We start from the raw sequence: 72,089 nt of genomic DNA, 5'->3' as shown, positions 1-72,089 counted from the left end.
CAATTATAACCATGCAATTCCATTTATCTCTTTTCAGCCTCTTGTTATTTTTTATGACATTTACTTAATTTCTATATGCTATAAACCCCAAACCCATTTTTATTTACTTGGTTTAATAAATATATACTACAGTTATCTATCATCTATCTTTCTATGTATCTTTTTATCTATCTCATCATTATATTTATATTTCTTTCTATCTTTTTATCTATCTCATAATTATATTTATATTTAACCTTTATATTGTACTCTAGTCCTTCATGCTGGTTTGGTGTGGTTTGAGTTTCTACTATCAGCTCTCATAAGTCTGGATCACTTTTTTAAGCATTTCTTGAACTTCAGGTATTCTATTAATGAATTATGCCAGTTTTCATCTATGTAAAATTGTTTCCTTTTTGCTATTATGTTTGAAGTATATTTTCATTGGATATATGGTTCTAGTTTTTTTTCCCCCACTTTAAAGATGGAATCCATTGTATTTGGGCCTTAATTATGTCCTATGATTATGAGAAGTTACGTGTCCTTTCTTTTCATTGTTCTTTGGTGTGGAATGAGTTTTCACACTTTGCTCTTAAATTTCTTCTTTACCTTTGGTTTTTACCAATTATTTTTTCTATGATGTGCTTAGGGGTGTGTGTGTGTGTGTGTGTGTGTGTGTGTGTGTGTATGAGTGTGTATGTGTGTGTACAAATGCTGTGCTTGTCCTACTTGGGGTTTGCTGAGCTTCTGGGATCTGTGGGTTAATACCCTTCCTAAATTTTAGAAAATTTTCACCTATTATTTCTTCAAAAATTTCTTCTACCCATTTTGTCTCTCCTCTTCTTTAGGTAGTATCACACAGATTTAAGATGCTCTCCCTCAACCCCCTTTTTTTCTTCCTCATTATTCTTTGTGTTTCAGTTTGGATAATTTCTATTGAATAAACTTTATGTTGAGTGATCTTTTTGTCTTTACTCTTGATTTTCTCTTAAGTGAACCAAATAAGTTCTTCATTTCTGACGTACTTTTTATTTCTAGAATTTTCATAATTATTTTAAAATCCTTGTCTTATGGTTGCATTATCTGAATCATTACTTATTTTGCTTCTATTGACTATTTCTTGATGTTTACATGTCTTGTCATTCTGTATGCCAAGTATTTTGTGTAAAAGAATAAAATAGATTTCAGTAAATATGTCAAAAAAAAGAGTAGGCCCCTTTTTCTGTCAGGCCGCTATTGTGGGATGAGAAGAGACATTAATCAATCTGTCCTATATTTGAAATGGATCTGGGCTTTACTGCAGCTAGATTCTGCAGTTAGATTCACCTAACCACTCTTTCAAATATTTTGGGCTGGAATCAGAACTTCTCCTGTAGCAGGTATTAGTATTTGAGAACTTGCGTGATTCTGGACTTCTCTTTATATTTATAGTTCAGCTGCCAGCTTTCAAGTTGGTGAGAAGTTCTTTGTTTTCCACTCTCAGTATTAGTGTACTATACCTCAGAAGATATGTTTTCACTCTGCTCATGTGTCCCTACATTTTGGAAAACTACCTCAGTGCATTTGGTGAAGGTCTGAGGATTTCTTTCAGCTATCTTGTCTTACCTCCAAACTTTGGCAACTGTTGCTTTGTGCTTGATGATGGTCCTTAGTTCTCATGCTCCATCCTCAGGCTTTGGAAACCCCTGTGGTGTGCTTGGTGAAGGTCAGGAATCTTGGAAGGACCTACTTCAGCTCTACTGCCTTAACCATAGTCTTTAGAGAATTACCGCAAGGCATTTGAGGAAGGCCTATAGGAAAGAGTTGCGTGGTAGGTACAGACTCATTTTGTGTTGGGAATCTTTCACATTCTAATCTCTCAATCTAGCCCATGTATGGCTGTTGAAAGTTCATTAGAAGTTCGACTGTTTTCTCTTTATTCCATCAATGGTACATTTCACCTCTTTCTATTGCTCTGCAAGGGGTAAAATGAGCCATGGGTCTCATCTTTCCTAGGAAGTGTTCATAACTTTCTATAATTTAGTTTATTTAGATTTTTTAAAGTTTTGTTGTTGTTGTTATTGTTGTTGTTTGCATCTAAACTGTGTTACAAATTTGTTCAGAAGAAACTATGTTTCTTAGCTTATCAAACTTATTCTCATTGTAAGGGTAAGATCTCTTTTCATTTTCTATGTCTTAATGGAAACAGAAATTCCACTTATGGTCTTTTTAACCATTCCCACTTTCTCTAAAGATCAGACTGGAAAATGGTTCCACTTAGCTAAAGCAAGAGTCGTAGTGGAGCTCAAACACAGATTGCTGAATTCAATGAACATAGTAAGATATTTTCAGGGTGGAACAATTTCCATTTACTTTATCAGGTAAATACTTATGTGAGGAGCATCTAGGGTCTCATTCATGCTTTATTTACTCCAGGATTTCCTTCCTTTCATAATCTCACTCTAGTTAAAATACCTGCAACCCACACTGTCTTATAAGATATGGGGTATGCTTCCTGCCTCTGAAGTCTTATTCAAAACATGTGTGCTTTCACAAGTATGTTTTGGAGCTCATTCACCTGGACCATGATGAGAAAGAACTGGAGATTGAACTTGTGTTTGACTAGCATGTTTCATTCTTTGAACACTTCCAAGTGAATCCTGCCAAGCACTTCTCTTCGGCCTTTCTAATGGCCCATCTATCTAGGCATTGACCATTTCATCTCTAAACTCTCTTCCAGGAAGCCCTACATAAATGCCTCAGCCTAACATTTTTATCCTTCTCTTGGTATTTCTGCACATTATTTATTCATAGTGAGACTTCAATTATAGGTAAAAACAAAATCTAAATTCACTGTGTTCAGTCCCATGTGAATGGAATCACCTAGCCTTGTGGTTTTAAATGACATCTATATACTGTTGTGCATACCAGTGCCTACCAGCTGATATCAGCTTTGCCTAAAATATTACAGAGAACAGAATTATTATCACTTCTTTGTTTAAAGAAAAATTTGAAGAATAAGTTACTGGTAGACACAGCTCAAATTCTCAATAATATGTTAATAAGTCTATAAGCTAGTCTAGTAGGTAGCTGACAAATCACAAGAGGTAGCAGTCCACATCTCTAAACATAGGTGAAATACAGCAGAGAGACCCATGTGGGTGATACTCAGACATCCAAGTCAACCACTGCTGGCAATGGAATTAGAGGGAGACTGACAACAAATAAGACCCTAACCCTTGATTTGTAATAAATGTATCTGCTTCCTGGGAAGGAATTGCCAAATGCCAGACATGACTCAAGTGTACATGGCAGCTAAGGTATAAGACAGATGAACAAGATAGCAAGCTGTGCCCAGGTGAAAAGACTAATAGTGATGGATGGAGTTTGAGTCTTGGGTACGCCACTTATGTGTTGTGGTGGCTTCAGCAATTTATTTAACCTTTTCATTCTGTTTCCTCCACGATAAAATAAGAATAATGGTAGCTACTTCACTGGGTTTTGGGGATATTCATGAGAAGAATAAATGTGAAAGCTCCTGGTTCATAACGGACACCCCTTCCTCATTTACCTCTCTTCACCCAAAATTATGGCACTTGGATTTTGGATCAAGCTAATTGTGGGTTTCTGCTGCTGATATTACCATCATCATTGTCACTGTTGTTGTCATTGTGGTTGTTATTATAGATGTTAGAGCACTAGAATGGAAAAAAAGCAATTAACTGATGACTACAGAGTCTCTGATGATGTTGACAAACAGCTTTCCCCACAATTTAATTTGTGGACTAGGGAAACAAAACCAGATCAAATAAGTGGTTTGGTGGTAATTTACAACAAATCAATTTTTGGATAATTCATAACAAGTTAAACTGATGTTTGCAAGCCTGTGGTTGTAGAAGCACATTTCCCAGTTCACACACACATGCCTGAGATGTGTAGCATTTCTCAGACCCCCAGCAAGTGTTGATGGCCAGAATCTCTTTCTGAGGAGGTAGTGGCTCAGGCAGCATTCTCTCAGAACCACTTTCAAAGTCACATTATGTGCCTGCATGATGTCAAACAAGTTAGTGTTCACATCAGTCTGTATTTGCATAGCTTGTTATGGTTGATGAATTAGACCAAAAACATGGAAGGAGACCAAAGCAAAGTCATTCTGTATAAAGTCATTCTTCAACCTCACTCATTTGTCAGACCCTGGTTTTTGAAGATACACAGGGCTCTCTAAACACATGCTTCAAGCAACATTTGTACAGAGAAAAAAGCTGACATGCTGACTGGTTCACCAACTTTAAGCCAATCACTGAATCAGTTCCTACTTCACTGGTGGGTTTCTATCTCAAAGGAATCACCTCCTAATTTTAATCCCAAGAAACAAGTAAGGAAGAAAAAAGAAACACTTATCTAATTTTTATTATGTGTGCCTCTTTGCAAGGCACTTTTAAAAGGGGGAATATACTTCTATGTAGTAATGTACTGTTTAAAATATAGCAAAATTATGACGGTACATATCAAACTCACCTGCTTGGTGTGGTTAAGGCAATTGTTCTGACTTCAGCCATGACTTATTTTTTGAGTGCTTAGATCCTTGATACCTTTCATCTATTTCTGGATCACACGTTAGTCCCTAATAGGGCTGTTCAGTGTGGTTGTTTCCTTGTATAAAACTACTTTCCCAAATACAACAAGCACTCAGCCCCTCTATTGTTCTACATATGCTAACGTTAGATTTTTGAATACACAGTCTTCAACAGCTATATGTCTATATCTGGCCATTTTTGTTCCTAATTGATAATACACAGAACAATACAACATTTTGAAAACCCCCTTCACCTAGAGAAAATGTCTACCTATGCTATCCGGGAATGCTTTCTTTTTCCCTTGACCTGGTAGGAAAGAGTTGCATAAATTTCCTTTAATGGTAAGTGTGAACAATTCTTGAAATTCTCTATGCTTGAAGACATTTATTTCCAGGGTGCCTGGGTGGCTCAGTTGGTTAAGCATATGACTCTTGATTTAGGCTCAGGTCATGATTGCACAGTTCCTGCATTCAAGCTATGCATCAGTCTCTGTGCTGACAGCATGGAACCTGCTTGGGATTCTCTCTTTCCCTATCTTTCTGCCCTTTCCCCACTCATGCTTTCTCTCTCTCTCTCTCTCTCTCAAAATAAAGAAATAAAGTCATAAAAAGGTATTTATTTCCTATAATTTGACTGATTTCTATTCTACATTATTCTGTGTCACCTTCCAATCCAACCCTAACCCTCCAGTAATATGTTAAAACTGCATCCACTGCTGCCTCAGTATGTTTTTTTACTTATTTGCTTCTCATTATTACATGGATGTCTTTGTACAAATGTTATCTCATTGCACTTCTACAAGATAACTTTTAGAGATGTGTATAATAGATAAGAAAACTGATGCTCAGAAAGATTGAGTAGTTTGTCCAAATTCACAGAGCTAGGAAATGGTAGAACTGGACTGCAAATTCAAGGCAATCTTAATCTAAAGGTACGTTCTTTCTATTGGCTCTGGAAACCTCAGTTGTTATCCATAAGCTGGGTGACTCCCACAGAGTCAGGTCATGCACAGGTCTGTAAGGTTGTTTCTGAGCAACATATCAGGGCTACATCCCATCACATGCTCAGAGCATTTTCAGTGGGTTTCTCTGCTCCCTGCCCCCCCCCCCCCATGCTTGTGCATCTTTGTCCTGCTGAGTGCTGATTTCTGACTGTAACATGTATTTCAGAAGCAGCTAAGCACAAGTAACCACATACAAACTCAGATTATTCAATGTCTCATTCTTACAGTATATTCCACTAGAATGTCAGCACTAGAAGAGAACCTAAAGACTAGGATGAGTCAAGCCCCTTGTCTAATAGACTAAAAAGTTAAAAGAGAAGAGAACCCAACCACAGTACCACCCAGAGAGCAGACAGCCTCTGCCTGTATAAGAATGGGGTTAGAAATGTGAACATGCATTATCAAAGCTTTAGCAACCTGACACTGATCAGCAAAAGACAATCTTGTGTGGAGGAAAGTTTGTGGCTGCTAATGGTAATCTATGATGATGTCTCACTAAGGATTTATTTAGACACTAGTCTTGGACACAGATGCTTTGTGTTTGGAATTCACAATAGAGAAGATGCTTTGTACTGTATAATGTTATTGTATAGGGCTTTAATTATTATTATAGGCTAATTATTAAGATATATTTTATCAATTGATTGAGTTGAACACAAAACAATGACACAAAGCCATGTCTTATTAGGTACTTAGCAGCCAAGACTTACAGACCACTACAGATCAACTGCTAAAAGACATAGATATCTTCAACTTCCTGTCAGGTATGTCATGCTATCACTCTTAAGCAGATAAAGTCTAATAATATCTAAGTTTTATTTGTCTCTTACAAATTACAATAGGTTTTTATAAAAATCAATTCCTTTACTTAGTGTCACAATCCTGCAAGTTAGGTAGAATATGAATTCTTCTTTTTCACACGTGAAACATGGAAACTCAAGGAGCTTAAGAGACCAGGGTTACACAGCTATATATTAGCAGAATTGAGACTTCAATGCAGGTCTTTTGTATCTATGTCTGCAATCTTTTTATACGCTCAAAAGGTCAGGGAATCTTTCTAATGTGAGCTTGAGCACAGATACCTAACCCTTTACATTTAAGCCTAATATGCATTAACTTTCAGTCAGGATCTTGTTGGCTCAGGGGCTCAGAACTCTGGCAGAACTCTCCCAGGTGTCAATGGCTTCCAACCTTATTCATTCAGTGAATGAATTCATTCAGTGCCTCACTATTAAGTATCTGTCTGTACCAAGTACTGGGGACATTTTAGTGACTCCATAGCCTCACAGAGATTACAGTATAGTAAGGAGGGCAGACAAATAAACAATAACCAAGTGGGTTAAATCTTTCACAGAAGAAATACAACATTACAGGAGCATATATATGAGAAAGAGAAACTCAGAAAGAGTCCCAAAAGATAAGAAGTCCAAGCTGAGACTTGACTGATAAGGAAAGGAAAGTACCTGGTTAAAGGATCAGTTTGTATATGAGAATCCAGAACTGACAGCACACAGTGTATCCAAAAGAGAGAAGGAAATATAATATGACGCCTGGACCATAAAGTTATGGACAAGGAGGTTAAAAAGTGAAGCTGAAAAGTTAAATAGGGACCAGGACATAGATTACCTTGTAGGCTACAATCAGGGTTTGGGACTTTGTTCTCAAAATAATGGGAAGCTCTCTATAGGTCTGAAATCACTGTGACATAAAACTACATTTTTTTTTTTTACAAACTACTACTTTTACTCTGACCACAACAGACAGGAGAGTTTAGAGCCAGGGGAAGGGGACACAGAGAGATCACTTTGGAGGATGTAGTCTTCAGTCATTTGAGAGATAAGTGTCTGTTCAAGTAGAAAGCTCCCTGAATTATTTAGTTCTATGTTGTTCTGTTTTCATTTATCTCTTCATTACACAGCACAGTAAGCAGCACAGCCATTAGACCTGGGCAAGAAGGGCTTTTGTGTTTGGATCTTGTGCTTTAGAGGGTTCCAAGTATCATAAATGCAAGAAAAATAAAGAACACTTGAGTACCTCTGTCACTTGGTTGGACTGCTGGCTCAACATGAGAGATTACACCAACATTTTCTATTGGAATTAATTCTGTGTAGGCATCAGGAAAACACTTTTACCCACCTGTGGTTGAAAAGCAAGCATATTTGATTAGGGTGAAATATGTGGGTTGTGTTCATGTTAGAGATCACCATTACTTTGAAGGTGGGAAGGATTTGACCAGAGAAGCTCTTGGATAAAAGAAAAGACAAATTGATTAATCTATTTTTCTTCTCAGTATTAATGTAATATATTTTTTTCTTGAGAGAGAGAAAGAGAATACAGGAGGGCAGAGAGAGAGGGAGAGAGAGAATCCTAAGCAGGCTCCATGATGTCAGTGCAGAGCCTGATTCAGGGCTTGATCTTACTACCTTGGGATTATGAACTGAGCTGAAATCCAGAGTTGGACACTCAACCACCTGAGTCACCCAGGCCTCTCTCAATGTAACAAACTTTTGTATGACAGGTGTTATTTCCCAGTAATGTCAAGAACCCATATTCTTGCTTATCTTTATATTTAATTCTTTGTTCTGAGGTACTCAAATAAGCATGGTTGGCAATTGAAGATATTTTGTAATAATAAGTCCCTCATATTACCTTTTAATTTGTGTATATGTAAACTTAGATGTAACATACTTGAGTTCTGACATTGATTCTTGACATTACTATATATATCTACACAGTGAAGATAAAACTACCAACATAAGCCAAAAATGACAAAATTTAAATAGAATTTAGGTACAAGACGGACTGGTGTGGTTTCTGCTCTCTAGAGAACACCCAGACTAGTCTGGAAGACAGATGGATTTGCAGATAGTACAAGGGAGTATGTGAAAGTAAGAGCTAAGGGGAAGAATGAATGTGGACAGAGTGAAAAGTCTGAGTTGGTGCCTTGGTGATAGTGTGAATGAGAAGCTTTAAAGATCCCATGGCATCAGTTTGTTAATTGGTAGTTTAGAGTCCTTCTAAGTCATATCCAAATTGCATGCACAATGGCTGATCACCCACAAATCAATCACTACACTGTATGTTCAGGAGGGGAGAGGGGTTTAGGGAGAGAAGAGGAGAGAAAAGGTGATTTACTGAGTCAGAAACTGTTACTGGTTTTCTGAATGGGTAGAGTTAATGCAGGACAGTTTCCTAGGGAAGATGACCATTTACTGAAATTCTGAGGGGAGGGATGAAGCTATTTGGTTGGCAGTGCATAAATAGTACACTGTTAATTTTGTGGCTTCCAGGAATCTGACCCAGAGCCAGCATTAAGTCTAACATGCTTTTGTAGGTTTTCCTGCTCTCAAGAGAAGCTAAAGACTGGGTATAAGAAGAGCAGCCTATGTTAAGGTGAAAAAGAATGGCATGTTCTTCCTTCCATGCCTGCTTACAAACTGAGTTTAGCTATATTTATGGGGTGTGGAAGACAAGTAGAAGGAGACAACCCAGCCCAGGAAGGCAGGTTGGATTATAAGTCATTATGCACAGCAGTAAGCAGTATTTGTATAAACCAGTCTGACCCATTCCTGCCAAGAGGGATCTTAAGTAATACAAATAGAAAGCATTTTTTAAGGAATACTCCAGAGGGAGACTGAAAGGCAGGACTTGGCTGACTGGGGATAGAAAATCCCCAATAACTGTTTGGACATGAATGTAACATAGTCTAAGATGGGCTATGTGGGAGGAGGCATGCTGGGGGAGAAGGGTAGTAAGAAAGGAGAAGGGGAGGTGGCTAGAAGCAAAGGTGTTCCTTTTACTTTTTTTTTTTTTACTTTTTTTTAATGTTTATTCATTTTTGAAAGACAGAGAGAGAGCACAATCAAGGGTGGGGCAGAGAGAGAGAGGGACACAGAATCTGAGGCAGGCTCCAGGCTCTGAGCTGTCAGCACAGAACCTGATGTGGGGCATGAACCCACAAACCATGAGATCATGACCTGAGCTGAAGTCAGACGCTTAACTGATTGAGCCACCCAGGAGTCCCTCCTTTTACTTTTTCAATCAGAACCAAGGTACTTATGGATCAGAGACTCCAAATCTCAGTTTCTTTAAAAAAAAAAAAAAAAAAAAAAAGAGCCTCCTTAGACAATATCTTAGTCTAAGTTCTCCATGAAACAGGCTCTGAGATACAGATTTGTGTGCAGGAGATCAATGGGAAAATTTCCTGCCAATTACAGATGCTCGTTTTATTAATCTGCTTGGGCTGCCATAACAAAATACCACAGTGGCTTAACAGAAATTTATTTTTTCATGGTTATGGAGGCTGAAAGTACAAGATCAAAGTGACAGTAGGGTTTGTTTCTGTTGCGACATCTTCCCTTAACTTGCAGATGGATATGTCCTTGCATGGCCTTTCCTCTGTGTGTGCTCACTCCTGGTATTTCTTCCTCTTCTTGTAAGGACACCTATCCCACTGCATTAGGACCCCACCCAATGACCTAATTTAATTCCCTCCTGAAAGGCACTATCTCCAAAAAAGGTCACATGAGGTTAGGACTTCAACCTATGAATTTGGGGAGACACAATTCAGTCCATAATACTTTTCAAAACTAGTTTTTGGAACAAAATACGCATGGAAATGAGAGGTTTACGTTTTTGCTTTGTTTTGTTTTGTTTAAATTTTTTTTTATTTGGGTACAGTTGACACAATGTTACATTAGTTTCAGGTGTACAATATAGTGATTCAACAAGTTTATGCATTATGCTCTGCTCACCACAAGTGTAGCTACCATCTGTCACCATGTAACACTATTACAATATCATTGACTATATTCCTTATGCTGTGCCTTTTATTCCCATGACTTATTCATTCCATAACTGGAAGCCTGTATCTCCCTCTCCCCTTCACCCATTTTGAGAGGCTTAGTTTTAAAACCACCTAAAGTCAATTCACCATTACTCATTTGAGAAATAAGATGCTGAGAAGATTCAACTTAATAAATAATCAAAGCAATCAAGAAGCCATTTGTGCTCAGCCTTAGGAAATATTTTTATTATTCCCCCATTTTGTACCAGGTTGAATTTGCAGATTAAGTCTCTAGTCTGGTTTCCAAAGGTTGTTTCCAACTCTTTGCTATAAAATTTTGTGTGCATATGTCTCTTTGTGTCTGTTTGAGCAAAGTTGTCAGGAGTAAAATTGCTGGTCATTGGGTACATGCACACTTGACAAAATCTTGTGCATTTTTTACTAAAATGTCTGCAGTGAGGGGCACCTGGGTGGCTCAGTTGGTTAAGCGTCCGACTTTGGCTCAGGTCATGATCTCGCAATTCGTGAGTTCATGAGTTCAAGCCCCACGTCGGGTTATGTGCTGACAGCTCAGAGCCTAGAGCCTGCTTTGGATTCTGTGTCTCCCTCTCTCTGCCCTTTCCCCACTTGCACTCTGTCTTTCTCTGTCTCTAAAAAATAAATAAACATTAAAAAATTAAAAAAAAATTTCTGCAGTGACTTACACCCTAACCTGCAAAGTATGTGAGCTTCCTTTTTCCAGTACTTGAACTATACCATTACTTGATGTATTTTCCTATTTTTGTCAGTTTCATAGGTATAAAGTGGTGTCTAACACTATCAGGTTGAACACCTATTTGCAAATATATCATCTTATCAGCTTTCACCTTCTATAAATTGTCTATATGTTTCTCAGGTTTCCTGACTGTTTCTTGCAGATTTACATAAGTTTCTTATATATTCTGGATTATAATCAGTCATGTGTTTTGCAACATATTTTCCCTGTCTGGCAACTGTGTAGAGAGTGTTTCTCAGAACAAAATATTTCATTTTTATGTGGTCAAATCCAGTTTTCCCCCTTATGCTAGATGCTTTTGCATCTTGCTTAGCAAACCTTTGTTCAATAGAAGAGCACAGAGACAGTTTTTAAATTTTCTTCTAATAGTTTTATAATTTTACCTTTCACATTTCAATCTTTAATTCAGCAGGAAGTTATTTTTGTGAGTGCTTTGAATTTGAGTATTAATTTTACTTTTCTCTGTGTTTTTCAGTTTCTCCATCACAACTACCAAATAATTGGTCTGTTCACTATTGATGTGTGAGGTCTCTTCCTTGGTAAACCAAGTTCCCTTACGTGCATGAGTTCTGTTTCTGAACCCTTTGTTCTGTTTCACTGGTGTGCCCCTCTGTCCTTATACCAGTATTGTGCTAGTTTTAGTTAATTTGTCTTGGTAACAAGTTTTAATATCTAGTAGGCAAAGAGTCTCCCCTTTTTGTTCTTTTTAAAAATTTTTCTTAATGTTTATTCATTTTTTGAGAGAAAAGGAGACAGAGCATGAGCAGGGGAGGAGCAGAGAGAAAGAGGGAGACACAGAATCTGAAGCAGGCTCCAGGCTCTGAGCTGTCAGCACAGAGCCCCACACGGGGCTTGAACTCACGAACCGTGAGATAATGACCTGAGCTGAAGTTGGACACTTAACCGACTGAGCCACCCAGGCACCCCAGTTCCTTTTTTTAAAATAAGCCCTTTATTATTAGACCTTTATTATTCCATATACATTTTAGTATTATTTTATCTTGTTCTGTTAGGATTTACACTGAAATTATGTAAATTTTATATATTACTTGAGGGAAAATTGGAATTTTTATGTGTTTTCTCATTCATGGCCATGAGATTGTTCTCAATTTATTGAGTATTTTTTTTAATGTCCTACCAGTTATTTTATCATTTCTTTCTATTAGGTCTTGCACATTTTTGTTAATTTCTAGTTACTTTAGAGTTTTCAATTCCTATTTTAAATGGTATTTTCATTTGTAGATTCTTTGTGTGTGTATCATCTTGTTATGAATGTGACTTAACTTTTGAAGACATTTTCTGGTTGGTAGTTTTTATAGTAGCTTACTGATTTTCTTGGGTTATGTAAATGATTGTTTTATCTATTATGGTTTTTCTCTTTCTTTCTAATTCTTATGCCTCATTTCTTTTTCTTGTCACTTATCTGTTGGCCAGGACTGTTTGAATTCTGCTGAATGAAGGGTGCATGGTTGCAAATACCTTTATCATCCTCCTAACGTTAAAGGGAGTGCTTCCAAAACTTTCTAACAAGTAAAAACAATAAGTCCAAAGCACTTAAAAGAGATTTTAGAAGTTTAGCGATTATATCATAAGCAATGAGATTAAATTGCAGGTAGATACTGAGGGTTTTTGAAAGCCATGAGCTTGTTGTATTGTTGATAGAAAAGGATGTTATCCAGGAGTAAAGAGGTGCTACATACATACTAGAATTCAATAATCTCTCCTTGATTTTATCAGAAGGATCAAAAGAGAGTTTGATTTTATCAACAAGTTGCTTAATATGAAAATTGATGTTAACTCAGTGCTATGTCCTAATGCTATTGAAAACCTGTGTCCCACATTTTGATATTTCTAGAAAATGAGTATTTTTAAGAGTATTTTGAGCAAATAAATGACATAATGAAAGTGATAAAGGTTGACTTGGCTCCTTCCTCTCTTTGATCCCAGATGCTGGAGGTCACTAAGACTTGCCATCTCTGTCCCCATGGCCCCACTGTCCCTGATCTAACCTATATATCAAACTTCCTCACTTTCCTGCCTCCATGTTTTTCCTCTTTAATATATTCTCTATCCTGAGAGCAATCTGACATACCTTGGCACTTTGGGGACATCATGAGCCCCTCAGAAATAGTCCTGCTGCTGAGAAAACAGAGTTAAATTACCCCCACTCACCCCACCACATTTCATCAACACCTCCTCCTCTCCATGTCTAAGGTTCCTGGAGTTATCTCTTCTCCTGGACTCCATGTCAGGACTCTGCTGAAAGTTCCCTGGGTTCTTTAGAGGCAACCATTGACTGACTTCATTTGCTTCACACTGTTCTTCTAGACCCAACCCACGGTCCACTTCTGGTCTCCTTTTCACTGATGGCTAAGTTGCCATAGTTTCCTTTGTTGAGAATTCACCTGACACCCCACTGCATATAAGAGAAGGACTGTTCTTCTCAATACAACATGCAAGACCACATCTACCTCTCCAGCATATCTCCAGCCACAGCCGGCATCTCACCGACACCTGCTCAGCTGCCATTCCTCCCACTAGCCATGTACTTCCATGCTTCTTTGTCTTTAGACTTGAAGTTTCCTCTCTCTTGAATACAACTCTTCCCCTCTCTTTATATTTTAGCCCCCACTGATTATAAAGAAGCAGTTTCAATGTCAGCTCTTCTGAAGCTTTCCCACTTTGCCTCTGGAGTCAGTAACTCCTTCCTTTATGCTTTAACAGCAGGTATTTACATTTGTATTATTGTCTTGCATTACCTTTTGGCTATTATTGACTTTCAGGTATGTTCAACTAGTACATGGATACCTTAATTTTTCTTTCTCCAGAAGTCAGTTTAGTGACAGGGACTTGATATGTGCTGAAGAATTTGTACCACATGAACAATGAAAATATTTGGGGACATTGATTTGGTGGTCACATGCAAAACAACTCATGATGAAAAACTGAATAGAGAGGACCTGGAGACAAATCGTTATGTCCTATCTTGATTTAGGTAGGGCTGGGACTGTGGTGAAGGTAGGAAGAGTACATGTGGGATCCCAGGATAGAAGGACCAAAGAAGATGATGGTGGCTAGGAGCAGTGAGAGAAGAGAAGCATTTAAAATGCTGTGGAATTTTGAGTGTAGGTGCCTAGGGGACTGACAGTCTATTAACAGAAACAGGGAAATAAGGAGGAGGAGGTGACCTTGAAGGAAAGCCATATTGGGTTTGAAGGCATCCAGGACATACAATTGCAAAGTCCCACAGGCCTTCTAAAATGTGGGTCCAGTGCTGAGGATGTAGATTTAACACAGGCTGCGGAGATACAATAGTTGGAGTTGTGGTAAGAGACTGAAGATATTACTATAAGATAGAGTACAAAGAAAGGAGAAAACAGATGCTGTGGGGAAATGATCTGCTGGGTGGACAAAAGGAAGAAAATAAGGACACAGAGACTGAGGAAAAAAGGGCCAGAAATTAGGTGTGAACCAGCAGCGTGTTTTGCTACAGAAGTCCAAAAGGAAAAATTCCTAAGAGTAAAAGGTCAACAATATCAAATTCTGTGTAGAAGATGGGACTGAAGAAACTCCTGAATTTGGCCTTGGGGAGGGCCTTGGTGACCTTCAAGAGAGCCATTCTGGAGCAGAGGAGGGGGTGGGGACACTGCCGGATGTGAAGGAAAAAGTGGGCAGGGAGGAAACGGAGGTGGCAGGTGTGGCCCATTCTCCCAGGAATTTGGCAGGTGCCAAGAGAAGGGGGTGGGGCTGTGAGGCCCAGGAAGGGCCATGATGTGTGTTTACTGCTCCACATCCAAACCGTTGCCCAATCAGTTCAAGTCTAGCTCAAAACGGTGTTTCATTGTCCCTTTTCTTTTCTATTCCAGTGGCGATCACCTCTTGTCTGGTTCTAAGAGCAACTTGCTGGCTTTTCTGCTTCCATTTCTCATCACTCCATTGCTCTCTCCAAGTCTGCTCAGAGAAGTTTTCTGATCCTATTTCTTCCACCGTCAAAGATGAAATCAAGCCCAGTGCCTCCCCTAACTGCACAGGATTATCTGTGCCTGGGTCTAACCTCCATTCAGAATTCTCTCCCTTGCTTCTGCCATTCCCCAACCTTCGCCTCCACCACCATGGGCTGCCCACAGCCTGTGGGTGTCCATCGCTTTCCACTTCTTTCTTTCCTATCCACCCTTCACCAGAGTAACCTCCAGCTACCTTCCCCAATGCTAGTCCAATCACCCTCAAAGTCATTCACTCTCTTCTGGTTGACTGTTATTCTCAGATGTTTCCTTTTTTCTCTTCTTGCACTGGAAACTGATCTTCCAGAATTGACTTTTGTCACAAGATATAATTCTTTATTTCTCTTTCAAGATGGGCATTTCTTTTTTGTGTTTGGGCTTGCTGTAGGAAAAGCTGAGGGGCCTGCATCTTTTAGCCAGAGGGTAAGCCTGTATCTGTCTCACATGCAAGCTAGAGCTACTCCCAAATCCAAAGCCATTTGTGAATGTCCTCTCTACCATGCAGACCTCCTGATTCCTTAAATTCTTGTTGCCTTAAAGTACCTTAACATTTTGTTTATACCAGGTAAACAAGACTTATTTTACATATATATGTGTATATATGTAATATATGTATATATGTATATGTATATATGTATACAATATATGTATATGTATGTATATGTATATGTATACAATATATGTATATATGTAATATATATATATATATATATATATATATATAGAGTGTATATCTACACACACACACACACACACAGTCTTCCTATTGCTTTTTGAGGGAAGTCTTGTGTTTTGCCTCTTCCGCATCCTCTACTATAAGCCTACTGCAGGCTGTATACTAAGGACTTAATAAACTTGAATTGATTTGTAAGGTAAATAATCTTCCAACTCCTGAATCTGCCAAAAGGATGTGGAAACGGGGAGGCACAGGAGGAGATGGAGTTTTCTATCATCCAGACAGAATGGCTCAGCAGTGGGTGGCAGGCCCTCCTTATCCTGTGAAATCAGACAGACGTCCTATTGTCTGCTGTCAGCACTCTGCAGCACTGCTGGGGGCAGAGGACGGCTGTTAGTGCCACCCAGGCTGGCACCTGCTGATATTTAATTCAGCCCCATGTCACAGGCTGCCTTGTAGTGTTTGATTCTTTCCCATGTGGCCATCGCTTCACTCCAACAAGATTCAACAGTGAGCACTGACTGTGTAGCTACTTGCTGTGTGCCAAGTGCTGTCACATAGTTTTCATATTTAAAACTCACAAGAACCCTTGTGGTTAGGTGTTATTACTATTATTGTAGTTGTTCAGGGGAGAAATGGAGTTTCAAAGGCTTGCTGAAGGTCGTATGACTAATATATGACAAAGTCAGAATCTGGACTAAGATGATGTGAGCTCCTGTCCCTTTTTTCACTCTTTGAAGGCCTCCTGCCTCCCACCTCCAGCCAGTCCTTCCTCCTGTTGGTCCCAGCAGCCTGGTTGGCCCACAGCTCATCACACACCCTTTGTATTAAATGGAAGCGAATGCACCTTCCTTGTTGCTGTGTGCTGAGGATGGAAAACACCAGCTCTTATTCCTGCCCATGCTCAGTGCCAAGCTAAGCCCCTGCAGGTGTGAGAGCAGAGTGGTAAATACTTGTTGCATTGTTCTTGTCAGTGCCAAACAACATCAGCTCTCCTCCCTAGGGAAGCTGATGAATAAATGAGAGATTCCACCCAGACAAAGCAAGCCTTGCCTTGGGCTGTGCCTGGGTGACTCCAGATGAATTGTTAAGGGGCGAATCTATTTTGTGACCTTTAGGATGGAACTGGAGATCCTAACCACATCCCCGGGCTGCATGACACCCCAGTGCCAGGGCCAGAGGGAAGGAGGTGATGCCAAGCAGCCCTCCCTGTGCAGGGCTTTGGTGAAAGCCTGGCGCTGCTCACCTCCCCTTCCTTCACCTCTGAAACATCACATAACAGCCTCGCAACAACCTAAGGAGACGGATATTTTATCAGAAGCATGAGGGCCCCTCGTGCTTGAACAGAACTTTATAGTTTGCAAAGAACTTCTGAGCAACATAATGAGGCAGCACAAGGAGGGTATGTGTTGTGAGCTTCCTTTTCTGGAATAATGAACCAAGACTCAGAGAGAGGAGATGTGACTTACCTAAGAACACACAGCAAGTGAGAGGCAGGCAAACACAAATACAGGGCTCTTTATCTTCTTCTTGGCAGGAGTTTTGGAACACATTGGTAAGACGTACCCTTCTTATCACAGCCTGCCTGCATGAGTAACATATGTCTCCTGTCTTCTCAGGTGAACAGTGACTGAAGCTGGATAGGTTAGGGAGAAACATTCTTCTTAACGTCCATTTACAGACCCTATAGAAGAGATTTCAGAAGAGTTCTTGGCAGGAATTTCGAGGCCTTCAGTGAACTTGCCAAGGGTCTTTTAAAAAAATTTTTTTAAAACGTTTGTTTATTTCTAAGACAGAGAGAGACAGAGCTTGACAGGGGGAGGGGGAGAGAGAGAGAAGGAGACACAGAATCAGAAGCAGGCTCCAGGCTCTGAGCTGTCAGCACAGAGCCGGACATGGGGCTCTAATTCACAAACCGTGAGATCATGACCTGAACCGAAGCTGGTCACTCAACTGACTGAGCCACCCAGGTGCCCCAGAACTTGCCAAGGGTCTTAGTAATGTCTAAATAGCTTGGAGCAAAGGAAAAGTTACCACTCAAGCCATACCTGAAGTTTTGGGGAGCTACTTAGAAAAGTGGGGTCCCTCATAGCTTTATAGAAGTCTGTACCATAGAGAAAAATTTGGAACCCTGTGCAAACTTTGGTGAGATATAAATATCCTTGTTTTTAATTTGTTACTAAAGTAGTATAATTCAATATATTAAATTATAAATTAATATAACAAAATATAACTAATATAATATAATAATAAATTAAAAATAATGGAATTAATATATTAGTATAATAATGGAATTAGTATAAATGGAATAATTAAAATTTATTTCTTTTTAAACATTTATTTATTTAAGGGTGCCTGGGTGGCTCAGTCAGTTGGGTGTCCGACTTCAGCTCAGGTCACGATCTCACAATTTAGGTTTGAGCCCCACATCAGGCTCTGTGCTGACAGCTCAGAGCCTGGAGCCTGCTTTGGATTCTGTGTCTCCCTCTCTCTCTGGCCTTCCCTGGCTTGCTGTCCCTCTCTTTCAAAATTTATTTATTTTTTTAATGTTTATTTTTGAGAGAGACAGAGACAGAGAGACAGAGAGAGAGAAACAGAATGTGAGCAGGGGAGGAGTAGAGAGAGGGAGATGCAGAATCTGAAGCAGGCTTTAGGCTCTGAGCTGTCAGCACAGAGCCTGATGCAGAACTTGAACTCACGAACTGCAAGATCATGATCTGAGCTCAAGTCGGGTACTTAACCAACTGAACCACCCAGAAGTTCCATATTATTTCTTAAATGTTTATTTATGAGTGATACAGAGAGAGAGAGAGAGACAGAGAGAGAGAGAGAGAGACAGAGAGAGAATGGGTGGGGGAGGGGCAGAGAGAAGGGGACAGAGGATATGAAGTGGGCTCTGTGCAGACAGTAGTGTGCTGGATATGGGGCTTGAACTCAAGAACCATGAGATCATGACCTGAACTGAAGTCGGACACTCAACCTACTGAGACACCCAGACACCCCTCAAAATTATTTTTGAAATGCTCATTTTGCAACTGGAAGTGCTTTGTGTGTGCTAAGGTAGGCAGGCTGCTGGCTTCTACCCTTTGGGTCATTCCAGTTTAAGTGTTTTAAGGAAAGTCCTGATCCTAAGGAAATAGTGCTTTCCCTACTTTCCCTAGAACAAGTGCTACACTGTCTCATACAGGGAGCCCCTTGACAAGGGAGGGGTTTTGAGCTCCACAGCTAAGGCAGGACCTGGCCTGTCTTGGCACCTATGTGAGCTCACGTGTTCAAGATCTGTATAAGCCACAGAGCCTCCAGCATGTTCTCCTGTGTCTCAGGCTTCCCAAACTCAGAGGTTGGCTGAGAAGGCAGAGCCAGCTGTGTGCCATGATGGAGCAGGGCCTATGTGTTCAGTGTTAGGGAAGGCCCTGCCTAAGGGCACACCTAGGCACTGCTTTCTCTTCACTTCTTCATTCCGTAGGGCAGGAAAAGGGCCTTTTCCTATTCATTCATTCAACTTACATTCATTCACTCACTCATTCATTCTACTTATTTATTGAGTGCCTCCAAAGTGCCAGGAATTGTTCTAGATGTTGGGAATACAACAGCGAATCAGACAAAAACTTCTCCCTCTGTGAGGCTTACATTCCATTGGGCAAGTCTTTCATGGAGTATTTAATGTCTAAATAAGTGTCTTATATAAGTAAGACAAATAATGAAATGTATACTACATGATAGTAAGAGCTGAATGGTGTGGGAGATATGGAGCAGGCTAAGCATGGCCAAGGGTTTCAGAGATGAGGATTGCAATTTTAGGAAGCTTTCAGGGTAGGCCTTGCCAAAAAGGTGATATACAAAGAAAAACTTAAAGTGGGGGAGTGACCTGTGTAGGAATTGGAGGCAAGAACATTGCAAGCGGAGGGGAAAACTGGAGCCAAGTCCTCCTGTGGGAAGTGTCCTGACATGTTTGAGGAATGTCAGAAGGTTGGTGGGACAGAGTGGAGTGGTCCTGGTCCAAAGAGGTCAAGGGTCTTGAGGGGCGCACACTCTCTTGGGCTGTGTGGGCCACTGTGAGGACTTTGACTTTCCTTCCAGAGAAATGAAGAGTCATTGGAGGTGGTCTCTGGACCTGATTTCTGTTTTAAACAGTATCGCTTTGGAAGCTGCACTGGGAATGGACTGTTGAGGGGCAATGGTAGTATCAGAGAGACTAGTCAGAAATGTTTTCAGTCCTTCTAGAGGTGATGGTAGCTTTGATCAGGGTGGTGGCAGTGGAGAGGTGAGGCATGTCACAATCTGGATCTGTTTTGAAGGTTGAGCCAATGGAATTTCCTGTCCTATTAGATGTGGAGTGTGTGACAGAGAGGGGTTAAGGTGATTCCAAGGTTTTTATCCTGAGCAACTGGAAGGATGCAATTGCCATCCCAAGTTAGGAAGAATGTGAATGGCCTGTTAGGGGACACAGAGCAGAAGTTCCATCGTGTGCTTGATTTCTGAGTGGCAACATGGTGTAGTGAGAAGATTCTGGCTCGGCTGCTTCCTAGCTAGGTGACCTTGGGCAAGTCATGTTCGGTCGCTGAGTCTCCATCTCTTCCCTGGCAAAGGGAAGATATTAGTAAGTGCTGCCTACTTCCAAGGAGCATGCAAGGACTCAGAATCACATGGGGAGGAGCACAGTGCCTGGCACATAACGGGACTCAGTAAATTAGTGGTTGTGGTTTTTATTCATACAGGATGATAGCAGGGATGAAGAGTGGCAATCAACATTTTCCAGGCTCCCAGAGGCAGTCTGTGTGTGACTTGGTAAACGCCTCCTTTGAAGTCTTAAAGGTCAGCGCTTTGCCAGCTGCCTGCTGGAGACAAAAGGCAGCCTGATTTTCCCCATTGTTGCTTTTTGTTTCTTACTTGTCTACCTCAAACAAAAGCCTGAGGCCAACTCCCCAGACTGAGGGGACAGTCCTGTTGGAGACTCCCTTGCTGCTGGCAGACTTTAACCCTCTGCACGAAGGGCCACAAAGTGGCCCCTGCCACTCTTCCACAATCTCTCCTCCAAGACTTGCCTCGTGGAAAGAATGCTGCTTTGTGGCCAGACCTGTGTTCCAGTCCTATCACTAATGGGCTGGGCTGCCCTGGCAAAGTTGCTTTACCTTCTTGGCTTGTTTGCTTCTCTGTAGAACAAGAATAATACAGCACATTTTCCAGGGTTGTTGTAGATGCCACTCATGCTCTGGGGCCCCTGGGTTTGAATTCTGACTTTGTCATTTCCCATCTGTGTGGCCTTGCAAAAATTACTTAAAACCTCTGTGCCTCCGTTTCCATGTTTTAAAATGGAGACTAGGGGTGCCTGGGTAGCTCAGTCAGTTAAGTGTCCAACTCTTGATTTCAGTTCAGGTCATGACGCTACGGTTCATGAATTTGAGCCCCTTCTTTGGCTGCGTTGACAGTGTGGAGGCTGCTTGGGATTCTCTCTCTCCCTTTCTCTCTGCTCCTCCTGTGTGTGCATTCTCTCTCTTATAAATAAATAAACTTAAAAAATTAAAATGTAGACTATAATAATACATACTCCATAGGGCTATTATGAGAATCAAGTAAAATAAATAAAAATGTTTAAATCGGAATATGACACCCAGGTTCTCAAAAAATGTTAGTTGTGAAAAGGAATACAGAAAAGGTCTTGTAAACCCTATAGCACTTTAAATATGTGACATAAAGTTATTATGTTTGCCTTGAATTTATGAACTTTCCAAGCCTAGCCCTTGATTCTTATGTTAGAGTTACATATTTTCTTTTTTTTTTTTAATGTTTTTTAATGTTTATTTATTTTCAAGAGACAGAGAGAGACAGAGCACGAGTGGGGGAGGGACAGAGAGAGAGAGAGAGAGAGAGAGAGAGAGAGACAGAATCTGAAGCAGGCTTCAGGCTCTGAGCTGTCAGCACAGAGCCCAATGTGGAGCCCAAACCCATGAGCCATGAGATCATGACCTGAACCAAAGTCAGAGGCTTAACCAACTGAGCCACCCAGGTGCCCCAGAGTCACATATTTTCCTATGCAGAAGCACCTAGATATACCCAAAACAGTAAGCATTTTTTCAGAGGGGGGAATGGAACCTTGCTTGACATATATTAAATAAGCTCAGTATTCAGAAAAAATATTACAGTTAATTCTTCAACAGAATGAAAAGCACCTCCAGATGATCTTATTTTGTACATTGAGCTGTTTTGGTGTTTTCAACTTCTTAATGCAAAGTCCAACCATCTCTGCCCTGTCTCCTGTGATTGCTAGGAAGCTAGGTACCATCTCCCATGATATCTGGGTATATGTGCAAGCTGGTGGTTTATGAGTGGCATATGTTCAGACTGAGCATGGAAACACATGCGGGCATGTGTCATGATGAATTTTTTAAAAAGACAAAAGGAATATCTGAGAGATTCTGAAATTTACTGTACCAAGAACACACTAAAGCAATAGCAGTCAACATGTATGGTAAACACCACTCACTGGTTGCCAACTCTGTCTCTTAAGGCCAAATTAATCCATGCTCCAGACAGATGTACATGGCATGCTTCACGTGCAAGACTACTGAGCCAGCTGCCTCTCTGCTTTTTTAATTGTTCTTCAACTACTGAGTGCCTCGTTTATACCAGACACTGTGGTTAGCCTTGCCGACCAGTGAGCTCATCCTAACTGGGTCTGTTTCTGCAGGCAAATGTCTTTTCATTCATGCAGAACTGGACTCTTCTCCATCTCTTGCCACTTACCAGCTGTGTGATACGAAGCCAACTGCTTATATTGTCTCAAGCTCTAAATCTCGATTTCCCCATATGTAAACTTAAGAATCATACTACCTATTCCTCAAAGTGGTTAGGGAGATTATTCATGAATTTTGTAAATAGGTTAACTGGAAGATATTATTGTCATGACCTTGTATATGCCCTTCTGTCTTTTTGCATTTAGTTTTCTGGTTTGTGACAGAATGGTCAATAGCTTCCTGTCATCTAGAACATAAAGAAGATTAATAAGCACCAAGAGGCCAAGCCTAGGATTTGTTCCTTTCATCAAACTCCCTATTAAGCTCTATGGCTGTGCATCACAGGCCACCAAGCACATCTAAAAAGGATGGCAAACAGTTCTCCACCACCCAAATTCTCAGTCACACTTAAGGCTCCTATTGTGATTTATCACTGGATTCTAATTCAATCCATACCAATAATTCAGTAGCTTTTGGAAAATCATTTCTCTTCCTCTGAGTTGAAATCTCCTTCTCATGAAACAAAGGGTTGTATTAAAGAGACTCAAGGATCTCCGCACTGACATATCCCATTGTTGTATTTCTATCACCTGATCAACGAACATAATTTTTGGCCAATTTACTTGATGTATTAAGCTGAGTTTATTATTTAAAATAATAAAACCCATTGATGTTCCCTGGTCTCCTAGGTCTGCACACTGTAAACATTTCTGACAGCCTCTTAAAAGAAGAGCAACTAGAAGTTAAGTTCTTCCATCAGTGACGGAAAAACTCTGCTGGCCTGGTTCACCTCCATGCCTTGTGGATCACCACTTCCTTCCTTCAAAAATAGAGAACCAAGCAGGATTTAACTTAGTGATCAGGGAGTAAGAAAGATGAGAGAGTTAGTAAATAAAGGACTAACCATTTGAAGGAGGAGCTATGTCAAAATATGCATTGTGTCTTGGATGGGCTCCAAGAAGTTCCGTCATCTTCAGTGAGGCAAAAGACACCCACACAGAGGAGGACAGAATGTAAGAAGACAGGGAGATTTTTGTTCTCATTCAGGTCTACACCTTAATTTTACTGAAGCACACAGAGGGCAACTGGCTTGCCTAAGGTAACTCCGATACCAATGACAGAGTGTGTTTCCAGGAACCCAGTCCTGTTTCTTTCTACTTCATCTCTCCTTTCTGCTACAGAAAGTGGCCTTCATCCCCTTTTAGGGGAGAAACAGAGATCTGAAAAACATTCAGTATAGTTGTCTGGTAATATAGTGGATTTCATTGCCATTAGCAAATCCATTGCTTTCACTGGCTTCTTTCCATCATGAAATGGGGGCCAATTGGCATGTGTCTATACTCATTTACTTGTGAAAACCTTGTCAGGGTCACCTTAATAGTCTGGCTCAGATATCTGATTAGACTTTCCAAAAATGAGTTCTCTCTTTGTATTGGCTGGGAAAGCTGTAACTTAATGTGCCTACATGCTCATATACACACATACACACACGTGCATGTACACACACACATTTAAGATGTGTTAGAGTGCATATGGTGCCTATGGAAGAGGCTGTGAATTTGTGGATTTTGTTACATGACAATACCTAGAAGAGTAGCTCACCTTCCCAAAGGCAGGTAGGTTGCCACTGGAGATTTTTTTCTAGCTCTGAGAATTATAGTTTGTGATTCTGTGTTGACTGAGGAATGATTAAAGGCTTCCAGTTCTCTAAAAGTACACGTTTGCTTCCTGAAAGAGAAGAGCCCAGGCCTACGTCATGTTACTCTTGACAGTTATCCTGTGGGTGGAAATGAGACATGTCATGTGGGTGCTCTAGGAAGCTTGTGGATGGTGGGAGCATTTGGGTTTAGGAACCTCACAGAGCCCATAGACCTGTCCCTGCATACCAGCATGACACTGGGGAAGAGCAGTGGACTGGAAGGAGGGCTGGGTCTACCATGATTCCTGCTGGGACCATGCCCGTACATACACTTACTGCCATTGTGAGGGACATTGTTAGGTTCCAGGGCACCAAGATAAATAAGTCATGGCCTCCATATCTTCCATCATTGCATAGTTCATATGCTGACAGGGATGACACACATATTTTTTAAAGTATTAAATATGAACAATGTTTTACCAGAATATAGTTATATAAAAATACCATGGGAAGAAAAGAGGGAGAAAATCATTCTTCCTTAGAGGAATTTTTCTCCAATGCTGGTATAAGTTTCACTTGATTGAGATAAAATAAGTATTTTTTAAATGCTTTCACTATTTCACTATTACATGTATTATGCAATATATTTCATTATTGCTTATCATTGTGTTAAGAGTTGGGAAGAAGCAGTAGAAATAACCTTTTTGAAGAAAAACAAAGGTGACCCAGGGAGCAGAACCCAAGTCTCCTGATTGCCTCTCATTTACTCATTCAACATTCCCTAAGCAACCCTCCCCCCACTCCTCCGTATCTAGTCATTGGCTGGACTTAGGAGATAAAGGTGAGAGATCTTTGCCCACTTCTTCTCAGAGAACCCGCCTTCCAGGTCAGCTTCAAGATGGCCACAGGGGTCAGTCTGCAGCCAGCACCACAAGATGGTGTTCAGAGAACCCACCTAAGTTAAGTAGAGAACATGAGCTCACCTCTGGGATGAGCCTGTGTGGTACCATGTCTGGTTAGCTTTGAAAGCACATCGTCCACAGATCTGGTTCTGGCATTGAGGCCCAGACATGATGGGTCCTATTGTCATTTCCATGAACTGACCTTGTCTACTTCTCACGCTGCCTTTACTTCATGGACTAAGGTTGGGCATCGCGTGACACACATCTCACATCTCAGACCCGACTCTTTGTGATGCCTCACTGTGCTTTGTGAAAAGGGCTATTGGACACACAGAAATCTCTACAATAACATGATTCTCCTAGGGCTAGGATGGGGAAGACATTTCTCTTCCTGTGTCATCTCTGGCCAATTAAGTGTGGCTGCCTATGGTCCTGGTGAGAAGCCTGAGGGGGTAGTGGCAGGAAGACTTGCTACACTCTACTTGAGGTCTCAAGGAACATAAGTAGTTTCCTGGAATCACTAGTTGACTGTGAGTCATTTAAAGTCAAACTATATAAGCAGAATGGGCTGCTAGGAAAAGTAATATATAGAGTCTACAATAAAAAAAATAAAAAAAATAATAATACTTTCACATTATGCAACTCCAGAGGGCTCAGATTGGGTCTCTCTCAACCTAGTGCACAAAGCAAAGTGATTCCCAGGTTTCCAAGGAAAAAACAGTGGGCCTTTCATTACTCACTTTACAGCTTATCTCCTGAAAATCTTACTTTCTAGCGTGCTGGGGAGGGGCAATGGTTTATTTGTTTACTCTTCTAAGCTGCAGCCTGTGGCCCACAGAGGGAAGCAAAAGAAGGCTAAGACCTCCCTTTTCCACCAAAACGCATAATTGGAATACCACAAGCTTCTCTAAGATGTGGTTTTGAAGTATGAACCTGCCAGAATGAGTTAATGATGGAGGCGGGGGGGGGGGGGGGCAAGTTCTGCTTTTGGTCTGGTGGGGCTGGTCTAGGAGCTCATCAGGGGGCTGTGACTGAAGAGCTACACTATTTTCCTCTGTCCTTAGGTCAGGTGTTCCGTTCTGCTCCTGCCAGATGGTCCAGTGCTTGAATACGACCTTTACAATAGTAAAATAGCCTCATATGTTTGAATAGTATTTTATGGCTTATAAAGAGCCTTCATATGTTATCTCATTTGAGCCGTGGAAATCCCAGAGACAAAACATTATTATTCTCATTTTACGAATGAAGAAACTAAATCCAGAGAAATGTAATTGATTTTCCAACGGTTATATGCTCACTCAGTGACTAACCACGGCTTAGCCCTAAGTCATCTGGCTCTGAAAAGCCCCTTTCACTCTACCACGGGTACATTTCTGAGTCAAATAGAAATAATCTTGGGATTGTTAGATCTTTGGGATTGTGTGTACCAGTCTTCCTTTTCAATAGTACAGATAAACGGGAGCTGATAGAAAATGCCTTCTTATTGTTTTGAAAGAGTTGAGAAGGAAAAGTGAAAGAAAATTGGAATGTCTGGACTGGTTGCCAAGGAGTGCTATTTTGTGCTATGGAAAGTTTATATAGTGGCAGTGAATCATGTCTCTTGAATGGCTATGCTAATATCTTGTGTAGAAATAAGGGGAAAGATACCACAGGGTTTCAGGTTCTCATCTAATCTAGTCTGTCTTTAGAATTCTATGGCATCACCTCTCACCCCTGTCCAGTCACCTCTTGATGCCACCTGCCATCAGGGAACCTGGCTGACTGACCTTTTGAGGCCACCCCCCAAGGACACAGAATGTTCATGTCAATATCTCACAAAGTTCCCTGAAAAAAGAGCCATCCATGCAGCAATGTAGGCATGCTTTCCATAAGAGTCTGGCAAACCTCTTAGCTGCTGTGGTACTCCATGTCAGAAGTAGATGGTTAGATTTTTTTTTAAAGCATTCCACATTTTGGCATCCAAAAAACTGTTTTATATGAAGTCAGTATTATAGATATCATCTTCATAATTTAGCACAAACTAATGCTATGTGTTTAAGACTTACAAAGGCATAATACATGATTCTTTGATTTTACTAAAGAAATGTATTTAAATGTAAATTTGGAGCAAGCAATGTATTGTATATTAAGATAATGGATTAAAAAATAATAGCGATACAAAAATCATGAAAATTCAGGAAACACAAATAACCAATGATGAACAAAACATTTCTTACAAATAGTAGTATGTGGGAACAATGATACCTTTTACCACTTGAAAATGTCAAAAATAGGAGTGTGCTCAGGGCGCCTGGGTGGCTCGGTAAATTAAGCATCTGGCTTTTGATTTTGGCTCAGGTCATGATTTCATGTTTTGTGGGATCGAGCCCTAGGTCAGGCTCTGTGCTGACAGCAAGGGGCCTGCTTGGAATCCTCTCCCTGCCCTCTGCACCTCCCCTGCTCCCATGCATGCACAGTCTCTTTCTCAAAATAAATAAATAAACAATAAAAAAATATAAGAGCATGCTCAAGGAATTCAATTATTAATCAACAGCAAATGAGTTATAACAAAGTAGGTTTATCAATTTTAGCACTATTGACATTTGGGGCCAGATTTTTTTGTTGTTGTGGGGCTTATTGGAGGATGTTGAGTGGCATCCCTGGCCTCTACTCACTAACATCCAGTAGCACCATCCCACCCCAACTTCTATTTGTGGCAACAAAAAATGTCTCCAGACAATAACAAAATTCTTCTGGGAGAAAAACTTTCCAATGATGAGAAACACTAGGCTAGAGAAACACAAAATCAGAAAGAAGACTTTAGGACTTACAAGGCTTGACTCTAACTTAATTAAATGTACAAACTTTGTGGGGAAAAAAAGAGAGGGAGATGACCTTGAGAAGTGCCCATACCAATGCTTGCCAGAGTGCCTCACAGTCCCTTCAAGCACTGTGAAGTTATAATCCCTCTGGAAGGCATGGCCGTAACTGGGCCCTCTTGGGTATTCTATTTCCCAGACTCCCCTTGTTCCAGATCCATTTCGTTGAACAACCTTCAGATTATTAGTTGCTGCCCCAAATAGCTTTCCCACAGAGAGAGGCTTCACAAGCCAAAAGATATAAATGACATCTTATCTACCTGATAGCCATATTTTTCTCTTATATAAGTGAACTGACTTTGCAGTTTATCTGTCAGTTTCTGTGAGCTAGGTTAGCGTTAAGTCATTATGTATGATGTATGTTGGGCTCTCAATGAAACTGAATTTTTCAGCCTGAAAAATTTAATGAATTTCATAAGATTATGCATACTTGTGAAACCTTTTGGGAGCCCACCTGTCATCTTCTTTGGTTATCTAATTGCTGTATAACAAATCAATCCAAAACTTAGTGGCTTAAAAAAGCAGCTACTTTATTGCTCACAATCTTATAAATCAAATATTATGGCAAGGCTCAATGTGAACATATGATGTCACTAGAGTCACTCCTGTGTCTGCATTTATGCCTGGGACTTTGTTGTTGCCAGGTAGCTGGGGCATCTCAGTTCTCCTCCACTTGGCCTATTTCTCTAACAGGGGAGTCTGGTCTTTCTTCCATACCAGAGCTAGGCTCTAAGAGTGCAAAAGCAGAAGCTCCTAGATCTCTTAAGGTCTAGGTCTGGAAGTGATGCAGTGTCATTTCTGCCTTATATTTGCCAAAACAAGTCAAAAGTCCAGTCTGCATTCAATGAAAGGGGGGATGTACTCCAAAACTTTATGGAAAAGGTAGCAAAGTTACATTTCAGAACTGTACATGGAAGCAGAGAGATTACTGTGGCCATCTTTGGAAACAATGTAACTTACTGTCATAGAATAAACTCCAACAAGATTCATTAGAAATCTATGAAGTTTTTTAGATTAGAATATTCAAGAAAGTATCATTAGCTTGGATTTTAGGACAGAGGTTATTAAAAATAAAGAGGATTCTGGGCCTCCAATTTTCTTTGGGCAGAGAGCAGACTGAGACATCTATTCAGGTATAAACACAATTCATTTCTTATAGGAAATGAAAGATGTTTCAAAGGGCAAAGATGAGAGAGCCAAGAAAAACCATAGATTGGGGAGCCTGGAAAGCAGACATAGACTCTAATCAAGGACTTGCCCTTGCCATTGAAATCAGGGGAACGGAAAACATATGCCTGGATTTCAAAATTGCTCTGGACCAGTGATTGCTGTGTGCTTCCCAACATTCCTCTTTTTAAGTGCAATATCCCTTATTCCTGCATCTTGCGAGTGTGGAGGGCAGATAACTTTTCCTTCTAGTTCACAGGTCTCCAGGACCTTCATCCACATTTGGGCCTGATGGAGATCACAAGGTCCTCTATTTTGAAAACTCTAAGCACATGCCACAGCTTCCATCACCAGGAAGTGAAGTCTATGCCCCCTCCCCCTGTGGACTGACCTTATATATTGCTTTGAGTAATAGAATGTGGTGGAAATCATGCCGTGTGCCTTCTGTACTTAGAATTTATGAGGTCTGGAAGTTTCCATGTTTGTGCTGTTGGGGTCCTGAACCACAGTTGTGAAAAAGTCCAGCCTAACTTACTAGAAAAAGAGGCTGGGTGGAGGAGCACTAAGGTATCTCAACTGGCTTCCAGCATCAAGTGCCCATATATGTGCCTAAAGTCCTCTTGGATCCTCTAATCCCGCCAATACCTAGTCCATATCAGGTGGGACAGAGTTAAGCCATCCCTCCTGATCCTTGCCCCAATCATGAATCCACAAAATTATGAAGAAATTAAATGGCTGTTATTTTAAGCCACTATATTTTGGGACAATTTATTACACAAACAAGAAAAAAAGGAAATGTACCCCATTCTCACAATGTTTCTTGTCTTCCATTTTGTTCACACATTTCATTTTCTCCCTGCATACTTTTAAAAAACACCTCAAATTTTCATCTTCTTGGCATATTCTAGGGCATTTTGTTGTTCAAATGGTTGCATAAATGCCAGGAAACCACAGTGACACTATGGTAAACTTCTGATTCCACTAATACAACAACCAAAACTGAGTACACAAGACAACCAAAGACCCAGAGGCTGACAGTAGATTCAGACAGGTGTAGGAGGTGGCGCCATGGACTTTCAGGTTTAGAACCCTGCTTTAGTTTACATTAGGAAAATGTTAAATCACATTTACTCTCTCCACCATCCCCTTTCACCCATTCCTCCCAAACCCAGAAAACACCCCAGATTTAACCATCATCATCTATATGAGATGTTTGCTTCTGCTTACACTGTATTGTGGGAATTGTCAGGGTCCCCAGGATCTCATCCCACAGGAAGGAAGGAGACCACCTTCCTTTGAGAAAGGCTTTGAGAAAGGTCACCCCTTATGGCTCTCTTCTTACCGATGAGTTTTGGGTTGTTCTTACCCTGTGCAGCTGTTTCTAAGAAATCAGCTGTTAAATATTAGGCCCTGAAGTGAACTGTTTTTCCAGATCACTGAAAACCAAACAGGGCCTGATTTTCCATGGAGGTGTTGATTCCATGGCAAGGGAAGGAAAGAAGAGAGATCTGAAGAAGTTTGGATTTGTTACGGGATTAAGAGCAGCAGACATGTTGAATGACCTGATTATTTTGTCTTTGGACACAGAGGCAAAAGAGGGCTCATGCCTCTCAGACTCAATATCTATATTATTAACAGAATTGTAAATATCCTTACTTGACTTAGACTGAAGTCCAAATAAGGAGATAAGCAGCAACAATTCTCGGAATTTGTCCTAAGTTTATGGCTACAGAATGACTTGTTTTGGAATCTGATGAGAAGTATAGGAACTGGAAACCAGTGGTATGAAAACATCACCAAGACTGAAGATAAATACTCCAGCAGAGCTATCATATCCCAAGAATCTGTAGACTTGGGCTTGAACCTCAGATGAACTGTCTGCACTCCTTGATGATCCTTTTATACCCAGGATGTTCTCTCCTTCAAATCATCACTTAAACCCATCCCACACTCCCAGCACCACAGCCTTGATCCTACTTCCTCAAAAAATAAGGCCATCAAAAATAAAGTACTTCAACTTTCAACCTTCTCCACCGTCATGACTTCAACATTTCAGCTCTTCCTCCACAGGTCAGCTTCTTTCCTCTGGGGCAGAAGGGCAGAAGACCAAGTGTCACTGTCCAGCTCCTAGTCATCTGGTCCTTGTGATCCTTGATGCCATCCCCTCATGCTGCCCTAGGACTTTGTTTCAACCACTGCCTCATTTCTTGCCATATCTTCAACCTCCATTCTCTCCAGGCTCTTTACCCTCTGCTGGTAAATATGCCTAAGTCCTCTCCTTATAAATGCCCTCTCTTGACTCTCAATCCTCCTGCAACTACCAACCTGCCTTTTATTCTTCTGAAAACTCTTAAGATTCTAAAATAGATGTCTATACTCATTGTATCGACCACTTTACAACGCAATCACTTTTCAACTCAGTTCAGTCTCATTCCCATGCTGTTTCATTTTTACTGCCCTGGCCAAGGTCAGCATGCAGCCAAGCACATTATATCACACACACTGGATGCTTTTCAGCCCTTATGTTATCAGACATCCCCTCTGCGTTTAGTATTGTGACCCTGAACTCCTTACTCCCTTGGCATCTGGAGTACTTACTCATCTCTTTTGTTTCACCTTATGCCTCTTCAGTGATCTTGCTTTGACTTTTTCACAGAAGACAATTTGGCCTCCTCTTTAATATGTTGTCCTCAGGTAGAAGGACTTGACCCACTACCATTTTTTTCTATAAATGCTCTTTAAATGGTCTTAGTAACTTGTTTTACATACTCCCTGTATGCTGATGACCACATATCCTTGTATCTAGCTCTAATCTCTTCCCTGAGAGTCACATTTGCCCTCATACTGTCTACCAGCCATGACCAATTATCCTTTCTCATCCTATTTCTCCTCTTTTTTACAGTCTCACTTTCTCCATCTATAATTCCATCATACATCTCATCATCCATGTGAGGAACTTGAAATCATCCTATATTCCTTTTTCTCTCTCATACCCCATATCTGACCAGTCACAAAGTCCAGCTGACTTTACCTCTTAAATACTTTTCAAATCTTTTCCTCTCTGTACTACTGTGGCCCTAGTTCAGCTCCTTATCAGCTCTTACTCAGCTTATTGAAATGAGCCCCACTTTGAAATCCTTCCTTCCACATTAGTCCCTTAAAATCCAGTCTCCGTATGAGGAAAGAATGTTCCATCTAAATGTAAGCATGGGGGTGCCTGGATGGCTCAGTCGGTTAGGCGTCTGACTTCAGCTCAGGTCATGATCTCATAGTCCGTGAGTTCGAGCCCCATGTCAGGCTCTGTGCTGAGCCAGGAGCCTGCTTTGGAGTCTGTGTCTCCCTTTCTCTCTGCCCCTCCCCTGCTTATGCTCTCTCTCTCTCTCTCTCTCTCAAAAATAAATAAAAACATTAAAAAAAATTTTAATGTAAGCATGGTATTCCCCTGGCTAATCCTTCAAAGGTTCCCTATTATCTGCAGAAATATCTCCAGTCTCTTCCCCAAGGTATAAAAGGCCCATCTAATCTCATTTTGTGCCACTCTCTGTTCTTGTGCTGTGTGTTCCCATGATGACCAACTGCTAGTGGTTCCCCCATACTCACCTTGTTCTTGAACACCTATGCTTTTGCTCATGCACAGAATTTTCTTCTTTCTTTTCACTGCTTAGGTAACTCATTACTTTTTAGAACAAAAGTCAAGCATTGGCTCCTCTGAGAAGCCTCCTCTAAATCTGAAAATTGGACTCCACGTCCCTCCTCTGCTCTTGCAGACTTTAGTGTCTGCATCTCCCCCTCATCCCTTACCTTGATAAATTCTATCTACATGTCTTGTAGATGTGTTTTCTCCCTACAGTATGGTAGGTTCCATAAGGACAGGAACTAATTCATCATTGCAGCCTTGTAATAACACACAATCTAGACATGGTAGACAATGAATATTTGAATGAAACAGAATTACCTGGTTGACCTTAGGAGGCCACTTTTCTTGCCTGGGCCTCATATTCTTCATCTGTAAATGAGTGGGGGATGAATTAAATGTTCTCGGTTGAAGGTTTCTCCCCTCTGTAACACCTCATGCTTTTGTGATCTTCTGAGCAGGGAGGTGTTGACAGGGCAGAGCTGTCCAAATGTCTTATTTTCATTCTACTGACTTTGGAGTAGATTTAAGATGAAGAGGAAGAAGAAGAATAATGGTAGTTCATGCTGCATGTTACTTGGCAAAGGCTCTACTTAAGGCCTTTTAAAAGTAATGACTCATTTGGTATTCACACCTGCTCTATGAGTGGGTATTATTATTATCCCATTTTTAAATGAGTAACCTTCCCAAAGTCATGTGGATAGGAAGAGGCAGCAGCAGAATGCAGTCTCAGAAGGTATGACATTAGAGTCTGCACTGGTAACCATGACACTGTAATGCATAGATGGACAGCCAGCCAAAAGGTGAGATACAATAGATATGCTAAAGGGAGGAGGGAAAAATTAATGCTGAGTAGCAGAGGAGGGTGGGGGTTTGTAGCTCATTCCCTGATGCCCACACGAAGCTCAACTTGGCTCAGCACATGATAAGGGAGCATCACAGTGGTAGTTAAGCCACCAGTGGCCTTGTAGGCATTGTGCTGGTAAAAAGGAAGAAATTGGACTTTATGAGGAGTCTTTGGATATAATGAATTCTTCCTGCATTTGTCATCATAGTGCTAATTAGGCTACATTTTGTGGGCTTTAATGTGGCTCTGGCCAGAATTTCCTAGATATTTTATTGTAATTTAGCATTAGTCAGGCTTCAGTTAATGGACACAGGCAGCTTTATTCACCCTGGTGTAGGCCTCACCATTGCTATTATATCTTTTGATATTCATCCTCATGACACTAATCAGCAAGTATTGATTTAAACATTGTACATTTCCATAGGAATTCCATTTTAATTCAACATTAGAGTGCCATTAAGATGTAAAGGCAAGGGCATGCAGAAGTCGCCTTAAAGCATTATGGTCTAAGGAAAATCTACTGGTTTTAGTCATTCTGCCAGCTCTGCTTGGAATAGGACAAAGACCCAGACATGAGGGGGTAGCCTCCTTTATGATTCACACTGAGGCCCCATGGCTGCTTTATGACATGGCCCATTGGTCAGGGGTTGGGGCGTGGTGATGGAGGGAAAGGAAGGTGGCTTGTGGTGGGGGACACCCACTTACATCTCTGCCCTATCAAAGATTCTGCTGAAGCCTACATCATATAGCAGGATTCTCAAAGAAAAATGAAAATGGGGGGAATGTGATGTGAAAATAGAGGGGTCCAGCTGATCATTAGGATAGAGGAAGAGCAAAGGAGTCAGGCTTCAAATGCTTTCTCATGCTGGGATCATTCTAAATCCTTGTGCTTCCCAAAGTAAGGATTCTCTAGGAGGTATATTGCATCAAACTGAATCTTAAGAAGTCCTGTGTGTTTTTTAAAAATTCTTCTTCTATGAGATCAATAGATAGGCTTCTCTTGGTTTGTTCATCCCTTATATGTCCTTATATCTCTGGCTTGCCCAGATCCCATTGTCAGTACCTTTCTCTTTTCCTTATTCTCCTGTGGGCTAAGGAACACCAAGGATGCCCATCAAGGTCCAGATGAGTCAAGGTCCAGGGGAGATGTAAAGAACAGATTCTTCCTCAGAGCCTCCAAAAAGGAACTAACCCTGCACTCATCTTGATTTCAAATTTCTGGCCTCCAGAACTGTAAGAGAATAAATTTCTGCTATTGTGGGCCACCTTGTTGTGGTAATTTGTTATGGAAACCCTAAGAAAGTGATACACAGAGACAAGACACAAATTTCACCTGCTTAATCTTGTGTAAGCTTCCCCACTGCTTGTGGGCTGAGTCCCAATTCCCTAACATCCCTGTCAGGCATCTCCATGGGTTAGGCCCTGCACACTCCTCCAGTCCAATCTCGCATGTCACTTGCCCTTCATAGTGTCCTCCCCCCAAAACAACTTTCCTTAAGCCACCCAGAGCAGAGTCCTTTGCCCCATCTTTGTGCCACCTCCTTACCTTCTGCATGCCTACCCAGCCATCTGTTAGAACTTCTATTCTACTCTGACAAGTATGATTACATACCTATCTTGTTTAATTGTCTGTCTTCCACATAGGCTCTTAATAAGCCCTTCTTTACAGAGTGTTGATTAATTAGGAGATAAAAATGTATTTTTTTGAGAGAGAGAGAGAGAGAGAGAGAGAGACAGAGACAGAGAGAATGCAAGTGGGTGAGGGACAGAGGGAGAGAGAGAATCCCAAACAGGCTCCAAGGTCAGCACAAGAGTCTGATGCAGGGCTTGATTTCATGACCCTGCGATCATGGCCTGAGCCAAAATCAAGAGTCAGATGCTCAACCAACTGAACCACCCAGGTGCCCCTAAAAATGAGTTCTTATTCATCTCTGAGTTCCTGGTGCCCAGTATAATGCCCAGCACATAATAAGTGTTCAGTGGATGTTTGGGGGATGAACAAAGACGGTGCTGGCTCTCTAAGAAATGCCCATGTTTGGGAGACAAGGGGCAAGAACAAGGTAGAGAAAAGCAGATTTCCCCCGCATCAGTTTCCTTGTCTATTGTCTGTCTACGCTCCCGTTTGCCTCATTGTTCTCTGTTCCCATGTGTCCTGCATGTGGTAGGCATTCAGTAAAGTCGGTCAAGTAATGGAACAGAGGAGCAGTTAGGGAGGAAGTTGTAGTAGCAGGAAAATAGCTTGCCCTGGAGGCCAATGTGGGAACAGACAGCTTCACCCATATACTCTGTCCCATATGGGTTCTTAATACAGATCTGATGTGGACAGATAAGCAGAGCATTTAGTTTGCATCCCAGGACTATATAAACCTCCAGAGTAGCTGTCTCTGCAGACCCACAGACTTACTTAAAGGTCCTCTTGAGAAGAATAATCATAGAATGGATTGGAATTTAAGGGTACATTAAAGAATATCTATGCTCAGGGGTCTAGAATTTTAGAGTTATAAGAAAGCCTGGAGATAATTTAGATTCTGCTTCATTGCTGTCTGCACTTATATTTATGAAGAAGAAATTGAGGCCCAGAGAAAGAAGGTGGCTTATCCAAGGCCACACAGCAGATTACCATAGTTTCTGTGATTTTATTCTCCTGTTTCATTTTGATGTTTGTGTAGCATTGGGGTTCTTTTCCAACAGCTGAATTAATTGCATCCAAGAACAAGAATTGCCCACAGATGGCACCATGGTCTTTTCCACCCATCACATTCTCCCATAATGTTTGATCCTTTTCTGACTGAGAAAAGCCCAGGGAGCATTGGAAGTGGGCAAAATTATGTGAGACATCTCATTCCCTGCTACTCCTCCCTGGCCTTGCTAGCATGGTGTCACTGAATCTTCCCTCTTTGCCTGGCAACCTCTCCCCATGACTCTTACTTTCAACATATTCTCCACGTGCCTATGAAGATACTTATCCATGTCTTTCCACATATCTGTGTGCCTATGCTCTACCAGAAACCAGTGCCTCATTTAGGTGTTGTTGAAATGCCAGTCAAGCAAGAGAGGAAGATCCTGGGTTCACAGTGTGGATGCAGCAGCCACCATCTCCTTCTAAGCAGCAAAGTTCCAGTGGGTCTTAAGAATTCCTTTCTGATTCGCTGCAAGGAGTTTCTGGATTCAGAAGGAGGTCAGTCTCTTTAAGTGTCAGAACAGGAGTGTGGAATTTGAAGTCATATCATGCAGTGTTGTGTCAATGGTTCCTGCTCCTAAAGCCATTTGGGCATTTAGGGGTCCTCATTTCATTTATCGTAAAATCACCATTCAGAAGACTTCTTTACAGGGATGGCAAATGAGGAATATTGAGAAAAAATTATAGAAGCCAGGTGAACATTGTGAAGGCCTAGGGTGAGAAGGCCAAGTAATAGCTCTGTGTTGGGTCTGTGAGAACAAGGCTTACAGAGTTGCTGTTGGAACTAAGATGAAGGAAATAGACTCCAGGGCTGGCAGCAGGGGGGCTTAGGACTGACTTTCAGGGAAGAGGGAGAGACTTTCTGTCAAACCAGAGGAGATCCTTCTTGGACATTATTAAGAATAATCTGTCCAGGGGCACCTTGGTGGTTCAGTTGGTTGAACATCTGACTCTTGATTTTGGCTCAGGTCATTACCTCACGGTTCATGGGATTGAGGCACCTGCACTGTCAGTGCAGAACCTGCTTGGGATTCACTCTTGCCCCTTTCTCTGCCCCTCCCCAACTTGTGCTCTCTCTCTGTCTCAAAAAAAAAAAAAAAGAAAGAAAAAGAAAAAAGGAAAAAAACCAATCTGTCCAATGATGTTTTTTCATAGACATAGAAGAACAATCCTAAGATTTGTTTGGAACCACAAGGGATCCCAAATAGCAAAAAAAATCTTGAGAAAGAGTAATAAAACTGGAGGCCTCACACTTACTGATTTCAAACTATACTACAACGCCATAGTAATCATTGTATGGTATTGGCATAAAATAGGCACAGAGCGCAATGCAAGAGAATGGAGATCCTAAAAATAAACCCATGCATATATGGCCAATTAATTTATAACAAAGGAGTCAAGAATAAACAGTGTCCATTGATGGGTGAATGGATAAGGAAGATGTGGTATGTGTATATATATATATATATGGAATAATAATAGAATGTTGTTCAGCCATGAGGGAGAAGGACATGCTGTCATTTGCAACAGCATAGGTGGATCTTGAGGGCATTATGCTAAATGAGATAAATCAGGCAGAAAAAGATGAATACTGTATGATGTCATTTGTAGGAGGAAAAGAAAAACAACTGAACTCATAGTTATGGAAAACAGATTGATTAGTTGCCAGAGGTGGGGAATGGAGGGTGGAGGAAATGGGTGAAGATAGTGAAAAGGTGCAAACTTCCAGTTATAATAGAAATAAGTCCTGGGAGTATAATATACTCCATGGTGACTATAGTTAATGGTACTCTATTGTATATTTTAAAGTCGCTAAGAGAATAGATTTTGAAAGTTCTCAACACAAGAAAAAACTTGTAACTACTTTAGGTGATGGATGTGAACTAAAATAATGTCATAATTTTGTAAGATATATACACATATCAACTCATTATGTTGTATACCTTAAACTAATACGGTGTTACATGCCAATTATATCTCAGTAAAACTGGAAAAAAATAAAATTAAGAAAGGAATAGCTTGAGTTGCTTAAGAACTGCAAGCAGTGGCAGAAGCCTCACCAGCCTCCTTCTGTCTGTCCCTGGAGTCTGTGGATACAGTCAGCATACAAGAATGTTGCTTGTGGATTTTCCAGGCCATTGGCTACTGATTCTTTCTCCCTTTAGCTTCTGAAGACTTCTTTTTTAGCACTTCGGGTTATGGAACCAAGGAGGATTATAGGTCTTTGGTGGCTCAATGTCAGGACCAGGACTAGAGTGCAAAATTTAAGGAGGCACCCACTCTCAGGTCCAACTCTGTATTAGCGTGATCCTGAGGGTGCATGGCATTTAAAATTTTGCACCAAAGGTAGTTCTGGCCCTTCCCAGTGCTGCCTGTTTCTGGATAAGACTGCCTTATTTCATTGTTTAGCATTAGGGAGCACTCTTGCCCATAGATATAATTTCTCCAATACCATTTATATCACAATAAGAGAGATAATATTTGGCCTCTTGTCCACTTTGGAGAAAAGCATCTGAGAAGTGGTACTGTATGATGTAAAGGATCTGGAACGATACTCTGTGTTGTGTCTTTGTTCTGACATTTACTAGCTGGAGGCCCTGGGCCTTAATCTCTTGGGAACTCAGTTTTCTTGTTTGAAAATGGGAATGCTAATAACTCCTTCCTTAGATTGTTTCAGGATTAAATTAGTTTATATATGATAGAACATTCCAAGGATTATTTGGCACTTAATAAATATTCAATAATATTAATAAATACTAACAGTTATTAATGTATAACATTAAGTGGGAAAAACACAACTTGCACATTATTTGCATTTATTTAAATGTGGTATAGTTTTACCCTTACTTAAAATACATCTGAGTGCTTAGTGATTGGTGATTACTAAACAGGTTTATTGTTATGTTTTTATTTTTATAGCTACTGCTTAAGTAATTGGGTCATTAGGTAGGTGTTCATTTTCCACCACTTATAAGGGGTCAGTTTCTGCAGCCCCCTAACAAGTTAGACAATTATCTAAATTGCAAGCACAATGTCAAGTGAGCATATTCAGCTGACAAAGAGCTTACCTTTATGGCACAATATTAATTTCAATCATCAAACCCTTGTCTTCTAAATAAAAGGCCAGTAAATAGGCAAACAAGCTCAATTCCTTTAGACTTGGTATTATGGCACATTAAAGCCAAGAGTTTAGAATTTCTTAACAGGTATGTATTTCACAAATAAAATCACACTAGACATAGATTGGTTTGGAACATTGAGAAAAACTCCAACTTCCCATTTTGCTCCACTAAATGTATATACCAAGTGATCTGCTGATAAATTTTAATAATTGACACTTTGAAAAAAAAAGTCCTGATTTGTAGCATTTACCAATTTCTGTGGTATAAATGCTCCTACCATGGCCAACCTCAAGCTACCACTGCATACATAATATGGAGGAGTTTCAAGTCACCAAATGCAGAGCTGGAGGAAAAGATGGTAACAACCAGCTCTCATGGACTAGTACAAGCTGGATCTGACATATCATGCCCTCCCAAAGTATACATCTCTCGTCATGGAAATTTCATTTTAGGATTTAACTTGGCAGTAGAGAGATGCATTTACCAAGTCCTTGCATTACCAACTCTGGTAGTACATAATACTTCCTCTGAGCCAGATGCTAATCTGAGCTTGTCACAAATATTAACTCATTCAGTTCTCAAGGAAACTGTAATTCTTTTAAGACACAGAGAGGTTAAGTAATTTGCTCAAGGTCACACAGCTGGCAAGTGGTTGAGATGGGATTCAGATGTAGGCAGTCTGGTTCCAGTTATGGGTGCTTTCAACCATTGCACTCTGTACCCTGTTCATTCTCAATCCCTCTCTCTCTCTCTCTCTCTCTCTCTCTCTCTCTCTCTCTCTCTCATCTCTATATCTTTTTCTCTATCTCTGTCTCTCATTTAAAAATTTATTTTAATGTTTGTTTATTTTTGAGAGAGAGAGATACAGAGTGGCAGCGGGGGAGGGGCAGAGAGAGAGAGGGAGACACACAATCCGAAGCAGGCTCTGAGCTGACAGCACAGAGTCCCATGTGGGGCTCTAACCCATGAACTGCAAGATCATGAGCCGAGGTCAGACACTTAACTGACTGAGCCACCCAAGCATCCTCTGTCTCTGTCTCTCATAAACAAAAAACTACTTAAATTTTGTATTTATCGCAGCATTCTATTTGTTTTCTTCCTACATTCAATATGGATTATAGTTATTTTATCCTCTTGTTACATTTTTTGTTTGTGTACCTCTCCAGACAGACTATGAGCTTCCTGGGAATAGGGACCATAGCAGGCACTCAGTGTATCATATAGTTGAACATACGAATGAATCTTACATCACTCTCCCACTTGATCTCCTTTGCTAGAAACTAACATATTTGAAGTCAAGAACAGAGACTATCTTTGTTGTCATATCAGTAATTGGCATTGTGCCTGTGACATAGGTGGCACTCATGAATGTTTCTGATGTGAATGAATCAACTGTCTGCTCTTGGACATTCAGTTATTTCCAATGTCACCCTACTAAAAGTAACTCATCTTTAGACACATCCATGCACACATATAGTACTTGACTTTGTCCATCCTTATGTGTTTGTCTTGGCCTCCTTCTTGGATTCTGACATGAGCAGAGACCATGTCATATTAACTCCATAGCCCAGCTCTAGCATAATGCTTCATAAACATGCCAAACATGTTTTAAGACTGAAACAAAAAGATGTTTAATAAACACTTGATAATGGGTAATTTAGTAAGGCAGAAATCATTCCTGAAAGTAGACGATGGGAAAGATACTTGTATTATTAACACAGGTGATTTAATATATGTATATATATAATATTTAGGATATTGGTGACAGAAGGAAAGTTTGAAGGATTGTGTTGATGTGCTATGGATGACTTCAAAAATTATTTGAAAACAACAACAACAACAACAACAACAGGAACAACAAGGTGTTCCAGGAAGAGCACTGGCACCCAGAATTCAGGATTTGAGATCTGGTTCATTCACATGTACACCATATGACCCTAGAGGAGTTCTATTTCACCCTCTGGGATAAGAGGTCTGTAAGTCCTTCCAGTTAATGGTTCATGATTTAAACATCTGGTGTGTTCCTAGAAATAGGAAGTTAATGCTCTGGAACTCTAAGAGTTAAGCATGTGCTGGCCAGTGAATATTGAAGATGCAAAAGAAGTAACATGTGACCATGGAGTTGAACAACTCATTTCATAAATCTCAATGAAACATAATTACCTGATTAATATTAATTGCCTTCTCCATCCTTTCCAGGCATGGGGTGAGGATAGAGGAAAAAAAGAAAGAGGTAGGAGAACAGAAGGGACAGAATTCTTAAGTGGTGTGATTAAATTACCTCCAAAAGATCTCTGAAGATGAGCATGCAATTACTACTAATTGCAAATAGTACTGATAATGATCACAATCCATCACTCTTCTTGGCCCTGTTCTAAACAAGACAATGGGCATTAGTGCAGATTAATCACATGAATGCTCAGTGCTCCAGAGGCTGTGGTCACTAAGTTTTGGATGATTCTGTATTCTGAATGATGGAGTAACAGAGACCCAGGGATTGCTGAAGACATCCAATCCTACCCTTGCCTACCCCCCACCGTTGCACCCTACCTTACCTAACCTAAAGACATGAATATCCTCTCTTCTGATGTTCATACTTGAGAGAGAAACAACAAAATTCACCTTCCTTCAATGGGGGTCCCAAAGTGTTCATATTTGGGAATTGCTTCCAGGTGACCAGCATACCTCCTTCTCGTTATGGTTTATCCCATAACCAGAGCCTAGGGCCTGCAAGGATGGATGCAGATGCTAGAGAATAGAGTTCTATTTCCATTTCTGTGGACCTAAACAGCAGAAAATGGGACCTTGATTTTCCCACCTATAAAATAGAGATAATACTCGTTATTATCTCCTTCTCTTTTGTTTTCTTAAAGTGGATATTGTATGGGAAACCCATAGTGAGTCTTTGAGAAAACTGCTCTGTATATATACATCAGAGATTATTCTGGACTTTCTTTGTGTATTTCTAAAGAAATCACTTATGACTGTACATGTCAGGGAACTAATGGCCCTTTCAAACTTAAAAACAATCTCGTGCAGCCATTGCTATTAATACGTCACCCTTCACTCCCCCCCCTCAACAGAAAACATGGCAAGTGTCTGGTATTATGAAATAGTCAAATCCAGACATGATATGGGGAAGCAGTTTCTCTGGAGAGGCTGGCATTGCTCTGTACCCATCACAGCCTAGCCTCGCACAGTTGTGGTCAGTTCATTCTCACCATTCACGCATGGATTATCCATCTGTTGCTCCTGCAAAGAAGCTTGGAACCTCACCCTCATTTCTTTATACTGAATCTGCATTGAAAAACCATATATCATTATTAAAGTTAAAATTTTTTAATTGTCTACCTCCCCCAAAAGAAAACAAAACAAAACAAAAAAGCAGGCACACAGAGAAGCAAAAGGATACAGCTTCCCAAAGCTGATGCAATTTCTCTTTGGTTTATCCTTTGTTTTGGATTATCCACACTGAGAAATAACTTGTTGAAACTGAAGTTCTGAATGTATCAGTAGAGTTCCATCTGATTCTATCGGTGGAGGGAACATCCTGCTATTTGCCCTGTACAAACTGTTTCTCAGGGAAATGGACCTGAACTCCCTGTAGGGAATTAGGAGCTTCTACTATGACAGAAGAGAATGATAGCACTGTTAAATGCATCAGCCCATTCTCTCCTGTACTGTACCCCTACTTTGATCCCCAAATAAGGATGCCTCACCATAAGAGGCACCAGACAGAGGAGTCCCCCCCAGAGTTGCTTTGTTGCTTTAGAGTCATAGATGCTGGAAAATAAGCTAGCCATGTCTTGGTTTGTTTGCACTCAAATAGCCATCCTCACTGTTCATTTTTATTAACACAGAAAGGTGAGCACGAGTGAATATCCTTATCAATATTTTCGAGAATGATTAATTTGAAATGGTTCTTCTGCAGATGCAGTAAAAAATTTTATGCCCATTTTACAGGTGGTAATATGAAGAGTAATTTTCAGAGTAAAACCCAGTATTGGAACAATAAGCTCCTGTGGTATACCCTAGTGCTCTGATAATCCTTGGAGCTCTTGGGGCACCCCCAAAGCTATGGCTGACAGATTATACCCAAGGGTCCAGTCCTAAAAATCCCACACTCTTACAACTTCAGTTCAAGTCTGTAGTCAGCACACACAGTTGTCATTCTTAAGCTACCAGGAAAATGTGGCAGTGGAAAAAATCCAGGGCTTTGCTACAGGCCTGAACTCAGCTTCTCATGCAACCAGATGCTGGAATCCATCAGGCTGCTCTGGGAGCCACAGCTGCCTCTAATCTACCCAGTTCCACTTTGATTTCAAATCTGTGCCACAGATACACCCTGATCCACTGGCTCTACTCCCTGGGGAAAGTTCTCACACTTTAGTGAACAAGAAGTTACCTGGTGAGTCTGCTTAACATGCATTTAAATCCCAGAGTTTCTGGTTCACTAGGACTATGTCCTATGAACGGGAGAAATCCAAATTTTAACCAACTCCTCAGGTGATCAGGTGTGGTTGTTCCTTGGAGCACAGACTGAGGATCACTACTGAAGTAGGGTCTCTTTGTATGGAAATTCTAGTCAGGAGACCTGAGACCTCATGCTGCTTTTCCTTTTATTCCTTACTTGGTACTCAGTTTTTTTGCCTAAAAAAATGGAAGACAGTACACCCTTCTTGTTAGGTTCCTTCATGCTGGAAAGAGGGTCCCAGTGACAATATGCCTGGTATAGGCTGAAGTGTGTCGTCCAAAAATGATATACTAGAGTCTTAACTTTCAGTTCCTAAGAATGTGATGTCACGTGGAGGTAGGGTCTTTATCAAAATAATCATGTCAAAATGAAGTCACTTTTTGGGTAGGTCCTAATCCAATATGGCTGGTGTCCTTATAAAAAGGGGGAAATTTTGACACAGGCAGGCATGCACACAGGGAGAATGCATGTAAACATTGGAGTTATGGCACCAAAAGCCAAGGAGCTCCCAGAATCCAGGAGAGACCCCTAGAGCAGATCCTTCCCCGGCACCTTCAGAGAAAACATGACCCTGCCAATACCTTAATCTTGGACTTCCAGCCTCTAGAACCATGACACAATGAATTTCTGTTGTTTGAGCTGTGTGGTGTGTGGTACTTTGTTATGGAAGCCTCAAGGAAACAAACACAATGCCAAAAGCTCCTGAGGCACATGTGTCCTGTGCATTTTCCTCACTGGCATGTGTGAGTTGTATTGGAGACTTGCCCCCTGGAGTCCAGTCCTGTCCACATGGGCTGTACCAGGGATAAGCAAAAGGCAGCTGAGTCCCTGATGCTTTATGTTGGTCACACTGGAAGACTTGTCATTAGAGGTTGGCTGGAGGCCTGTTTCTTTCCCATTTCTATGGTTCCTTGGAGTAGTAAGAAGGTTTGTGTCACTCAGTTACTCCACTGCAAAAAGGAACACTAGATGTCTTAAGAGGCAATGTGAATCTATCAAATCAGGTAGGAATCTATGCACTGTGAGCCAACATTAATCAAGCTCTTTCCAAATGCCAGAGACTCTTCTCACTGCCATAGAGATACTATGATTATCTAGATAGCTCACAAATGAAGAAACAGAGCACAAAGGGATGAAGTCACTTCCCCAAGATCACACGACTAAAAAGTGGGGCAAGTACCAGGTTCCTCAGTAGGGACATGGAGGATGGCATGGAGCACAGAGTGATCCATTTAATCAAAATATTTTCTAAAAAATTTCATTTGAACTAGTTGTTGAAGAAAAAGGAGTTTGCTAGTCAAAAAAGTCTATGTGTGGGAGGTAAGAGAAAGGATCTCTCCAGAAGGTAATGCTTCTGGCAAGTGTGGGTGGGCTCACTGTGCCCAGGGAAGTCTAAGACATTGGCCTGGTCAGAGCATGGAATAAAGGCCTGAGTTTGAGGCTGATTTCCAGAGATGGTCACCAGGAAGATGACCGGCTTTATTCTGGGATGTACGCCTCTCCCAAAGCTTTGTCATCATCAACATCACCATCCTTATCATCATCAAGGTCCCAGGCATTGATGCATTATTTTGCAATTGATAAATGCCTTTCACAGTATCACAGTATCATTTGCTCATCATGACATGCTACTAAATACACAGAACATTTAACCAGATAAAGAAAAGCCCCAATTTCAGAAAATTTCAGTGATTTGTTTGAGATCTCCAGCCAATGACTTTTAGAGCCAGGATGTCAATTCAGGACTGCTGACCTTCTCCACCTACCCAGACTCTTTCTCATCTAGCCCCCAGCTAGCCCCCTAATCTGGGCTCTGGGCTGCCAGGAGATGTTGGGGGTGGGTGTCGGGTCCGGAGCCCTTGCTCCTCCTTGCCCTGTTAATTATCCCCAGGGCTCCCTTCCCAGAGGAATTCAGAACATGCTGTGGTTATTTGTGGAGCACTTTGTCTCTGGGAGATGGGGGCTTACACAGCTCAGAAAAAGCAGCACTTGCCCACACAGACAACACTGCCCAAGGCTATTAATATCCAAGCACAATAGCTTAATGACGAGGTGGAGTGTGGTTTACCCTGGTCACAGGACTTCTCAGCCTTGGAGACTGTATTATTTTACAGCAACCCCAGTGAGAAGACTCTTGCCCCCTCTTCTGATTCAGCATAGATAGTAGAAAACAAGAGAAGGGGCCTTGCGTGGGACTGCAATTGTCTGTCCTCCACAGCTTTCCTGGGAGTTAAGGACAAATGGAGGCTTGAAGTCTTAAAATAATATTTGATTAGTGACCCCCCTTTTTTTCTAAAGCATCCCAAGCATTCTGCATTTGTTGTCTTTCTCAATCTTAGGGTTATCTTTGTGCCTAAGGAAAGGGTAAACATTTTTAATGCATTTATTCACTTAGGAAACATGTATTGAGAAGCTACCATGTACCTAAATCATCCCAGGCTCTGATGATACTAAATGAGGAGGACAGAGTTCATTTGCTCAAGCTCACAGCTTAGTGGAGAAAGACACTTAATACATGGTTGTATCATAGTGTGATTATCTCTGTACCAAAGCTAAGCATAAGAGGCTGTAATAGCACAAAGAAAGGAGTAGTTGACTCAGCCTAGAAAAGACAGGTCAAGGAGACTTTGAAGAGAAGAAATCATTGCACTGGCTATCAGGGATGGATAGATATTTAGCAGGACAAAGTGGGGAAGGGCATAGGGAAGAACAAGTGAAAAGTCAGGCTAGTGCCACTGCACTAGCCTGGCAGCTCAGATAAAGCATCCAAATCTTAGAGAGGGAGGGGATAATATGGTGGGGTGTGAAGAAGATGGATGGGAAAGAGCAGACTTGCGAGTCACTTAATGTCTTTGGGCCTTAGTTCTGAAGATCATGGTCTCATGATCTTCTCCTGCTCTTCTTTCACTAGGTGATGTTGCCCACCATGGGCCTAGCTATGTGCCCATGCCCCACATCCACGTACTTCAGAGCCACCACAGGGGCCTTGAAGATTCCCTGCCGTCTAGACGGCTTCAAGAATTGTGGTGATGTCCCAAGCAGAGACGATTTAGCTTCAAGAAATCTGGATGGCAGAGTGATGACCAAGGCTGAAATGAATGAAAACAGTGAAAACACACCAGTTGTGACTAATGAAACCCAAATCATTCTCATCTGCTTGGGGAGTGAGGAGGCTGGGAAGGGCCCTCTGATCAGCATACCAGGTTTGGGGCCTTACTTTCTCATTAGTCACATTTAGGATCCCACTGACAGACCCACGTCTGATTACTGCAAATTACCCAGGGCCACCTATAACCTCAGTCCTTTCCTCCAACTAAGACTAAAAGGCCTGAGGGACCCCAAGATTGAACCATGAAATGTCATTAACTGAATGTCAGTCCTCAGAGCTCCCAGAACTAATTATAGAGCTAGGAGTGGCTGGGGCCAGACCCCTCTGATATAAAAAGATTTTATGAAAGGCAAAGGGGGAGGCAACAATAATTCTCACCCTATTATATTCCTTTCAATTATTTACAGTAATAGGCACTGGTGGTGAACAAATATAGAGACTGGAATCCAGTGAGGTCACACGGGTGTTCTGGAAGCCAGTGATGCCGTACTGGAATCTGGGGACACCATGAGGCAATGTTTCAGCTGCCCCTGCATTCCTCACCTCCCATTGTTTCTGTCTCTCTCTCTCCATCTCCCTTCCCCCCACCACCAAGAGCACAGACCCCACAGTGAGAATTCTAAGCTTCATTCCACATCCAGGACCAGCAAAGATCCAACATCAGGGTTTTAACAAAACATTCACATTTATTCTCCTGAGCACAACAGGAAATGAATGCTGGGTGAATGCAAAGCCAGCATGGTGAATGTGCCCTGCAGATCACCTGGGTGTCACCTGACCATGACAAAGCCATTGAACAAAAGCTCAGTAGTACCAAGATCTGTGTGCTCCTCCATGTTTCCCAGCCTTGCTGGTTGACACCAACCTCAGCTGACTGGCTTCTGGCTAATGAAATATGACCAGAGATACAAGCCACCTGAGGCCTGCCCTTCGAAACATCCTCCAGCTCTTTCTTCCATGGTGTCCTTGGATGCCTCATATGCCACATTTATCAGGTATGTCACATGTATCAGTTAGAAAATGGAGAAGCTTCTTGACCCACAATTATCAGACTATTACCTAAGCAAGGAATAAATGTTTTCAGTAACGTTATGTCAGGAGCTATCTGATGTAGCAGTTAGCATTGTTCTTCCTAAACATTGTAAGCCCCTTATAGCCCCAGCACTAGGCATAGGGAACTTTGTTCAGAACAAGGAAAAAAAACTCTACTGCATGAAATAAATCTCTCTTTTTCTTGTTCTAATGATTTCATGTTTCAAGACAACCCTTGACATGCAAGTCAGAAGAAAGGTTTTGGTAAATTAGTCCTGGGAGATGGGCAGGCCCTTCTGTCACTCACTGTCTCAGAACTGAAACAGTGTAATATCACCAGAAGTAGTGGAGAAAGGGAGTCTTTCCTGGGACAGACTCCAAAAAGCTCCCTAGAACACTGTGCTATCAAAAGTGGTGAATTAAGTAGCAACAAACTTGGGAAGCAATATAAAGCCCACATGTTTGTGCCATTTGTGTGAGCATGCACACACACACGCCCACCCTTTTTCCCATGTGGAATTATCTTGCAATATGTGTCTATCCCTGGGAAATTATCTAACAGAGAAAATTGTCACCTCCAGTTATTGTTGCTGTTATAGGTCTTCAGTTCCCATACTTCTGAATGGTCCACAACCTAGGTTTTGAAGGATGTAGATGATGACCTTTTTAACCGATGACATTTTTTCTTCTTCTAGAAATCCTTTTCTGCTTTTCCAAAACTCTCCCTCCCTTCCTTCCAGGCTATAGTCTATGGTCTAGTCTCTCAATTCAAATTTCTAATATTTTTCTTGTCATCTAGTCCTTTGCTCTTAAGAAAAGGGCTCAGTCGATATTTAAAAAAAAGACCCCTATGGTTTCAAGATACCCACTTTGAGAAAGCAGATGAATTTGATTTGAGAAGACCCCAGTACGTAAGGCCTTCCTGGAGTCAGGCTTTCAGTGTTTGTTATTAACTCAGTCACTGAGGCAGAAAATCAAAAACAGAGCACAGCTCTAAACTCCATTCTATTTGGTTCCACAAACCATCGTATCAGAAGTCGTTAAAGCCCAGGGACTGCACTAAGATATACACAGAGGAAGTTGCTGCCATACCCTCCTCATCCCCACCATCTTCTTCCAAAGTATGCAGCCACCCCAAACAGACCCCCTATCCTCAGGTTATTGCAATGGCCTTCTTCTACATCTTCCCCTCCAGTCCATCCTATTTACTGCTACCTGAGTACATTCTTCAAACCCAGCACTCAGGTCATATCACTCCTTTGCTTAGAAGCTTTCCAAGATTTCCCACTGCCTTATGGAAAACCTTGACTGACATTCAAAGCCTCAAAAATCTGCACCCATTCTACCCTTCCAAACCCATCTTTCTCTACTCCTCCTCCCATACTTTGAAACTTCCCACATCAGCCATATCCCATACATCCCAACCACCTCCTGAAAGGCCACCATGGGTCTCTCTGATAGAAAAATTCTGTACATCCTTCAAACTGTCACCCTACCTTGTAGACTTCTTGCTCCATGTTGTCCCCGTGCATATAAGGTCTCTCCCAGTTTAAAATGCCATAGCTCTTTGAACTTCTCATTTATATTTAACATGCTCAACTGTGTACTACAGTTATTGCAGAGTTGTTTGTTTTTTTCTCCATAATTAGAGAATGAGATCTTTGCAAATGTGGATCCTTACTTATTCGTGGTGATGTCTTTCATGATACATGCACGTCTGTGCCTTTGTAGGATAGTTGCTCAATAAATGTATATGCCATTGAATTGAATACAGGGCATGAGTTAGTCAGCCTAACGTTAAAATTTAACCAGGCTATTATCCAAAGTGGGAATAAAGAATGGACTGAACTTTCTTGAAATTTGATCAGATAAATCTTTAAAGAGCAGCCTTTCTTGGGAAAATAAAGGGGAGGAAGGAGGGATTCAAGTCAACAGAAAAATAAGTGGTAGTCATCTCATTTTTAGATCTCAGTCAGGAATTTGTCCTTCTGCAAAAGAGTCTGGCACCACACCCACTGGAACCACAAATTGCAAGGCTTATGGGTCGGGAGGTTTGCACAGAAGAAAGAGAACACTCTCTCCATTTACCAATTGTTTTCCAACTGCTTCCGCTAATCGGGAATCTCTGCTAGAAAACGACACCGGGTGTGTGTTGCTGAGTTTCACCTGCTCTCAGGCCTGCTGGTGCCTCTCAGACCCTTTGATCCTGGGCTCCTATTGTCTCCTGAAACAAATCCTTTCCATTTTGTATTTTCCCTCCTAGATCACCTGATACCTCCAAGCAACCAGGTGTTTCTTTCAGAAGCCAGAAGCTGATAACCTGGACCCACTAATCTAACCCCCAGTCCATGTTCTTTGTAGTGGAAGACTGACAGCAGAGATTCTTTCTCCTGGGAGGTGGGTGCCAACTCTCCCTTTCAAACATGTTCACCAGCAAACTAAAGAGGATGCCAGAAATGTTTGGAGCTACAGAAGCACCAATGGAATGAGTAAATAATTTTAGAAGACAATTATTTCAAGATGGCATCTCGTTTAGATGTACAAGTTTTGGGTAAAAAAATAAAATACAATATGTCCTATTACTTTTTAGATATCACTTGAGTCATTATCTCTACAACTTGATTATAAATCCCTTGGTACAAAAACTATGTCTTAGATGTCTTTTGTGTCCCACACTATATTTAGCACTGAACTGAAAACATTATAAGCACATATACCTTGCTGATTTGTTGTTTCTTTGTTTCTGGATGAGATATTTTCTTGGATTATATACCTCATTGATTTTTTTCCATTAATTGGAACATCCAATTCAAAATAATTGCCCAGTATTTTATTAGTCCTCACAGAAGCTGAGTGAAGAAGTAGGGATGATGGTCATTCTCTAGATATTTTGGAGAGAGTTTGGGATCAAGATCAAAGATCTTGAGTGATTTTCCAGGCATTACCAAATAAACCAGGGATAGAGCCCCTCAGTTGGGAAAGAAAACTTCACAGGCACAGGGCAGGGATCTGCTATGTGTTAGGTAAATCCACTGAACACAGCTAAGTGAAACATATGGTGGGGTTTCTAGAAGGGAGAGCCTAAATTCATCTTGATGCCAACTGAGTTCCCTACATCTAAGGAGAAACAGGTATAGCAGAATCTCATAACACTATTTAAGGCCATTCTTCTCGCTCAAAGGAACAAACCACAACCAACTCTACCCAGAATTAGCCCATGAAGCGTATGGGTGTGTGCTGAGGCACGTGAGAGAGGAGGCCTGATGTTGGGACTGTCCTCATGACTTATATTTGACATTCAGCCAAGCACCAATTAACTTCCCCATATGTTTTCCAGAACACAGAGGGCCTTACTCTAGCATAGGCAATGCCTATCTTCAAACACATCCAAGGTAGAGAGACATGTTATGCCAGCAGGCAATGTCCTGGTAAAACACCTTAAACAATGGATGGGGGTCTGCCTTGGGACACTGTCCATACTGAGGAATAGACACTGCATTTGCACATAGGCTTAGAATTCCTCTAAAGCTCCGTGATTCTGGTCAAACTATATGCATATCCCTTGTCTGGCTGGTCCTATTGGTGCACGCCTAGGATCAGAGGCAATAATTCTTCTATGACTTTAAATTCATGAGTTAATTCTAAACATCTTTACAATTTGTGTTGCAATCTACTTGAGTTAATATTGAAAATATTCGAAGGTTTTGTGTGTAGGCAATAAAGTGGACTAGTATGATAGGAGGACAAAAGTTCTTCTTTACCAATAATCTAAAAGAGCTTGATTTTTGCCTCCAGTCAATCCAGTTAGGTGTATAACAGCAGATTTTCCTTAAACTTGGAAGAAGGAAAGAATTCGGGGTCAGGAAACCTTAGTTAAGGTGCTTTGTTTATTAAATGTGTGACTCTGAGCAAATGACTTAACCTCCCTGAGTCTTGGTTTCTTCATTTGAAAAATAAGAACCTAATGCCTACTTCACATGGGTATAAGGATTAAATGTGGTAATGTATGTACAAGTGCTTTGAAAATGGTATAGAAGGATACAAATGAGCCTTCCCATTGTTTTATTCACAGTGCTCCTGCATGACTGCATCTACTTAACCCACTCTCCAAGATCTAGAATCAGATTTCAACCATATGGAATCATCCACGGTGCAGCAGATGGGTTTACAAGTCTCTTGGTCTCTTCGTGTAACTAACAGCCAAGAAGTCTGAAGCTTGCATTGTTTACATGGAAGATGTTTCTTGCTCTTCTCTTGCCCATTCCCATGCCATACCATCTGAACTTGCCACCTTTTTTTTTTTGTTTGTTCAGTGCAGTTCTTTAACTTTGTGGGGTCCTCTTCACATGGACTCCATTCCACTATAAGTGGCTACTTCCCTGTGAGTTTAGATGTATGATTTAGAGATTTTTTTCATAGTTGATGCCTAAATTATATTTCACAACAACCCTAGGAAGTAAGGAAGGCCTGTATTGTCGTTCCCCTCTTACCAGTAAAGAACCTGAGATGCAGAGAGACTTACTACTGAGTGACACTGCAGGAGTTCAGATGGCTCATCTGACTCCAAGCCCAGTGCTTTTTCTTTCTTTCTTTTTTTTTTTTTTTGATGGCACACTCTCTTTTCTCCAAGGAAGCAAACTGCCTAGAGCCAGAGGGAACTTCAAGAGAGATTTCTATCTTACAGTGAGAAAGCAAAGACTCAGAGAAGGCACTGAGGGGACTTCCCCAAGGCCATTCTTGTCTTTGCCATTATTCCATCTTCGACCCTCAGAAACCTCCATGTGAGCTACCTCTATGTACCTGGCCTGCATTTTGCTAGGGAGTTGGGAGACACAAAAGAAATTTGAGAAATTTTCTGACAATTAAGGAATTTACTAACAAGCCATGGAGATGAAATTAATGTATTAAAATCCTTAAAACAAATAAGGGGACATGGAGGCACTCTCTCCAAGACTGAAATTTTTAACCCTGAATTCAAGTCTGTTCTCATTGCTCAAGGTTTGGAAGTATGATCCACATAGTAGATTTAAGTTCAAGCCCTTCCTGACCGATCATGTTCTGAATTCCCACAGTGACCACCTGTGTCACTTTTCTAGCTCATGTGGGCAAGATGGTCTTCCTCCTGTTTTAGTGGGAACAGGAAGGACTCAGTGAGGAGGAAGCCAGGAAAAGATTGTAGTCTTTAGTAGCATTTTTTCATGGGTGCTGCAGCCTTCTCAAAGAAAATAACTTATTGGGTTAGCTTTCTGTTTTTCCTTAATCAAGTAAACCTACTTCCTACTTAGCACAATACTTCTAAAGGGGAATTAGGCATTTTACCTAATGGCTGCTGAAGGAACCTGTGCTTTGCTCTCCCACTTGCCCTGGGAAAGGGCATTTATCATGTTCTAAGGCCTTCAAGACTTCCAGGTTGTCCTGGAGCCCAGAAGATATGGCTGCCTAAGGCCAGGTCATCATGGCATCCCAGTAATGATACTTTTCTCACACTCCTCCTTGATTGTCAGATGGCATCTCATAAGACTGTCTACTTAGAGCATTCTTGGGCTGACAGAGGTGGCCCTTGGATAGGTGATGGCCACATGCTGGCCTGGCCCCAACCTTCTGTTGTAGTACTCTGTCTGCTAAGGCACAGAGCTGAGCTGGTGCAATTTTGTGCTCTCTAAACACATTTACCAGAGCCACCTAGTCCTCAAGAGAGGTAAGATGGATTCAAAGTGAAGGAATGCTCTAGGTCCATAATCCAATTTGGAACCCAAAACAAAGGAAGAGAAAAGATGGTGAGGATTCTGTAGCTTCATGGTGTTGAGGCTTTGAGAACCCCCAAATAATGACACACGCTATGGGAGTACTGCACCAGTCAAGTTCCAGAGGCTGTGCTGTGTGGCATTTGAAGTGAATAAAAGCTGGTCATGCACTCTTTCTCTTCCACATACCTACTATATGATTTGGATTGGTTATTTTTTTAAGTGGTTTTCTTTGTTTTTGAGAGAGACAGACAGATATACAGACAGAGACAGCATAAGTCAGGGAAGGGCAGAGAGAAATGGAGAGAGAGAAAATCCCGAACAGGCTCTACACTGTCAGTGCAGAGCCCAATGCAGGGCTTGAATCAACAAAGCCACAAGATTATGACCTGAGCTGAAACCAAGAGCCAGACGCTTAACCAACTGAGCCACCTAGGTGCCCTTGGACTGGTTGTTTTAACATTAGACAAGTTTCCATGAACCTGCCTCAATGGAAGACTGTATTAGTGACAATGTTTATAGGCACTCAAAAATTCTGGCTGGCCATTATCATTTTTATCCTATGTCATGTGTAGAGATAAACATGATCCAAATAGATCAAAAAGTTACAAAGACAATTCCTGGCCTAGCAGTTTCCTAAAGTGAATCAATTAAATGTGTGTGTGTGTGTGTGTGTGTGTGTGTGTGTGTAATAAACAGTTGTATAGGGAGCAATGTTACATGGCAAACATCAAGAAAAGTTTCAAAGCTGAAAGTTAAGCCTCTTGCCTAGCCATTGCTTCTGCACTGCTTAGCCAGCTAGCCTTGGACTAATCATGCAACCTCTGTCTTTCTCAGTTCCCTTGTCTATTGAAATGAGGATAATAGTAGCTCCCTTGTCTATTGCACAGAGAAGTTTTTGTCAAGGGCAAATATCATTCTGCAGGTCAAAGTGCTCTGAAAACATAAAATACTATATAATTTTAAGGGATAGTCGTTATTTGAACCTAAATGAAGCTCTGGACACTGAAATGTCCTATGTGAGGACCAAAATAATGCTGTATTTTTGACTGTCTGTGTTTTACTGTCCACTCTCCCTAGCTTGCCATTCTGAGATCTGCTCTTCCCTCCCTACAGCCCAAGTCCCCAGTGTTATAGCATTATAGCAGGATCCACAGGGTGACTATATTGGCCACAAGCTTTGGGGAAAATTAGAAGACAACAAATATCGGAAAAGCATCTTGAAAACATGTAGTAACAAGACAAATGTGTCAATCATCTGGGGGGGGGGGAGGAATGGCAATTTGATTAATGATTCCCCTGGAAGTTATAGGGCAGAGAAATTCTCTGGCCTTCATGGAGAGAGAGGAGGACAGTCGGTCCCTCTGCCCCCACTGAGTCTGAACCTGAGCCTGGGCTATGTGACCCACCTGCACCTTCCACTTTCTTTCCCTCAGAGCAGTGCTGCCTCCCCCAAAGACTTTCTCAAAAGACTATTGAACTTCCCTGGACTGACCTCTATGAATGTTCTTTCAATTACCCTAGGAATCTGACTGTGCTGTGATCGGATTCCTCAATCCAGCCCATCTTGTGCTCGGGGAATGTGAGGATAATCCTGGCAAGTGAAGGGGGCATCTGGAGGACACCCAGCAATCCCTCTGCAGTGTTGCTCAGAGAGCAATGGCTAGTACCATAAAAGGGAATCCTCATCTCACATGAGAGTATGAGAGACCTGGTGTCTGGAGCCGTGTTGTGAAAATCTCTGTATCCTCTGCTCAGTGTCTATTACAGAGATTTACACAAGGGTGGAGAGTGGAGGGCAGAGAGTCAGTAGAAGGAGAAATAGTACATTTGTCCCTCCCCCAGTGGCCTTGGTATCCTCTTACTCTAAGGCTATCTTTGTTCTGCTGTTCTTGGAATCTATCCCCCTATAACAACCAGAGTAACTGATTATAATTTGTAAAATGCATCACTACTTCAAAACACATCCCACTGGTTTTCTATAACCACATGACATTTAACTTGCAGAAGTTCTTATTTGTTGACCACCTGCTTCATGGTAGGCACTGTGGAGGGGGTCACTACCTTCCTAGAACCTCAGAGCAGGAGGATCTCACTGAGACATTTAGCAAGTACCTGTACTATGGTCAGTACTCTGCTTGGTGCTAAGAAAATAAAGATAATTTGCTGTCAAGGCCAACACTTTATAGTACAGGGGAGGCTGCCAAGGCTCAAAGGGGGTGTGAATTTCCCAAGATCACAGAGAGAGTGAAAGAGACAGACCCAGCACCCTGTTCTCCTGCCTCCCATCCTAGTGCTTGTTCATGGCACTACTGCTCCATCCAGCTTCTCTTGGGAGTCTGTTCTTGTTTCCAGAATGGGAATAGTATTAGCCCTTTCATCAGAAGATCTAGGGTGAGGGCGTACCTGGGTGGCTCAGTAGGTTAAGCATCCAACTCTTGGTTTCAGCTCAGATCATGATCTCAGGGTTCATGGGTTTGAACTCCACATTGGGTACTGTGCTGACAGTGTGGAGACTGCTTGGGATTCTCCTTATCCCTCTGTCTCTGCCCCACCCATGCTCACATTCTCTCTCTCCCTGTCTATTTATCTGTCTCTCTCTCTCTCTCTCAAAATAAATAAATAAACTTAAAAAAAAAGAGGGGTGCCTCTCTGGCTCAGTCGGTTAAGCATCCAACTTCAGCTCAGGTCATGATCTCGCAGTTTGAGTTCGAGCCCCGCATCGGGCTCTGTGCTGACAGCTCAGAGCCTGGAGCCTGCTTCAGATTCTGTGTCTCCCTCTCTCTCTCTCTGCCCCTCCCCTGCTCATGCTCTCTCTCTCTCTTTCAATAATAAATAAACATTTTAAAAATTAAAAAAAAAAAAAAAGATCTGGGGTCAGGTCTTGGATCTTCCAGTCATTCAGTGAAAGTTCCAGAAGCAATGCTGTGTACCTAATATTCCTTTCCTTTACCTCTATTTTCCTGGTATCATATTAAGTTTGTGGGTGTTTCTGGATAAACTGATGGCCTCCAGGAAAGGAGTAAAGAGGAAAGATGCTGGCAGATTTCCTAAGAAGGGCAAGGGAGACATAGGAAACTGGAGAGCAGTGTTAGAGAGTTCTGGTGGGAGCTTCATGCAAGTAAGAGTCACCTAAAGATGTTCTTTTCTGCCTAAAGGCTATGAAATGCTTGGGAAAGCAGGAAGAAGGTGGAAACATATCTGAGCAGGTGTGGGGGGTAAGAGTGAGGTGTATATTGGAGACTCAAGGAAGTAACCTGGGCTGGTTCCTATCTCCAGAGCAAAAAAAACACCAGAAATATTCCAGCACAGCTCTCTGCTCTGCAGAATACTCCTTCCTGGGGCTTTGGACCAAAAACGCCTCCCATAAAGCATAGAGAAGATAAGGAGGTTTTCTCTTTTCCCCTCCTCACCCCCAGGCAGAGAGAAATCGGCACTGCGTGTCTAATGGTGCTTTCTCCAAGATGGAGTCACACAGCTTCCACCAGGCTCAGGTGAGGAAAAGTGAGCCTCTGTGAATCTGGCATGGCTCCAGCTTCCTCCACTCTGTGCTCTTCCTGCCAATTAACGCATCCGTCCTTCCCCACAGGTGGGGAAATGGCCCATGACTGCTGTCTGGCTGCCTGGGCCAGCACAGCTCCGACCCCCCCAACCCCACCCAGGGGCGAGCTACAGGGATGGGGGACCCCTCAGGAGAGGAGCACGTGGGTCCGGAACCAACCCTCCCCCTCCTCCTTGCCGGAGAGAAGAGGGGGAAGACCAGGCTGGGGATGGCAGAGAAATTCGGGGGCTGGTTTAAGGGAAACAGACTGAGCTGCTTACAGCCTGCGGAGGCTGCCAGCAGCCCCAGATGGCGCGGAACCTGCTGCTCTTGCTGAAAATTGATTTTGGAGGCAGTGAGGGAAGGAGGAGGGGAAGCAGGGGAAGGGGTTGTTGAGCAGGGGGTGGGGTGGGAAGACTTGCCAAATGGAGGGTGGAATTTAGAAGCTTTGATAAAGACACTTAGTCCAAACACTCTGGGGGCAGAGAGATAAAGCCCTCAGCAGAGAGGGTGGGGGGATCTTGCCTCTGTGTTTTTGTTTTGTTTTACCTTGCTACTTTTTCTCCATTCTCCCTCCATCCCCATTACCAAAATCAGAGGACACCGCCACCATGCTTCCTCTGTGCTGTGGGATGCAGGAGGCTGGGGTGGGGCACTGGCCTTGGAAAACACCATCAGTCAGGGACCCCTCCATCCCCAGCCCTAAGAGGACAAATGACCCTGAGCTAAGGAAGCTTGCCCTTCCAGAGCCCTGCATCTAACTCTCTATCCATAATTTTGCATCCTTTTTCCTTGAAGATATCATCAAATTTATGTAAGCTTCAGCCCTGCAACACCTACCCCCTACCCTGCTTCACCCCACCTATTTACTCATTCTGCAGATACTAACTGGGCAACCCTGGAGGCCGGGCACTACACCAAGCCCTGGGGACAAAATGCCCACTACTAGATGTGATTGTCACTGAGTTCATGGGACCGTAAGAAGAATAGCACAAATTCACCAAAGATTGTAATACAAGTCAAGGACAGCAGTGGAAACAAAGTGGGGTCAGAAAGGAAGAGATCACATCCTGTTGGAAGGTTGGAAGGAAACTTGAGGGTAGAAATTATATATGAGAGGAGACCTGAAGGACAGCAAGGTGGAGGGGAAGTTGTGGTCTGTGGGGGTAGAGGAGGATAAGCCCCTGCGGGCAAATATGAGGAGGTAAGACCCTGGAGCTGACTTGTGGGAGGCAGTGCCTTCGGCCAGAATGGGAGCAGTGGGGGCAAGGATGGCCAGGCCAGGGGCCCCTAGTGTGACCATGCTGTGCAGTGTGCACTCATGTCTGCAGATAGTGAGGCTTCCCTGGGTGGAGGTAACAGGATTGGACACTGAGGCATAGTACCTGGGGAGTGGCATGCAGACTGGCTTGATGAGAAAGGAAATTGGAGGACAGGAATGAAGCCAGGTGACAATCCAGGTGAACTATAAATAAATCAGGGGAATGGGAACAATTTGACCTTCATCAATGAGGCAGGCAAGATCTTCATTTTTATGGGGACATGGAGACCTAGTGAGGATAGTGGGCCCTGCAAGGCAGGTGCTTAAGAAAGGACTTAGTGTGAAGACTCAGTCAAAGTCTCCCAGCTACCCATGGAGCAGCCAGCCTGGATCTTCAGATTTATGCTACAGACACATTTCTAATTCCCAGTGGGTCCTCCAAATAGCCCGGGAGAAAATTGGGCATGACCCCCTGCTTCCATATTACAGAGGAGGAAACTGGCTCAGAGAAAGGGCCTCTCCAGGACCACCCAAGATGCTACAGGTGGAGTCAGGGAGAGAGCTCAGACTCTAGTCCAGGGCTCTCCCCATGCTAGATGTCATTAGGAGCATGGTATAGCGCAGAGGCTCCTCATGGCTGTGATAGGATACTGATGCCCGCATTGTCCAAGGAACTGTTAGACTCCAACTACCATGGCAGAAGGACCATCACACTCTGTTTCTGTATCCCCTCAAACATTTGGGGCTGGAAAGCCTGTCTCATTGAAATGACTCTCCTTTCCTCTCATTTGGTTCTTGCCTTATCATTAAAAAGGAGCAGTCCTCTAGCCAAAGGCTCAAAGAGGAGGAACATGACCTTCTCCTGATCAGAAAGTGTTTTTCTTAATAAATAATAAGTGATTAAGAATTGCAACAAGGCATCTGCCCCACCTGGAAGGGCCACTGTCCCCAGAGGCATGCTGCTGCTTGCCCCTAATGCCTGGGTGCCGATTTTTAATATGTTCAAGGGTGTCAGCATCATCTCTGACCTAAAGACATGATTTCTTTCTCCTGCACTTAGCTGCATCTTGAAAGAGGAGGTGAGAATGCTTCTGTGCAGTAGTCTTTCCTTGTGGTCCAGTTGACATTGTCCCCTGGGGAGTCTGTCAATCTAAGACCTCAAGCGGTGAAGTTACTCAAAGTCATTGAGACTTCCCCAGGAGCTGAGTATAGAGTGTTTCCTGTTATCTGACCTACATTCATCCATACATGACTTAGGCAGGACTCTGGGAACACTGTGAGGGCCAGGGATTAGGGTGAGACCCAGCCTTACAGGGCCACTGGTTTGAGGAGTTCGTCACCATGTTGTCCTTCCTCTAAGGAGCGTCTGGCCTCTGGAAGAACCATATTCACCACAGCACCATAGAAATGACACCATCCAAGTAGAAACAAAACTTGAGTGAGGGAGAGAAATTTTTTCCTGTCTGACCTGCCACAGAAGGCAGAACACACAAGTGTTCTGCACTGAAGGGCCCTAAAGTTGGCCTGTAGTGTCCCTAGGTTCTCTTATCTCAACACTTCTTATTTTGGTAAAACCTTGCTTATTGACCCCATAGAGGCTCCATGCTTTCCCCTTCTTCTGCCAAAACAATACTATGGAATGAATATGATAAAAGTCATTTATACTAAGCTACAACTTTTGTGGCTACCTCTCACAAGGTCACTTACACCATGATAGGGAATAAATCTAAGGTGCTGACCTCTATGTAGAATGCATTAGAGCTTGGGAAGCAGGGATCAGGAAAATCTCTTCAACATCATGATAGAGTAGAAACAGCACAGTGGGAGAGTGAAGAGTCTGACTTTCTGGGATGGCTCTGCTGCTAACCTACTGGCTGACCCTGGCAGATCACTGAAATTACTTGGACCTTCACTTCCTCTTTTGAGAAATGGGCATGAGAGTCCCAACTTCCCACTGTGGTTGTTAGGATGAAAATAGATGAAGAGGTATCAAGCACTTGGAACTACTGTCACATCTGACAAACAGTAAATCCACAGTGAATCTGTTTTTTCATTGCTTCCTTCATCCTTTTACTCAGTTTCTCACAAAATCCCTTCATAAGGCATCTACCTCATCCACCTGCAGGCCATACTTGAGTCTGAGACCCAGCACTTTGTCTCCAAAAAAGCTCCCTATCTGGAGTCAGTCCTTAGCACCCATCTCTTTAGAAACCCAGAAATCCCATTCATCAGGGATAGAGTTTTCCAGAAAAGGCTGAAGAGCATGGGGACTGCAAGGAGAGAGGCTGTAAAGCTTAATCTTATTCAGGTTTTGTCTCTGGGCAACTGCAAAGCTTGCTTTTATCTTCTTCCAAATCAGCTTCCTGTTTATTGTCCCCTGGGACCTGACAGTGGCTCTTGTCCCACCTTAGCCAAGGCAGAGATAGAGGCAGAAGGTCAGGGCAGCAGACCTCCCAGTGCCCAACCTGGGGCTGAGGGATAAAGCTCTCCAAAGTCTGCTGCAGAGGGTAAGGCCGTGGATGTGAAGGGAGGAGACTTGTCTGTGTCAGACTTGAACCCCAGCTTTGTTGTTCACTGAGCTCTGGGTGATCTTGAGAAGTTTTCTTGAGCCTATTTGATTTCCTAATTTTAAATTATCAGGGCACCTGGGTGGCTCAGTCCGTTAAGCATCTGACTTTGGCTCAGGTCATGACCTCACGGTTTGTGGGTTCAAGCGCCACATTGGGCTCTGTGCTGATAGCTTGAAGCCTGGAGCCTGCTTCAGATTCTGCGGCTCCCTCTCTCTCTGCCCCTCCCCTGCTTGTCCTTTCTCTCTTTCTCAAAAGTAAATAAATAAACTTAGAAAAAATTAAAAAAATAAATTATGAATGATAACATACCTGAAGTGCCCAGGATGGATGGTGATCTGTAGCTATTATCATTGTGGTTATTGTCTGTCTTTAGAAGGTTACAGGAAGTTGATGGACCTACACAAGGCCATTAGAGGTTGCCTACAAGGTTTCCACAGGGGAACCAGCAAGGCTTCAAGGCTCCAACACCTCCTCAATATTTCCCTGGGCTGGAATTTCTCTTTAAGATTCAACCTTCAGGTTCAGACTTTGATCTCCCTGGGAGGACACATACCCTGACACTCCTAAGCCATTTGTAGGATGACAGTCCTCTAGGAGAGCAAGTCCTCCCTGTCAGGTGAATAGGAAAGCATCTTTAGCAACCAGCAGAGAAACTTGAAAAAGGAAGGCAATCAACAGTGAAGACCACATTTCTCCAATGTCTAGTTTTCCCTTAATCTCAAGAGTCCTCAAGGGATATTTTTCCCCTGCAAAGCTGAAATGCTTTCAAAACCACCTATCCTTTTCCCATACCCAGGAATCTTGAAAAGAAAACCAAGAGACATCAAAGCAGGGAAGCCTAGGAAGCTCCATTTGCCTCCAGGTCCATACCTCACCTTTCTCACTGTGTCTGAAGTTAATTCTTTGTGATGTGAGGCAGGTGATTATTTTCATAGAAATTTTGCCCCATTCCCTGCTTCTGAGTGAGATTTGCAAAACTCTTGCATTTATGCTTCTCATGTGATTGTCATCCGAGGTCTCACCAAAAGAAAGTGGAAGGGAAGGGATGCAAATACAGGTTCCTTTTTTCTCCTGATCTCATGTTCTACACCAGTGCTTTGGGATGGGTGAAATGTGGGGACCATGATCTTTGCAGAATTGTACAAGCAAGCATCCAGGGGAGGGGGATCCACAGGGCCATGCATTCATCCCCCTGGGCATCATTAGCATGCAGCCTGCACTCTTCAAGACAGCACTAGGTTCAGTCTGTCAGTGAGTGATCTATGATGTGTCACTTGTGCTATTAACAGGCATTTTCCATTTTGGCAGTCTCAGCACATTTAGCTCCTCTTCCACAAGCACCACTCTGTCCTCCATTAATAACCACTTTCAAACCCGTGCAGTCCCCACCTGGGCTGTTCTCTCTAATGCCTGCCTCATAGGGCAAGGCTGGACTCTGCAGTCATTGGTGATGATGGGGACACTCTCTGTCCTGAGTGAGTTGCTATTCTGTGGCCCAAAAAACATGGGACAAGGGGGGACTGCCCTACATATTGTGGGCTTTCAATAAACCTCTATTAATGAGTGAATTAATTAAGAGTAGATATAAAAAAGAACTTCACTTGGTGGAGGTTGGCTATTGCTCTCTGGACCAGGCCCCATAGCAAGGGATGAATAAGGAGAAAGGGATGAAGATAGTCCAAGTTCTGGCTTGTCCATGCTTTTGCTTAGCAAGGGTGGGAAGACCTGTATAACATTTGTAGCATAGGGTCCCAGAAGAGGACTTGTTTTGAATACCCATGGAGGGTTTCAGGCATAATAAGACCTATTGGGATATTTCAAAACATGTCGGCCAGAAATAATAAAAATATCCCCTGTTCTACATGTTCTGCCAGCTTAGACACTTTATCTGGTTACTGCCTGCTCAAGAATCCCCAGTGGTTATGAAGGAAGTTGTAGTCTCTGCTCCCTGTGAGTTGCTATCTTAATATCCAGGCTCCAAGCTCCACTAGCTTTTCCACCCCACTAGCAATGAGGTGTGAGAAACAAAACTCCTCTTGATTAATAAAACACTGGATTTCTTCCCAAGTGGACTTCAAGTCACAGCTGGCATTCAAAGCCTGCTGTAATCTAATGCCATCATCTTACCCAGCCTCAGCTCTCATGCCTCTCACAGGAAGATTGACAATACAAGGATGTGTCTGCTTCTCCCCTTGTGTCACTTCCCATGACTTGAATGCTTTTCTTCCTCTTCTCTCACTTTCGAAGCCAGTCAGAAGTCAGCCCACATTCCCTGGGGAGCCTTCCCCACTCTCTTAGCTCACATTCTTCTTTTTCATAAGTCCCTACAGCACAGATGTCTCATTGTCATGAGTTGACAGAGGCCACATTACCCTCTTCTTATATCCTTTATGGTGCTCATCGCTGAGGGACAACTATACTGAGATCCAACATAAAAGACTAACTACATAAATGCCACCTATGGCTAACTGATCTATCACACTGACTCTCTAGTGATGGACTAGAAGGAGTGGGGAGCAGAGAAGCTAGAAGGAGAAAGCAGAAACAAGGCCCCAAATATTCATCTAGATGCTTCTTGTACTATCAGTTGAGAAGCAGTGGCCAAAGCCAAATTTGGCCATTCCAGGAGCCCTTGGTGCTGCTCCAATGGGGATTAGCAGGTAAGAGCTCCCTCAGTCACCCTGCTTTTCTAGCAGAAGGTATCAGTGCCACCCTGTGGCATTCCATTGGACCTTTCTTTGGAAAGGCTTGATATTTTCCTTGCAAACAACCACCAAAAAAAGAGAGGAATCTATGGACCAGGAGGGAAGTAACAAAGCCAATTTGGAATCAACTTTGGCCAAGGAAATGGTGCAATCTAGCTTTAATGAGATTAAATCAAATTACTTCCAAGAGAAGATGTAATTATGACAGCAACTTCTTGGGGGCAGGCTGGGATTTATTCTCTTTTGGAGAGCCAAGACCAGATTTAGCTTTTCATGGGCCTGGGGCAGCAAAGATATGGGGGAGCTCTGGGATGTTTCTCTTTCACGAAGAAAAATTTCAATCAAAGAAGAAAACTCAGGACCAGCAAATGAGAGAGCAGAGCTTAGAGGGTAACCTGGGATAAATGGATGTGAGGGAAAGACCCCTTTCCTGAGGCCAACACTGTAGTCCTGAGAACTGATGGAATAACACCATGCTTGAAAGCCTGCATGTGGGAGGGTCTGCAGGAACATCAGTGACCTATGTAACATTAGCTGTCCCCCTTAGCTATGGGGGATATGTGCCAAGACCCCCAGTGGGTGCCTAAAACTGCAGATGGTACCAAACCCTATATATATACTATGCTTTTTCCTATACATACATGCTTATGGTAAAGTTGAATTTATAAATTAAGCACAGTAAGAGATTAACAATAATAACTAATAATAAGAGCATTCATCATAATATATTGTAATAAAAGTTCTGTGAATGTGGCCTCTCTTTCTCAAATATCCTATTGTACAATACTCACCCTTCTTGTGATGATGTGAGATGATAAAAATGCCTACATATGAGATAAAGTGAGGTGAATGACACAAGCACTGTGATTTAGTGTCAGGTTATTACTGACCTTCTGATGATATGCAGAAGAAGGATCATCTGTTTTCAGACTGTGGTTGACTGTGGGTGGCTGAAACCAAGGAAAAGCAAAAACACAGATAAGGGGAGACTACTGTATGGCGATACATTCAAATCATGTTGGAAGCCTAACAATAAGCACTAAAACCAGCTTCCATGATTGAGCACTCATTATGTGCTTGGTTTTAGCCCAAGAACTTTATATTTATTATCCCATAAAAGGGATCATCTTCCTAATTCAGTGAGTTAGCTATTATATCCATTTTATAGATGAAGATACTGAGGATCAGAAATGCTAGGTTTGCCCAGCTTATAAGAGGCCAAGTCAGAATTCAAACACAGGCCTTTTTGACTCCAAAGAATTATGATCTGGTATCTGGGGCTACAATGAGACAAGCTGAAAGCTCTGGGGGTTCTTGCACTCTGGGAGTACTTCTATTGCAGTGTGCACCAGACCTTGCTATGCCAGACCAGACCTATGCCCTGACAGACAATGAGCATCCTGTATCCTCAGCATTCAGCAAAATGATTGCTTTTTTAGGTCAGGTCCCACAGAAGTAGACCCTAAGCAGAGGATCTATGTGAAAATGTTTTTAAAAAGGCGCTCCCAGGAGATACTTGAGAAGGAAGTGGGACGGGAAAGGCAGAAAAAGAGAAAAAGCCAAGCAAGGCTATGATTGCAGGTGAATTCCCTGATCCTGAACAAATCTCTAGAGTGTAAGTGATAGTCATAATTTGTTTACCTTGGAGGAAAGGGAGCCATAAGCCACTGTGGAAGGAGGGCTTGGGAGGGAGTGGTAAACTTCTTGGGCTTTCCAACTCCAGCTCTTCCAAGAACAGCTCTAGTAGCCCAAGGAGAGCTCTCTCAGAAAAGGCACAGTTGCAAGCCATTAGCAGCAAAGCACTCAGAAGCTAGGGGATGGGTACCCAGATGAGAAGTGTCTGCCATAATATGAACTTGGGAATCTGGATTGAAAGCCCCATATTAACCATTGGAGTCAGAGAATTCTGGAACAAGAAACTGAGCCCCAGTGCAGTTTATTTTTGAATAAACTATAGTTTATTTTTGAATCTAGGCATGGGTGAGTCTTCCATATGTCCAGAGTTCATTGTTATTGGGAAGGAGGAAGAGCTTGGCACAAAGATGTTTTATTAACTTGGAAGGGCCTATAGGCAATGACCAATTGAGGAAGAAGCCAGCTCTTTTGATTGTAGAAATCACGACTTGATGAGTCAGCCACTAAATGACTATTCAGAGTTCTAAAGACCCTTCATAAATCCAGAGATGACATGCCCTAAATGAATCTCTAGCCCGAGAAACAGCTCCATCCTTCATACCAAGGGGAAATATACTGTTTTTCTCTCCCATCTATGGATTTCCTTGTTCTAGTTGTGACAAGGATTGTCCAGGAACAGTGTGGCAGCCTTGTGGAGGAGGTAAGGAGAAGTCTGTATCCTCAGTCAACCCTATGTCATCAGCTTGGCTTCCTAAAATACAAGATTCTGGGGACAGGGGCAGGGAGGAGGCTCTGATGAATAGGGAGTGGACATACAGAGGTTAGAGAAGACAGAAACAAAGAAGAGTAGAGGGTCTCTGACTGGGAGTGAGGAGGCTGCTGAAGCCAAGTCTCCTGGGGCAGTGTGTGTGGGGATTACAAACCCTCTGAAAGAGAGCCAATCTGCCCCCTTTACCTAACAGCTTTACCTCCTAGCAGGGGCCTGGCAGTGTTACAGCTACTGCTCTCTCTCTTTCCTGGCATCGCTAGCCTACATCAATTGACTTCTTCCTCTAGGACTAGAATTGAGAAACTCCCTGAACAAAGACTCTTGTGCAGGACCTCAAGTTCTGCCAAAGTTACAGTTGGCACACCTGGTGTTTTATACTCCACCCTTCCCATCTTGTTCCCTCAACTCATCCACTCCTGAGAGTTTGCTTGGATTCTTCTTTCTCCCTTATCTCCCAAGAGTAACCAGCAGCAACCTTTGCTTCTTTTCTCAAAGTATCTTTTCTGTTTCATTTACTTTCTTGGGCCATGTGATAGAGTGGAAAGAACATGGGGTGTATGTTCCAAGGATCTCCGTTCAAATACTGGCCTACCCACCTGCTGGCCATGTGGGATTGATTGCTTCCTTCCTCTCCTTCCTCCTCCCCCACCCATCCCTACTAGCATCCTGTCCTCCACCACCTGGACTGCATGACCATTGACTCAGAATCCACCTGAGCTGTCTGCACACTTCCTGCCTCACTACACACACTTTTCAACCAGGATAGATGCTCTCAGTTACCAACATAAACCAATGTAGGGTGGGTTACTGCCCCAAAAGGATCCATCAGAAGTTCTGGTTCTGAGAGAAAATCTGACCAAAATTAAAGGCTTTTTTTTTTTTTTTAGTTTTAGACTCAGACTCCTGACCTGTTTACAGCCTGTTGATGAATGAAGCCTAGTGGGATGAAATGGTCACTTTAGTACAACTGAAAGCTTATGTATGTATGTATGTATGTATGAATGAATGAATGAATGCCAAAGAGGTTACAGTTGTTAGAATTACGTACATATCAGCAAAATGACTGAATGGCTGGAGAGTTAGAAAAAGACAACTATGGCAATGGGTATGTGTTCTACATTATAGCGTATTAATTGAAAATTTGAAGTATGGTAAGGGAAGTAGATCAGGAAACAATTGCCATTTCAATGATAGTTTGTTACTTAGAGTTCCCAAGGGCAAGGGACGCACCAGTCCTTGGAGAACCACGGGGTCATTCAGAAGGCAGAGGGAGAGGGGCAAACTGTGGATGAGAGCCTTCTTGTGATTTCTTCAGGAAGAAATGAGCGAGAAAGAGAAAGCAAGCTGAGGATTGGCTGTTTGAATAGTTTTGGTGGGCTTTGGGACAGAGGCACTGTCCTTAGTTGTCTGGTACCAGACCCTGGAATGATTAGGGCATGTGGATAGTGGCCAGAAATGGAAAAGCCCAATAAAGGAGGTGGATGGGGTGGGGGCTCTGGATGAGTTTGCTTATATTTAAAAATTGCATTCACAGGCAAATGGTTTACTATCTCTGGGAACTGATTAATGCCGAGAGGAGCAGTCTTTTCAAGGTCAGCAAGGGCCCAGATGTCAAAGCATCAGAATAAAGGGCATGGTTAGTATAGTATGGTCAGTAAAGAAAGAAACAAAGCTAGTGATAGGAAGCCTATTTGTCCTGTGTAGAGTGTAATTCTGTAGAGTGTAGTTTCGGATGCAAGTGAAACTCAAGTAAGTGAGTCATCTCCTTAAGGCTTGACATTCTGTGAAAAAAGAAATACCATGGGTAAGTCCAATGAAAGCCTTTGCAATTCACACAAACTTGTGAAATTAAAGCACAATGCTTCTTACTAGTACTTAGTACTGATTAATCCCCTTGGTCCAAACAAAGACTTCTATTTGTCAGGGATATTTTAACCAGAACTCTAAATAATGAATATGTGAATAGTGGTTCTTTGTTAGCATAAATTGGTTTTTAAATATAACATTGAGAAAACCTTGGGAGCAAGTATCAACACTAACAGTGTGATGGGAATAATTGTCTTTTTCAAAATAACAGATTTGTGTCAATAGCGTATCTCCTTCCCAACCAAGCAGGCTGCTCACTCATGAGAACTGAGTGGATGCCAGATGACTCCACTTGATCCTTATCCCCTGCTGTGCCTTGCACACAGGACTCACAGGGAAGGAGATGAGACAGGGTACCACACACAACAATATGCAAACGCAGCATAAACACACAGAACTGTATGTGTACATCATATTTAAACACTAAACAGAAATAAGAGTGTACAAAGTGTTACAGGGCCATCCTGTTCACATAGATGAATCCACATGATTGATGCACTGGCTTATTCTCTGCATACAGAACATAAGAGTGCCTAGCTTTTAGGAAAGCTGTGTGTTTGCTTTCTTGAATCTCCACTTCTCAGGTTAGAAGCCTCCTTGTTCCTGCTCCTTGACCAGGTAGTTGGTCAGTTAATCCAAACAGTTGGTTCAAATGGGCAAGGAGTAAGTTTAGAACACACATATGATAAACTTTTCATTTTAATTCAAAAACATGCATAGATGCTTATTGTAAAACTTTATAAGTAGGGCCAAAGCCACAGGACTGGGAATATAGGTCTGAAGATGACTGTTCCAGTCTTTCTTTTTTGTATAAACTATACTCTTAAAGCATCCTTGACAATTTCCAGTTGCAATTTCTTCAAAGTAGAATAGGAGGTTACATGTGTGAAGAATCTGAGTTCAGAAACCTAGATTTTTATAACTTTTGTTTTGATCTTTTATATTTGTTTCAGCCAAATCTAATTTATATCAATTATTTTTAATAATTCACCTTTATTGTGGTGAATTTGACTTAGTTTTCACAAAAACTCTTATTCTTTTTATACTTCTTTTATTTAAATAGTATTAAATTAAATTAGTTAATTGCAAGAACAAGTAGAACCACATGAACAAGTATGATAGCAAGCACAATTGACTCTTGGTAAACTTACCACCCTCCTGGAGGCAGAAGAAGTGTGCATGTGTGTGAGTAAATAGCCCACCCTCCCTGTCTGCCTCACTGTGAGACACAGCAACAGTCACCCAATATTGTGAGGAAACTGTAGCACGGGGCAGCCAGGGACTCCTGAAAGTGGAGATTCACTAAGGGAGCTTCTCTTGTATTCTCTTGTATTTCCTGATCCCATCCTCTCTTCTTGTTCTAGAGCTAACTTTATTCACTATGACTACTTTATTCATGTATAGTCAACACATATTAAAATGTATGAATGTTAAGTATACAACTCAAAGCCTCAAGTAACTAGCACCCAGACCAAAATAAAGAATATTTCCATCACTCTTCAAAGTTCCTTCTTGTACTTTCCAGACAATCCCTGCTCCCCCAAAGATAACCACTGTTTTGATTGCAGTCACCATAGATTAGGTTTGCCTGTTCTTGAACTTACCCAAAAGAAATCATCTCAACTTTTTGTGTCTTGTTCCTTTTTCTTAACATAATGATTTTGAGATTAATCCATGTTATTCTAAGTATCAGTACTTTATTCTTTTTATAAATTGCTGAGATGTACTTGATTCTCATCTTCCTAAATGAGTTCACTGGTGACCACTTCAGTTGAGAAGGAGAGGGAAGGGAGAGAAGGTAAGGGCAAAGCCTTTCATCTTTCATTCTAACTCTGTAGTCTTCACCAGCTGCTCTCAGCAGTAATGTGTTCACCCAGAGGCCCAGGGAATTATTTCCTCCAACACCATGTGTACTAACAGATAAAAAATTAAAACTATAGACATTACTTATTTAGCTATGGTTCTCTTTTCCTCTACCCTACCCCCTCAGACATGGAAAAACCAGGTTGGGAAATTATCTAAGGTCTAGCCGTGACAAGACTGGTAATTCACTGTGGCTTGCTCAGAAGTCACCAGCCCATTTTCAGTTCTCACCAGTGATAGTCATGGCTAGTTGTTCATCAACATTTACAAATCCTGCCTGAGGAGCCCTATGAGACTGCATTTTCTCACACTGTCAAATGAGTCACTCATGGTTAGCATACTTGGGGTAATTTGAATGTAGACTATTTTGCAGTTATCTTGTGATAGTATAATTCAGTGAATCCACTTTGGGGTAAGCTACAACTATAAAAGAGGACCATCCCTCTTTCTCTCCTGAGTTCCATGTTTTTGAAAATCTCATCTCCTCTGCATCAGGAAACATTGGTGGCTCAAGGCCAAGTCCATTTGGCAACTCTCGAGGCTCTGCTCAGCATGACTGACAAGGCCAGTGGTTGTCGAGAGGTTCAAGGAGCAAAAGGAGGGCGGAGCTCAGATTGTTCATGCTGGGCAGTTGGCAAAGGCACACTCTGGAGGTTGGGGCAATGCTTCTTGATCAATAGAGATAGTGAGTAAGACAGTGGACAGAATCTGCTGGCAGGTCTGGTCCATCCCTCACTGCTTGGGTTGGTTGGTACTAATTGTCTAAAACTCATTAGGCTGGTCTCTGGCAAGACACTCTTGATGAGTTTGCACTAGGATTTTGGTTGTATGCTTTGATGCCTTGTTGACAAGAGTAGGCAGGATAAGCAAGAAGGCTGAAAAGGGTAAAATACACATTAGGAAGAAATCTCTTCACCTTTCTTGTCAGGCTGTCTGGATACCTTACCCTGTCACTGCCATCAAAGAACTGAGATATTTGTCTGTTCTGATAGACGGAGAACTGTGGATTTTAGGCTTAAGAATATGTTGGCTGAACTCAACCACTGGATGTCAGTCTCTTGATTTGCCGCTCTATGAATTCTCCAAGAGGTGAAGAACATTCTTGGCTTGGTTCTATGTTTTTCTTAGTGGACATCTGAGTTCCATAGATGGGGTCTAGGACAGAGAGGTGGGACTCATGTGGCTGATCCCCAACTGACATGTCAATAAGGCAATCAGAGTTCTCAAATGCCAGGTCCCACTTCTGACCAGGAAGAATTGCCCTCTCCCATTACAGAGGTGTGTTAGAAGAGTCCTTGCCAAATGCATAGAGATCTGGGGAAGATCATTAATATACAAAGGAAGCACTCCTCTAATAGTCAAACTTATATTCTTGAGCTTATTCTAAGATAAAAACCATAAAGTCCTAAGAAGGAGCCTCAAGGGGCTCAATGAGCAGGCTGGGGGCCCAGAATGGCAAGATGGGGTCTCTCCAGGAGGCCATATGTGGAAGGAGGGCCTGACTGTGCTACTCAGCTCTGCCCAGCTGTCAGGTGTGGGGTAGCCGACAGGAGGTCCCTCCTTCTCAGTCATCAGCATTCATTACTTACATGAAGCCAGCTGGTCAACCCCACCCATGTGGGAAGAACTAGAGGATGGTGGTGAGGGATGAAGGAACCTGACTCTGGACAAGGGCACCTTTAGATTTGTGTTTAAATTCACTTAAAGAAGGGATCTGGAAGGAGATAAAAACGACCTTCAGGTGTGGGGAGAACTTTAAAATGGGGGATGTCCTCTCCACTTGAGTGAGGTAGGGGAAAAAAGAAAGCCAATGGATAGTCTGAGGAAGACAGGATTGATCTGGAGGAGAACCGTGGGCATAATGACAGGTATGATGATCTCACCTCCTACTCAACCACATAGAGCAAAAGTCTCAGCCATTCTCTCAGGGTCCCCACTTCCAAAGAGAGGCTCTTGGTGCACCTTTTCTTGTCACAAAACATATCCTCAATCTCTGCTCAGAGGATCTACCCTGGGCCAGAAGGCCCTGAGAGCACAATCCTCTCCCACATGGCCCTAAGCCTTCTCCTCCCTGCCATATTCTTTCTGTTTCCCCATCATTGAGCTTCCTTTTCACACATCCACTCCCCTGGGCCCACCTGCACCTTGCCACATCCATCCT

General features: G+C 42.1%; 1 long non-coding RNA gene across 1 annotated transcript; it reads left to right on the top strand.

Moving 5' to 3' along the window:
- The first annotated feature begins 50,244 nt into the window (after window positions 1–50,244).
- Window positions 50,245–52,274, top strand: LOC145715592 (uncharacterized). Its single transcript, XR_014137876.1, has 2 exons — window positions 50,245–50,371; window positions 52,047–52,274. It is a non-coding gene; the product is annotated as an uncharacterized LOC145715592 (long non-coding RNA).
- Window positions 52,275–72,089: the final 19,815 nt, after the last annotated feature.

The sequence above is a fragment of the Panthera onca genome, chromosome B4 (assembly GCF_046562875.1).
Source record: "Panthera onca isolate mPanOnc1 chromosome B4, mPanOnc1 haplotype 2, whole genome shotgun sequence".
In the NCBI taxonomy this organism is placed as follows: Eukaryota; Metazoa; Chordata; class Mammalia; order Carnivora; family Felidae; genus Panthera; species Panthera onca.
Note: the sequence above shows the minus strand (reverse complement) of the source record. Positions and strands in the feature narration are given on the sequence as shown.